Source organism: Papaver somniferum, chromosome 9, assembly GCF_003573695.1.
Source record: "Papaver somniferum cultivar HN1 chromosome 9, ASM357369v1, whole genome shotgun sequence".
NCBI lineage: Eukaryota > Viridiplantae > Streptophyta > Magnoliopsida > Ranunculales > Papaveraceae > Papaver > Papaver somniferum.
This window is the reverse complement of record NC_039366.1, coordinates 2755727-2827815: the sequence shown is the minus strand read 5'-3', so window position 1 is coordinate 2827815 and position 72089 is coordinate 2755727. Positions and strand designations below refer to the sequence as shown.

General features: G+C 38.9%; 3 protein-coding genes and 1 pseudogene across 4 annotated transcripts; 1 reads left to right on the top strand and 3 right to left on the bottom strand.

The window, feature by feature from the left end:
• Positions 1 to 40675: 40675 nt before the first annotated feature.
• Positions 40676 to 41760, top strand: LOC113311161 (annotated as a pseudogene).
• Positions 41761 to 41908: 148 nt separating this feature from the next.
• LOC113313926 (NAD-dependent protein deacetylase HST1-like) lies at positions 41909 to 45862 on the bottom strand. Of its 2 annotated transcripts, XM_026562699.1 has the most exons (3): positions 45672 to 45862; positions 45280 to 45608; positions 41909 to 42231 (listed from the first exon to the last, which is right to left on the bottom strand). In XM_026562699.1, exons 1-2 carry the CDS (start codon positions 45849 to 45851, stop codon positions 45324 to 45326), a joined length of 465 nt encoding a protein of 154 aa, XP_026418484.1. In that variant the 5' UTR covers positions 45852 to 45862; the 3' UTR covers positions 41909 to 42231; positions 45280 to 45323. The 2 variants fall into 2 exon arrangements, with proteins under 2 accessions (XP_026418484.1, XP_026418483.1); XM_026562698.1 differs by having other exon boundaries at positions 45280 to 45862.
• Positions 45863 to 46967: 1105 nt separating this feature from the next.
• Positions 46968 to 47721, bottom strand: LOC113308683. Its single transcript, XM_026557151.1, has 2 exons — positions 47670 to 47721; positions 46968 to 47551 (listed from the first exon to the last, which is right to left on the bottom strand). The coding sequence occupies exon 2, from the start codon at positions 47525 to 47527 to the stop codon at positions 47111 to 47113; it is 417 nt and encodes a 138-aa protein (XP_026412936.1). The 5' UTR covers positions 47528 to 47551; positions 47670 to 47721; the 3' UTR covers positions 46968 to 47110.
• A 19667-nt stretch (positions 47722 to 67388) lies between these two features.
• LOC113313505 (protein INVOLVED IN DE NOVO 2-like) lies at positions 67389 to 69292 on the bottom strand. Its single transcript, XM_026562289.1, has 4 exons — positions 69155 to 69292; positions 68177 to 68779; positions 67929 to 68072; positions 67389 to 67781 (listed from the first exon to the last, which is right to left on the bottom strand). Exons 2-3 carry the CDS (start codon positions 68748 to 68750, stop codon positions 67945 to 67947), a joined length of 702 nt encoding a protein of 233 aa, XP_026418074.1. The 5' UTR covers positions 68751 to 68779; positions 69155 to 69292; the 3' UTR covers positions 67389 to 67781; positions 67929 to 67944.
• Between the last annotated feature and the right edge of the window lie 2797 nt (positions 69293 to 72089).

The window sequence follows — 72089 nt, the reverse complement described above, 5'->3', positions numbered from 1 at the left end:
GACCGACAGCAATAGGACGAATGTTTTTGTCGGGTTTAAGGAGAGGTGTTAAGGGTGATGAAGCAATGAACTCCGCAAGGTAAAGTGGGAATCTGCCACTCAACAATAAATTGACCACGCTTGTTATCATTGTAACCAAATCAGCAGCAACCGTGGAACCGTCTCCACAAAAGGTATCCAATAAATGTTGTGCTCGAAGAACATCCTTTCTGCATGAAGTTCCCTTAGGAAATGACTTAATACAGCTTAAAACAGTTTCTCCTTCAGCCAATAAAGATGTCTCATGCAGCGGGTATGTTGGTTTTAGTGGATGAGGCATGATCGGATGTTTATCTTCAAGTGTCTTCCTTGTCTCTGCGTTATTCGGCGCTACCCCCGAAGAACTAATAGCTTTGACTGCAGCTGTGAAGTGTCCGTCTACAAATTTGCGCATACAGGTAGAGACATTGGAGCTTAGCCGGTTTTCTTCCTTCGTATAGTCGACACTCTTAACCCCACCAGTTCGTGTTATTTGCAGAAACTATCTGACCAACTGTTGTACTCAACCAGGTTCACTCCATATTGCAAGTGCGTGAAGTATCTGTTATTGTTGCAACGCTTTACGGTTCCCAAACTTGCACTCAACCCTCCCCATAGGATTAAAAACTCGCAACGTACAACGAGGCAACAACAGTAGTCTAACCCAATTCCTGGCCAGTATAGGTTCTGCAACAACTTTCAAGAGTGATGCCTTTAGGGTATGAGAAATGCCGAACTGCACCCTCTTGGGATGCTCTTCACAGTATGAATCGGATCTCGGAAAACAACGGCTATAGTCTCAGCATTAAGCTCAACATCACTATCCAGCTGAACTTGAATGGAACCAGGCCGAGGTACCCCTAAAATCTTTTCAACTACATTACCGTCAACTGTAATAGGCCTAATATCAGTAGCTTCGTGTTTACAGGCCCTGCTCCAGGGATGAATAATCATGCACTCAAAACACATCCATTGTTTCAATGTCCTCGAAGTCTCTTCTAAACCAACGAACACATCCAAGTCATTTCTGATGGTCTGTTGAAGCACATTCTTTCTCTCCATGTTGCAGAGATGTAATCTCTTCAGATGATGGATTAAACATACAAATCCCTTACTCGCCACCCCCCGTCTTTTTTTTATTTTTTCAAAAATAAACCTCGTCTAATCCAAACTCAACAAAAAAAAATTTGGGATAAGTTAATATGAATAATTTACCACCTTAAATAATAAAATTATCTAGGTCAAGCTAGAAGTCTTAGTAACAGGTCATTCATGATATAAGAGAGAAGACAGTAGGCTCAGGCAATGCACTGTCCCAAGAGAGCTATAAATCAGATGAAAAGAAAATTTATAGTCTTCTCCTCGTTTGACTAATTTGAAAAACACAAAATTGGTTAAAAAGACCAAAATCAACAATTCCTAGGTGAAATGGATAGTTAGATTTTGATACTGTTTAAATGGACAAAAATGTAAAAATAGGCAGGATGTAACCAGTTTCATCGTGCCCATTTTCAAATATTTTTTCTTATTTTTAATTTACACAGGATGTATCCAGTTTCATCCTTACTATTTTTTAAATTTAAGCTAAGGATGAAAAATTACTATTTTTTTTTGGCCATTTCATCCAAACTATTTTTTATTCGTCCATTTGAACCGTGATTTAAAAATATTTGGACAAATGACCCATTTCCGTTTGAAAAATGTTAAGAGATTTTGAGAAAACACGAAAGAGCTATACTACTCAGGCTAGATGAAGAGGTAAAGTCTCGGGACAGTCTATGCTATGATTAAAACACTATTCCATAATGCCACTGATCGAAGAGTTTCTAAGAATGCGGTGGAAACGAGGGGATGAAACGTTTGTAAAACACTAATTAAATCAAGACGTGAAGAAATCAATAAGGTTAAAGAGCCGTCAGAAGTTGAGAGGAGCAGAGAGGAAAAAAAAAGAGAGAAGATATAACCGTCTTTTACTACATTTGAGTATCCGACTATTTTTGGTTATTTTATTTGATTTAATTTAAGGGTAATTTGGGAGTAGAAAATCATAATTTAAATTCATTAAAAGCCATAAAAAAAATGAAGGACAAATGTCGGTATTTATTGGTCCCCATGCCCACTTCTAGGAGTTGAAAGAAACCAAATGCCTCAAGAGCAAAAAATTTACTAGTGCAGATCTTATTGAAAAAAAATGACAGTGCAAGGAAAGAATAGTGTAAGGAATTAAATTTGTTGCGGCTATTGAGATCTAGTGTCTGCAAATTGCAGAGATTTACCACTTTACAGTGACATCAACATGAGGTTACTAATTTCAATTACACTATCTATGTACATATGGTAAAGCAAATGAAGTCGACATCAATATTGTTGCTAGCCATGATAAATCTCACCTAATTTACCCATTTCAGCTATCATAGACAACAACCTACCTATGACAACTGACATCCAAAACCAATACCATTTCAAGAAACTGAATTGAGTAACACACTCAGGTTTTGAAGACTTACCAATAACCAGTGTAAACACATGATTTTGACCAAGAGTCGAGGACAGGAATGGGGGCTTCCGGTATTAACTGAAGCCACCATTAGCAAGGCCGAAGTCACTATGGACGATGATGCAATACAAGTGGGCTGCCCCAAAGGTGGGTTGCCCGAAGATGATAACCAGTGGGTGCCTAAATAACCCCAGCTGTAATAGTACATGTGTACGTCTAATAATAGAAGACTTACTAGGAAATGTATTAGGGTACACGTGTACGGTACTTACATGTCAGGATTTGCCTATAAAAGCAGAGAATTCTCCCAGAAAGAGTAAGGTTCTCCAGATAATTATATTGTGTATTGGGATTAGTCTCCTCATTACCATATGATAATTTAAGGGTGTTTACATTTAGCGACTTCACTGGGGACTAGTCCTCGGTACCAATACCTAAATTTTGTAAACATGAACCCAAATAAATATCGACCTCGGAGACCCGACAAAGACGAATCTGCTTGTCGACCTCTAGTCAAATCTCATCAAGTAGCATTCGTGGAACATCAATGAAGAGAAAAAGGCTCAGATTCCTATCAAAACCGAAGAGAGGGAAGACCCGGAACATAAGGTCATACGAGAGGAGTGTCGAGAAGTGTTCTCTAAATTTTTCCAAGAGATCAAGTTTACTGAACACCAACAAGAGTTGGCTTGTATGCATATTATAAACATCTTTTCCGGGGAAGAGCCTCGCGAATATATAGAGAAGCATTTTCCAAAACAAATTACCTTTTCGGATGAAGATCGAATGGCCGGATCTGGGAACTTATGCCCTCTACTTATCACAGTCGGGGTAGGAAAAAACATCCTCAACAGTGCTTTTGTAGATACAGGTGCTTCTCTGAACTTGATCTCCCAAGACGACATTCACCAATTACGCATCCCACCAATGGCAATCAGACGTTTCAATACTAAAGTACAGGATTTCAGCGCAGAAAGAAAGAAAACAATTTGGACAATACAAGTAGAGATCACTGTTGGACCCATTAGAGATATTGAACTTTTTCATGTAACCGAAGCAAGCTTAACGTGTCATATCATCCTGGGACAGCCGTGGTTGCGAAAACATGGAGTAGTATCTTCCACGAATCGTCAATTCCTTAAATTCCTACACGAAGGAAAAGAATGGCGTGTAGCTGCTACGAAGAACCCGTTCACGAATGAAGAAATTAATCTTTTTCCCGAAGCAGCCTTCTACGACAAACAAAATACGATTGTCCCTGAGGATGACGTTGGAAAAAGAAGGGAGTATAAAGAAGAAATGAGTGAACGTAAAGGACGTTTTCAACGATATGTCCAACCTAATGGAAAGAAAGTGTATCAGTATGTTGTCGAAGAAAGTATGGTAGCAGAAGAAGAACAAGTCATGCACGAAATGGAAAACCTAGTTGTCAATGAATCCGAACATGATTGGGAACACCCAACCTCCACATCCAATGGGAGCTTAGAACCAACAATCCTACTAAACTTGGGAACCCCGGAAAATCCGAAGGTGATACAAATAGGTGGCGGTTTAACACTAGAAGAGCGAGAGGATTTGAAGGGATTGTTATTGTAATTCCAAGATGTATTTGCTTGGACGTACGAAGACATGTCGGGGCTAAATCCATCTCTTGTTTCACATGAGCTCAACACCTCACCATCATTCAAGCCGGTAAAGCAGCCTCGGAGACAATTTTCTCACAAAATCGAAAAACAAATTAAATAGGAAGTCTCGAAACTACTAGAAGCGGGATACATCAAGCCCATACATCACCTGACATGGTTAGCCAACATGGTAGCAGTAGAAAAAAAGAACGGTAAAATACGATGTTGTGTAGATTTTCGGGATCTGAAAAAGGCACGCCCTAAGGATGATTTTCCTCTTCCCCTCACGAGTTATATGTCTTCATGGATGGGTACATCGGTTAGAACCAGGTCAAGATCGGAACAGTGTTCTCGACACCAGACGGGAATTTCTATTATGTAGTCATGCCTTTCGGTCTAAAGAATACGGGTGCCACGTATCGGCGAGGTATGACTCTCATTTTCCACGATCTCAACCATAAGGAGATGGAGATGCATGTTGATGACATCATCGTCAAAACGAAGAAGCGAGCTAAGCTTGTGCAAAATCTTAGGCGGGTGCTGTCTCGGTGCCAAAGTTACGGTCTTAAAATGAACCCGACTAAGTGTACATTCGGGGTAACCTCGAGAAAAGTCCTGGGCTTTAAAGTCACCAAGGATGGGATCCAAATGGATGAAGACAAATAAAATGCCGTCATGACGATGACAGCCCCAAAAAGCAAAGAAGAGCTCCAAGCATTGATTGGAAAAGTCTCTTACGTACGACGATTCATACCGGTCTTGGGCACCAGTATGGCAAGCCTTCTCCCCTTACTCAAAAAATGATCTAGATGGGTATGGGGGAAGAACAACAAATGCCGCTCGACAAAATAAAAACATGTCTAACTCACCCACATGTAATGCGCCCTCTGATCCCGGGAGAACCCCTATACCTCTATGTTGCATACACAGATAAAGCGATAGGTGCGGTACTAGTTCAAGACATGGGGAATGACAACCTGGCCCCAATATATTATATCAGTAAAGCACTAAAATAAGAGGAATTACGTTACTCACCAGCGGAAAAGGCGTGTCTCCCTTTGGTGCTGGCGGCACAGAAACTGAGACATTACCTACTGGCACATCAAACGTATGTAGTTGCTTCTGGAAACCCGATAGCTTACTTTTCTGCGACTACCATCCCATCCGGACGAATGGCCCGATGGTCAGTACGACTTTTCGAATTCTCCCTCCAACCGGCAAAACCTAAAGGGATCTGAGTCCAAGCCACCGTAGACTTGTTAGCAGCCTTTCCAGGATGCGAGACAACTCTCCTCCATGAAGACATTCATGGGGAAATAGCTATGGTGGAGGAAACCAAGCTGTGGTCAATTTACTTCGATGGATCATCCCACGGGGACATGGGAGGTGCAGGAGTAGTTTTGATCACCCCGGCTGGTGAACTAATATCCAAAGCATTCAAGATCGATTTCCCCTGCACAAATAACGCTGCTGAGTACGAGCCTTCCTGTTGGTCTGAAAATTGCCAGATAGCTCGGAGCTAAAAACATTGAAGTCAAGGGAGACTTTCATCTACTAATACAACAAATGTTAGGAGAATTCAGTGTCAAAGAACTGACTTTAGCTGCATACAGAGGTAAATCCCAGAGGTTAATCGGTGAATTCGATAGTGTGTCACTAGCTCATATGCGAAGAACCTCCAATAAGCATGCCGACGCGTTAGCCACACTAGCGTCCAGTTTGCAAATACTAAATGTGGCCGAAGAAACCGTCACGGTAAATAAAAATAGAATACCATCAACCTGGTTCGAAGACATCATTTTCGAAGATGAGAACGACTGACGACGTCCAATTTTAAAAGACCTTAAAAAACAACCTGAAGACTGCCAACTACCATGGAAAACCCTGTGCAAATACAAAATCATTGATGGGAGTTTATACTTTATCACCATTGGGGGAATCCTGTACAGATGTGTGGGCACCGAGGAGGCGAAAAAATTACTACACCGAATCCATGAACGTACTTGTTGGTTTGGGATCGAAATACCATTGCAAAGGAGGATTCAACGAGCTGGTTTTTATTGGCCAGATATGGTGCAACAAGCCCAAAACCTGCAAGACAATTGCGAAGCCTGTGAAGGAGCTCCATTACACAAAGAATCCTTCATGCTTGACAAAGAAGACTGGCGAACTCCCTACATCGAGTACTTGACCGAAGAAACTCTACCATACGACAAGAAAGCAACTAAGAGACTAGAAAAGACAGCTCGGAAATTTTTCGTCATCGATGGAGAACTTTTCCTAAGAAGCTTTAGCCAAAAAACACTAAAATGTGTAGATAAAGCGAACACCACCCGCATAATGGAAGTAAGCCATGATGGTGAACATCAAGGAAAGGCAAGACTTTTCACTCAAATCCATGATGCAGGATATTATTGGCCAACGATGAAAACCGACATCACGAAATATGTACAAAGGTGCGAGCAATGCCAAATCCATGGGAACTTAATCCACGCGCCACATACCATGCTCCAAGACACTTGCACTCCATGGACTTTTCACAGTTGGGGATTAGACATCAACGGACCGATCAACCCGAAGTCATCCAAGCAACACGAGTATATCATCAATGACACAAAATTCTTCACCAACTGGGTAGAAGCCATATCACTAAAAGGAACCACCGGGGAAGTGATCTCGACTTTTATGAAGGAATACTTCATATGTCGTTTCGGGATTCCCATGTACATCATTTCTGACAATGGTACACCCTTCGTAAATAGTGAAGTGAAGAAACTCCTAGTAGCCTTCCGAATCAGGCATAAGTTATCGACTCTCTACTACCCACAAGGAAATGGACAGGCAGAGTCCACGAACACTTCATTACTCCGAATTCTGAGCAGAAGCCTCTATGTCAAATTAAGGGTATGATATGAAGAACTCCCGCTTGCACTAATGGAATATCGAATTGCTAAGCGAACATCCACAGGATCTTCACCCTACAGCTTGGTCTACGGGGAAGACTCTATCATACCGGCGGAAGTAATCATAGCTTCAGCAAGGATACTATCAGCAAGCGGAATCGATCTTGATAGTCAACGCGTTCGATCACTCGACATGATAGATGAACGTCAGGATATCGCCAAAAGAGGCATTTTGAGGAGGGGAGGGGGGCTAGTGCTCGCTGTAGCCCCACATGTTCAACGAGAGGGCAGTGCCGGTAAGTTTGCCCCAAATTGGGAAGGACCTTTCCGAATCCGTAAAGTTGGGGGGTCTGGATACTACAAGCTCGAACACGCTGATGGCTCCAAGATCAAAGGCAAACGAAATTCCAAACTCAATGGAATCTGGCTGAAGAAATTTTACTCCTAAATGAACTTTCACTTGCGTAAAATATCCGATGACAGGATAACACCCACTATCTCTCTTTGTTTTCTAAATAAAACAATGCCACTTCTATTAATCTAAGTCCTCCTCGACTTTAGAATATTCTAACTCATCATTAAATTGATGCAACCATGTAATCGGGATGGAACTCTACACCAAAGGCACTGGGATCGAACCCCAGACATGCGGGATGAGAGCTTGTCCCACATAATCTAAACTCATGAAAATAAGTTACCTTCTCTTTTATTTCTCTCAAAAATTACACGTAGTATCTTTGGACACAACGTGACCTCCTGAGACTCGCCCAACATAATATTGAGCAAGTAGCACCGAACGAGATACCCGATGCCAAGACTACATAAACCAAGGGGTGAAACCCGTCCAACGCATTCTCATCAGACCGTCTGTGCACTTTTAACCATGGACAAACCCGATAAACACACATGAGAACCCTTTCCCATTGGAAGGACTCTCGAAAATTACGAAACCCCAACATCAACCTTCAAAATCAAAAGAAGGGGAGAGAGGGGATATGCGAAATTTGAAACTCAACAACCACATCGGCCATATTAACAACAAAGCAATATAACACGTTGTTGATGGTGGATTTTAGTTCAGGGCTAAAATTATAAAATCAAATTTATATGTTGATATTCTGCAAAGGATAAAGCCATTGATAAGTGATGAATACTTCTTCACTTTACTAATTCACCTAGAATGGAGCATGTGGCAACAATCCCAGAATTCTGTGAATTAAATACACAAAATTCATCCAGGTTGGAGCATGTAGCAACAATCCCATATACCCTGTGAATTTACAACATTATTAATTAATGCGCGATTAGCCTTGTATTTCCTGTGCTGTTCCCGCAGAACCCTCATTATTGGTGCGGCATGGCGACTAAATGTTGCTCTCAGCAGAGTGACACGAATCTCCAAGTATCGATAATGAGGCATGCACGAAATACCCGTACAGACTACATCTCCCGGTGTGTTATACTAGCCCGATTGAGTATCTGGGTTGTCCATGTCAGCCTCAGAAACAATCACGACCACGCAAGTTGGACGCATGATTTAACCAGCCTAGACGATCCTCAGCAGGAGCATGCTACCACCTTTAATGACCACCAGCGGGTCAGTTTTTGCCATGGTCGGTCGAATACATACCACACCTCCCAAACAACCACCGAACGCCAGCCTAAAGTAGGATGGTTGGGCTGGTGTGGAGCAGCTTGGAAAATCTTGTACGCGCAAAACTGCCAATGTCGGTCTCAAAACAGATCACGGTCTTCCAACTTCGCCTGCATGGTTGGACGGCATAGATCGTCCCATGACCGGTTGGACAAGCGTTTTCCTGCACACCGGCGGGCCCCCTTTATACTTACTTGACCGACCTTCTCACGACCTAGCCAGGGAGGAGCAAATGCTTGCTCGAAGTTCGGACGGCGTGATGCTTTTAGGGTCACAGGAAAGTCCACTAGTGTATTAAATTGATCACAACTATCCAACTTCACCGACATGTTTGGATGGCTTAGATCAAGCCTATGAACGTGGGACAAGTACACACATGCTCACCACCGGCTCACTATGGGTCCCACATGGTCGGCTTCCCCAAAGGAGGAGCATAACTTGCAAAACCGTTAGGTTGAAGTCGTGTACACACGACCGATCCAATTGATGGAGGGTGTCGCTAATGTTACATGTGTCGCTAATTGATCACGAGTGTCCATCTTCGCAAGCATGGATGGAGGGTGTAGATGTAGACTTAAAAGGTCCCGAGCATGTCAACATGATCACTGTAGGCCCATCTACACGCATGACCGATCGACCAAGGACAATCATGGTTGAACGTATCGAAACGCGCTCCCAAAGTAGGCATGTCGCGCGGCTTCCAACTCCTTTGCGGCAACGGATTTCTGTCCAAACCGATCCCAACCACTCAACTTTGCTGGACAAATTGAGTGGCTTAGATCACATCTTCATGGGACGGTGAGGTCCGGATGTGTACACTGGAAAGCCGTCTACGCGCATGCCCGGTCGGTCCTGCCAAAAATGTCTCCCGTGTTTGGATTCGACCAAGCTAAAGAGTGATGCTTGCGAACCTCTTCAAAACCTTAAAACTTCATCAACGGTCGCAGATGAGCGTCATATATCATCTCGTTCGTCCAACTCTACCAGCTTGGTTAGGCAGCCCAGGATAGGAGTTAGTTGGCCAATAAGGTGTCATGGCGATCACCATCCATCACTCTAACACGTCATGTGATCGGCCAAGGGAGGGCTTGCCTACGCAGGCTCCAAACGATCAATTGAACGTATCTATGCGTGCAGCTGTTTTGAGACGCTTAATGCGCGGCTTACTCCGATAAGCTTTGAAACAACGATTCTTCATGCATATTGAATGTTATTCGATGCATTACATGCATAAAATACACACGATATTTCATAAATATCGGTTTCCCAAATAACTTAGTTATTTAACCTAGCACCGTATGCTACCTTTTGTGGGTCCCACGATCCACACAATCGAGACATCAAGCATGTCACAAAATGGGGGATACATACCGGGGTATTGGTCTGGCGGTTTACAGCGTGCGGCGTGCAACGCGCCATCACAAGAATGTGTCAGGAAGACATGGACGGTTAGTAATGATGGGAGAAATGGGAAAGGACTGATCGTGTGAGACTAACACGACTTCACCACTCCATCACTCCACTTCCTCCACTTCCCACGAGAGATGAGGGTTAGGCTCAATGACTTGTATAAATAGGTTCTCCTCCCTATTTCCAAAAAACGGACAAGACAGAAACCAAGTGTTGATACAACGTATTCAAACACACAGAGCTTTGCTTACATTATTGCAATCCAGTTCCGCATTCTGATACATGTCAAAAACATCCAACACCTTCACGATCTCAACACCTTATTCGCTTTCCTCCCAAAGATCAACCCCATCTCCTTCACTTTGTGACCGAGGCAAGTCTGGAACGGCTATTTCTTGGTTTAGGCCAGAATTGCACAGATTGATCTCTCGAATAAAAAGCACTCCCGTGCAGTGCATTTGTTTAGGGTTTATATTCATTTGTCATCCACACACCCCAAATTACCAAAACCAGCAGAAGTAGTTTTCACCCATAAACAATTGGCGACCACAGTGGGAGATTAATCCCTCGGTTGTGAAGTCAATCTCTTCAAAATACAATTCAATGTTTCTGATTTCAAAAATGGTGGATCTTAGGTCTGGATTGGAAACCAATCCTAATGGAACCAGCGCTGACTACACTCTCGGTGTTGATATCCCTATTAGCGGTGTTACCGTGCAACCTGCCAATACAATCAATGTATCTTGTGGAATCACGTCCTCCACCACCAACACCAGCGGAGCAGGAGGAGATATCCCACTGGGAGTGAAGCCTCCTATCACTAGAGCCAGAGTAGCCGCAAACCCCGACATCTCCTCGAGTGTAACGCCTCCGACCGTCACCAGGGTAACTGCCACTCCTCCCTTAGGATGAGGAGCCGGAGGAGCCAAGGGAGAACAACCCCCTATTACTCTGGTGGATTTGATGGAGAGACAATAAGTCCTTGCTAAGGCAAAGACGGACATGGTTGCAACTCAGAAAGTAGTACTCACTTTCCTCAAGAGATTAACTAATCGGTTACCACAAGAGCCAAGACATCCCCTGGAGCCAACAAGGAACGCATTCAACGCACCTGGAGCAGGTACCTCAGCGGTGCGGCCCCAAATGGACGAAGAAACTCATGTGTCTCCTGAGCGTCCAAGAAAAAGGGACTAGACATCCAACTTCATTACACGCGAGGACCTGGAGAGAGATTCCTCGAAAACCGTGGCATAGGAAATCCAATAGATATGCACCAACACCAACCTCCATACCCTCAATACGTGCAACGGATTCCCCTTCCCAAAGGATATACCTCTCCTCAATTCACCCTCTACGATGGTACCGGTAACACTCGTGAACACATCTATCGATTTTTGGAGTCTTTGGGGGAGCATGAATACAATCATGTCCTTCGCCTCAAAGAGTTCTCAAAATCACTTACTGGAAGAGCATACACCTGGTACAACAACATCGCTCCTAACAACATATCCAATTGGGGGGAGATGTTCAGTGCTTTCTACAGAAAGTATTTCTTTGTGTCTGAGAAGATCACTTTTTCAGACCTGGGGAGAATCTCCCAGCGGAACAACGAGCATCCGAACGATTTCGTTAAGAGGTTCAGGACTCAAGCATTAGATTGTCCTGATCCGAACGTCAACGAATGCCAGTTGGTGGAGCTATGCATTAACGGGATGGTACCCATATACCGCGCTTTGTTAAAGAATCTGGGCTTCCAGACGTTCTCCGAACTCTATGAAACTGCCAACCGTTCAGCCACAACCGCCCCAGCGTTGTTGGAAAGAACCAGGTTTGTTCGAAACGAAGATTCACGTGAGAGTCGAGGGAGTAGGCGTCTCATCAACAAGAAGTACAACACTGGTCCCTATGTGAGCGTGGTAGGCGAATGAGGAAAAAGGAAAGCTTCAGCAACAGAACAACAACCCAGGCGTGCGTCTCCAGCACACACGACTTCCTCTCGAAAGGGAACGGGCAAGACTCCTGCACAAGACGCTGAAGATACAGGTTTCTCATTCCCCATGAATGAAGTAGTGAAACTCTTGGAAGCATGGATTCAAGATGATGCTATCAAGCTACCTCCCATCAGAAGCCCGCCGACTGAGAAAGACATGACGGACCCCAAGTACTTTTTTTACCATAGGTTCGTCCATCACTTGACTAAGGACTGCAACAAATTGAATCAAATCTTCTGAGAAAAGGTAGAGGCAGGAGAACTCCAGTTGGGCAACGAAGGTGTTCATAAAAATCTTCTCCCTATCAGAAACTGCATGATCTCCAGGGATTCTGTTCGCAAGACTATATAATCTATGATGGAGCTTTTGTGCGAAATCTTATATTTCTCCAAGGCGTAGCGTCAAGACATATTTGCAGCCCTCAACCGCGTTGTATCAGGCAGACGTTTGTATCCAGAAAAGGAAGCAGTCTCGGAACCTTAGTCTTTTATGGAAGATGCGAGCAAGGGAAACTTGGGACTCCTAACAGTCACTCGTTTGAAGGACGTCGAGCTCGATAACACATTGATTGATGCAGCCTCCGAGTTCAACATCGTCACTGTCAAGACCTTGAAAGCGGCAAGGATTTTGAAACAAGAAGCTACTTGCAGCCCAACCGTGATTAAGAATCCAGAAGGAGAACTTGGAGATGCCTATGGATACATCGATCTTGAAGTTAAATTAGGTGATGCCTCGACGCAATCAAAGTTATACATAGTCAAAGAACATCCAAATTACGACATGGTCCTGGGACACTCTTGGATACACGACAACAAGGAAACATTGGGCGTATGGCCTCTGCCGGTTTCGATACCTGAAAGAATCTCCAACAAGCCGTCTGACACAGCTTCCTGGAGAGAGCCCATCAGCATACATTAAAAGGTTCCGAGCTCAAGTAAGTCTCATCGAACAACCCTTTTTGCAACCAATCACTCCTTCTTCTGATAAGTCCTGGGGACTCGCTCCAACCAACAATGAAACCCTCGCTAAGAGATGTGAATGGGAGGCCGGTCCTTTCAAATATTTCATCAAAAGTTTAGAAGCTATGTCGACCAAAAACGACAGGGCCAAGGACCGGGTATCTGTACAACACACAAACCCATTTAGGATTGGACATCGGGTGAGGAAGACAACTGCGTTCAAAGTTGGGATCATGACGGTGAAAGTGACCACTCAGACTGACTCACCCACCGAAAGAGAGGATGAACCATACCTGGTAGCAGATGTTATCTTAGGCGGTTACTGCAAGCTCATAAACGCTGACAAGATGGAAGGCGTAACGGTTCACTCGCGATGGCTCAAACCTTAGAGTACTTAAGACGCTGTGCTACCACTTTTCCAGCGCCCTACATACTTCAAACGCTGTGCTATTTTTTCCAGCGTTCCCCTAAGTATTTATTCCACAATTTTCTTTTCATGCCGTATTTGTAATTCCTCCAGAAAATGATTGCAATACTTGCATTCATAATTAGGGTTTCAATTTTCAAATTAATCGAAATATTATTTCCATCTAGGAATTTGTTTACCCCTAAAGAAAGAAACAAAATTCTGAGTCAGCCTAAATCATCATTACCCACTAGAGCGGGCCTGGAAAAAAACCCTAAACAAACATTTTGTATTCTCTAGAGGATGTCGGGGAAATAGAATATGTGCATAAGAAGGAAGATGTTTTTGGCCATTTACCCCAGCAAGACCAGGGAGATCTCGCGTCAGGAGCACAGACAGGTACGTATGACATTCTCTTTTTCGTTACAAGAATAACATATGACCGCATCTATGGCCATGTTGGAAGATTTACATCAAAAAGCAATGTGAAACCCTTATTCAATCAAGCAAGCAAAAATACCTTAGACTCAGTCGCCATTGAGTGCAAGGAAAATGTTCACAAATTATGAGAAAATACTCAAAAGAGAAAGAACATGAAGATTTAGTCATCAAGAAAGTTGGTCGTCTCTTCACCACCACCACTGGAGCCTGCTTCAACACCATCATCATCGTGGGCCGCTACTACTTCTTCCTTTGGATCTGCCTCAGCTTCCACTTCGGATGTTTCTGCAGCAACGCTCTCCGCCCCAACATCATCAGCAGGGATAGCTTCCATATCTTCCTCAAAAGCCACTGCAACATTGGAGATTGGGTTGATCACCTTCGGACGCTCAGGTTCGTCTGTGTCGGAATCAAGGATTATCACACCGTCATGGATTGGTAATCACACTTATCTTCACCTGGAGTCCGTTTGTTTCCAACCCTCCGCCTTTTAACCGTGTTCCAAACCTCTCAGCCCTAGCACTCACTGGTATTTGCGATGCTTCATCATGCCTCCATTGCTCCTCCATGTCGATTGCAGCTGAAAGGGCACGGATTCGTCCTCTGGCGATGCACAGATGCAGAATGGACATCCCCTGTATAGCACGACCGACTTCGTGAAGTGGGAGACCGATTTTAGCCATTACCTTCTCATGCGCATCAGCCTCCTCAGGCTTGTTGACTTCAAAACTTTTTTCTGGAGAAGTTACAGAGTAATCATCACCAACCGCTTCCATGATAAACTGCAAAGGAGAAGAAGTTACAGTTACTGAAAAAGCGAGAGTCTAACAACACCACCCAATATTTCGCTTAGAACTCTGTATGGACTAACTCCGAAATACTTTGCTAGAGATTCAACTAGATAGTCAGACTCAATCTAGATAAAAAGTATCTCAAGGAGTTATTATCTCAATCTCTCGATTTGATTTCTACTCAAACTAAAATCAACAGCGAGTCTTTATCAAAGAGAGATAACTTGGACGGTACCAAAGACCAATGTCCAAGGATCAATCAACTACAATCAACAACCAAAAGTTAGATTAGAGAAGTTGATGACCACGAACGCACAACTTGTATTATTCCTATTATATAAAATATAATGCGGAAAAGAAATAACACTGACACCAGAAGTTTTGTTAACGAGGAAACCGCAAATGCATAAAAACCCCGAGACCTAGTCCAGATTGAATACACACTGTATTAAGCCCCTACAGACACTAGCCTACTCCAAGATAACTTCGGATTGATCTATAGTTGAACCCCTACCAAGCTCCCACTGATACAAGGTACAGTTGTACTCCTACGCCTCTGATCCCAGCAGGAAACTGCGTGCTTGATTCCCTTTGCTGATCTCACCCACAACAAAGAGTCGCTGCAACCCAAAATCACATACTTGATAATAAGCGAATCTGTCTCACACAGAAAAGTCTATCGAAAGGATAAATCTGTCTCCCACAGATATACTCTAAGTTTTGTTCCGTCTTTAGATATAAAATCAAGGTAACATGAACCAATTGATAATCCGGACTTATATTCCCGAAAAACAGCCTAGATTAATCAATCACCTCTCTACAATCTTTCCTGACTACACAAGCAGATTGTCGAGGAATCACAAACAGTGAGACGAAGATGTTTGTGACTTCTTTATCTTGACTATCGGAGAACTCTCACGATCTCAAGCCAATCAATCGATTGTACTCGTACGATAGAAGATACAAGATCAGATCACACAACTATGATAAAAGTAGTATCGGTCTGGCTTCACAATCCCAATTAAGTCTTTAAGTCGTTAATTCGAGTTTAGAGAAGAAAATCAAGAGTTAATGGAGATCGACTCTAGCGAGAGCACTAGTAGCACACAGACGTGTGGGGATTAGGTTTTCTCAATGGTAGATGTCTCCTTTATATAGCCTTCAAATCATGGCTTTGCCTTAGGGACAAAGAAAACTCTATTCACCGTTAGATGAAAACCTGATTTAGATTCAAGCCAATATCTCTCAACCGTTAGATCGAAAGACATACCTTGTCACACACACTTGGGTACACGCTTACTGGGTTTGAGAAAACCATGCCCAAACGAGTACACGTATGTTGGTTCAACATGATAACCCAAAAGGTCAACCATATGAGCATCTCATATTAATCATGTTCTTCTTCACCATAACTAGTTCAATTGACTCAAATGAACTAGTTAAGAGTTGCTCAATTGCTATGAGATCTTATGTGACTACACAAGACAAAATTGAAACAAAGATGATTCGATTCGATTAGAATCAGCTCATGAACATTATAGCCACGGTTTGCATAAAGCATTCCTTAATAATTAATGTTTCATGTTCAGAGCACATCTTTAGATCATAACCTCTTAAGCTCACAAACAAGTTCGCGGCCTTAAGTTAATCGGTTGAGTTTTCCAAACTCAGCAGAAATTCTCGGGTCGAGAACTTCCGCCAGTTCGCGGACTTGGCAAGCCAATTCCACAATCCTACCGATTTCTCTTGATCAACAAAGTTCGAAAACTTCGGTTCAAGGAATACATGGTTATATAATCTAAACTCTTATTTCAATCATTGAAACATTCTCAGAGGGCGATATTCAGTCGTGAAAAATAACAAACCTTTCTCGTCAGAGCAATTTCCAAAGTGATTGAAACTTTCATGACATTCGTCACTAGGTGAAGATAAACCTGATCAAAGCGAAACGCTTTACCAACACATGATTTCGAGTAAAAGATAAGCAATGAATACTCAGCTCAAAATATCAAGTGTATATGATCTAGTCTATATAGCATACGACTTTTGTCTTATAAGAAGTAGGAGAAGAATAGATAGACTTTCGAGTGATAGATAAGTTCAAGTCTTCACATACCTTTTTGTTGATGAAGTTCCACGGTTCCTTGGTGTAGATCTTCGTCGTTGTCGTTCACCATGAAGTCCTTGAGCTCAATTACACTTTTCCAATCCTAGTCCGAGACTTAGCTAATAGGCTAGAAATCAAGACTTTAAGTTGTGATCACTAACATTTCCAAACATGCTTGATATACCAACGCATGCGAGGTTTACCGATCTATGCTCTAACAATCTCCCCCTTTGTCAATTTTAGTGACCAAACTATTAATACATATGGAATACAAAAAAGATAAACTTTAGTGGCTCCTATTCCATAGTCCAATCTTCAACGTTCCTTGAAATCTTCGTCCTTCCAAGTACTCCAATGATCCCAAAGGTTGTAAGTTTAGTATCACCGTTGTTGAAGATCCATAGCTATAACAATGAGAGAAATCGAGATTCTCGATCATTATTATACAGTGTCATAGTATTATTATGAACATCAAAGTCCAATTGTATCACGACTTTAACAATAATACTATGGTGATATGTATCACTCCCCCTTAGTCAATACTCCATCTCGATCATGGAAACCACTCCCCCTTACACAATGATCCGAAAACCATATGTATTTGTAGTGTGACCTACAATATTTCTCCCCGTTTTTTCAATAAAATTGGCAAAGGTACAAGAACGGGTTCATAATGAAATTTCCACAAGAGACATTTCATGATCAAGAGAAAGTCAACATATCATCTTAATTTAAATGCAATCTTATATCCGAAGCTAACAACATTCATCAAGGAGTTTTAAGACGCAAGATAACCCCTATAAAATTCCACAGTCGTACTCCCCGCAAGATATTACCATTAAACACAAGTTCAAAAGAACTCTCCCCCATTTGATGTCATTCCCAAAGGAAAATCAAGAGCGACCTTAATTTCCAAAGAAAAGAAGGATTTTTATTTGGACACCAAAAACCATGTGAATGATTTTTTTATATCCAAAACTTAACCAAAATACTCACAAGTAAACCCATGAATATTCTAATTGGAATACGCAACTAAATCAAAACCACAAAAGTGATCAATTTAATTGAAAGTGCTCAACATAAGTAAACTCACGGAGCAATAGGCTACGACTAAGTTAATCATATGGAGGTGACTAATTTAACCGTTCAAGTACTCAACATAAGGAAAACCTTACGGAATACGTGACTACATTAACCAATAAAACATGATGGTGTAGTCGTTCATATACTCAACACAAGAACTTGTGGAATATATGAAAACTCAGTTAGATTAATTACAAGAGAACCTATAATTAATCTAATCGGAATATAAACAAATAACCAAACTAATCACCGAGGTACTCAATTTAATTATTTTTGGCTCAACATAAGAGATTATGGAACCCCGACTAAGATTATCATATAACATGACCATCTTAAACGCACATGTACTCAACATAAGAAGGAAAACTTATGGAGTACAAAACTAAATAATCAAGGATGATTAATTTAGTTCATAATGTTCAACATATAGCATCTTACGGAACAACCAACAAAGCCAAGGTTAATCCACTTAGTTGTAAGATGCTCAACATAAGACACACAATGGAGCCTTCATGGTAAAACATAATAAAATGGATCAATGAAGATCAATACCGTGGATAACATACACGGATCTATTCTATCTTTGCATCATTATATGCATAACAACATAATAGACTTTATCCTTGTCATACAAAAGATTTAATCCTATTTTCCATCAAAACATGATTACATAGGCATAACTTTTGTATATGTCAAAAGTCCATTCGTCCTTTCATCAATACGAATATCAATTCATGAACGACTTTACTTTTGACAGCAATATGGGACCTTCAAGTTCACGGACGTAAACAATACATATCCTATAAAAATATTGCAATATAAGAAACCAAGAAAATACTGAAATAATCATCATCCTCCAAATATTTTTAGAATTTAATACCAATAAACCTAAAAAATAACATAAGAAGATGAAAAAAAATAATAGCTATGTGTAGTAACAATCATTGCTATTCAAAGAACTAGTTATTCTTCCAACTAATCCAAAAAGAAGACATCCTAGTCGACAATGCCTTTGAGAAATTCAACATCATTCCCAAACTCCTAGGAGTTTATATCAAAGAACTGTCTTGGCTGACTATGTCGTACTAGGGCTCTCTGAATTTCTAAGGACTTTGACACAAAAGCCTTTATTTCACGAATGTCCTTTCTTACTTCCTTTAACTCATCAAGAACTTCGGAAAACTTCTGAGAGTTAGAAGACACTGACTTTGGCTTTCTTGTAATCCTCCTTTTTCTTTTTCGGCACGGAGTTATAGGAGATTTTTCTTTTTCCTTGATTGATGGCTTAACAATCATGTTGACATCACTTATCTCCATCGACATGCTTTGAGAACAGTAATAACCAACTGATTTTTGTGGATGGAATTCACAATCTCATCAGGTCTAAAGATAAAAAGGATATCAAGAAGGAAAAAGGAATGTAGGGTTCGAAACCTATAAGCAGGTTCGTGGTCGTTCAACTCTAAACCCTATAAAGAGTAAAATTGTCAATAATAACCCTTTCTTTTGTTTGATAGACAAAAACAATAACCCTAAATAACCACTTACAGGCCTGCACGTTTCTTGTCTCTTTTGATCATGCACATGAGACAATATTTGCACAACAACACAATTAATTTGTGCTGTGGTGAAAAACAATTTGTCCACCACTTTCCTCAAGAGAGGAATCTTCAGGCTTCTGTCTATCAAAACGATTTGACCATACTTTCTTTTCAAATGGTCTAATTCTATCCCTGGAAACCAACTTCTTTGAAGAAGATAAGATCCTACATACCTTGGAGGTCTTCTGAGCAAGTTCCAACTTTCTTGTTAATCGATCTTCTCTTCGTTGAAGTTTGTTGGCTTGCTTCATTTGATGCTTGTACTTGTAACATCTTGATAGTTCGTGACCCTTCATCGAACAAAACGAGCACACCAATCTTGGATAATATTCAGGTATCTGTGGTGCAACAACGGCTAAACACATAGTAGATCCTGAAACATCATGATCAGAGTTTCCATAGGATAAATCAATCGAATCTTCCAGCTTGATTGGGTTTCCTTCTTCCCTGAACCCATTGAGGTTGATATATGTATTACTACAATTTAAATCAATGTTTTCACCAAGAAGCCCTACACTTGATTTCCTATCTTCATCGGAATCATAGGTTTCAGACATTTCATCAAGTGTTACAGCTAGACCTTTGTTTCCAATGTATTTTCTGCGATTAGGGAATTTGTTTGCAAAATGGCCAAACCCCTTACACTTAAAGCACCGAGGAATGTCCTCGTCATCAGCCTCGTCAGTATCCTTATTTTTAGGAGGTGCGCGACCGTGAGGTTTGTCTCTCGAAAACCGTTTACTTCTCTTCAACAGAATATCCCTAAACTGTCTTGTGATCAAGGAGACCGACTTGTCAAGGTCTTCATCTGAAAAATCAATCTCAGACTGATCATCCTCCGAGATATGAACACTTTTACCTTTGGCAAGTAATTTAGTGCTCTTCTGTGCTTTAAAGGCAACATCCTTACTGACTTTGGATGTATGCTCATAATCAAAGGTCTTTAGCTTCCCAACCAAGGTGTTTCTGGAGAGATTATTAAGGTTATTCCCCTCAACGATGGCATGCTTCTTAGACTCGTATCTGGATAGCAGCGATCTGAGAAGTTTCATCACAATGTCCTTTTCAGGAGTAGTCTTACCCAATGAAAAAGATGCATTAACAATTTCAGACACTTTATGATTAAACTCATCAAATGTTTCTTCATATGTCATACGAAGGTTCTCCCAATCGAATTAAAGTTTTGAAGTCTAGATTCCTTTTCACTGGAGTTTCCTTCAAATACGGTTTCTAAGATATCCCAAGCATCTTTAGACCTAGTGAAATTAGACACATGGTGTTGAAGACTTGGGTCAATGGCATGTATGATAGCATTCAGGCCTTCAGAATTCTGCTTTGCAGAAAGAATCTCGGCAGCATTATATTCACCAATATTCTTGGGAACTGTTCCGTTTTCGACTGCAACAACTGGCGCATCATAGCCATTGACTACATATACCCACGATTGAAAATCACGGGATTGAAGAAAAGCTCGCATATCAATTCTTCATTATAAGTAATTTGAGCCATCGAAGACTGGTGGTACGTTAATAGAGATGGCTCCTCTGTCCATAGAGTCAGATCGCTACAAACACAGGCTGATGAGGTCTTTAACGTGTTTGCCTGCTCTGATACCAATTGAAAAAGCGGGGGTCTGACAACACCACCCAATATTTTGCTTAGCAATCTGTATGGACTAACTCTAAAATACTTTGCTAGAGAATCAACTAGACAGTCAGACTCAATCTAGATAAAAGGTATCTCAAGGAGTTATTATCTCAATCTCTCGGTTTGATTTCTACTCAAGCTAAAATCAATAGCGAGTCTTTATCAAAGAGAGATAACTTCGACGGTACCAAAGACCAATGTCCAAGGATCAATCAACTGCAATCAACAACCAAAAGTTGGATTAGAGAAGTTGATGATCACGAACGCACAACCTGTATTATTTATATTATATAGAATATAATGCGGAAAAGAAATAACACAAACACCAGAAGTTTTGTTAACGAGGAAACCGCAAATGCAGAAAGCCCCGGGACCTAGTCCAGATTAAATACACACTGTATTAAGCCGCTACAAACACTAGCCTACTCCAAGCTAACTTCGGACTGATCTATAGTTGAACCCCTACCAATCTCCCACTGGTAAAAGGTACAGTTGTACTCCTACGCCTCTGATCCCAGCAGGACACTGCGTTCTTGATTCCCTTTGTTGATCTCATCCACAACAAAGAGTTGCTACAACCCAAAATAACAGACTTGGTAATAAACGAATTTGTCTCACACAGAAAAGTCTATCGAATGGATAAATCTGTCTCCCACAGATAAACCCTAGGTTTTGTTCCGCCTTTAGATATAAAATAAAGGTAACATGAACCAATTGATAATCCGGACTTATATTCCCGAAGAACAGCCTAGATTAATCAATCACCTCTCTACAATCCTTCATGACTACACAAGCGGATTGTCGAGGAATCACAAACAGTGAGACGAAGATGTTTGTGTCTTCTTTATCTTGCCTATCGGAGAACTCTCACGATCTCAAGCTAATCAATCGATTGTACTCGTACGATAGAAGATGCAAGATCATATCACACAACTACGATAAAAGTAGTATCGGTCTGGCTTCACAATCCCAATGAAGTCTTTAACTCGTTAACTCGAGTTTAGAGAAGAAACTCAAGAGTTAATGGAGATCGACTCTAGCGAGAGCACTAGTAGCACACAGACGTGTGGGGATTAGGTTTCATCAATGCTAGATGTGTCCTTTATATATCCTTCAAATCAGGGTTTTGCCTTAGGTACAAAGCAAAGTCTATTCACCGTTAGATGAAAACCTGATTTAGATTCAAGCCGATATCTCTCAACCGTTAAATCGAAATACATAGCTTGTCACACACACTTGGGTACACGTTTACTGGGTTTGAGAAAACCATGCCCAAACGAGTACACGTATGTTGGTTCAACATGATAACCCAAAAGGTCAACCATATGAGCATCTCATATTAATCATGTTCTTCTTCACCATAACTAGTTCAATTGACTCAAATGAACTAGTTAAGAGTTGTTCAATTGCTATGAGAGCATTCCTTAATAATTAATGTTTCATGTTCAGAGCACATCTTTAGAGCATAACCTCTTAAGCTCACTAACAAGTTCGCGGACTTAAGTTAATCGGTTGAGTTTTCCAAACTCAGCAGAAATTCTTGGGTCGAGAACTTCCGCCAGCTCGCGGACTGGGTTCGCGGACTTAGCACACAAATGAGTTTTGGAAATCGCAGCAGAAATTCTCGATCGAGAACTTCCGTCAGTTCGCGGGCTGAGTCTGCAGACTGGGTTCGCGGGCTTGGCAAGCCAATTCCACAATCCTACCGATTTCTCTTGATCAACAAAGTTCGAAAACTTCGGTTCAAGGAATACATGGTTATATAATATAAAATCTTATTTCAATCATTGAAACATTCTCAGAGGCGATATTCAGTCGTGAAAAACAACAGACCTTTCTCGTCAGAGCAATTTCTAAAGTGATTGAAACTTTCATGAAATCCGTCAATAGGTGAAGATAAACCTGATCAAAGCGAAACACTTTACCAACACATGATTTCGAGTAAAAGATAAGTGATGGTTTTCAAATAGTGATTGTAGTTGTAGTGGTAAAAGGGGTTCTTTTCGAACTTGTGAAGAAAACAATTTTTTTTAGATTTAATTTAAAAAGGAAAATAAACAAAATAATTCAAACCTTTAGAGAAAATACCAAGACTAGGATTCCACCATTGACCAATTAAATAGTAAATTCTAAATAATATTCTTGCAATTCTATCTTTAAAAATAATTCTAATATTTGCCTCAAATATATTTTTGAAGTAATAATTGTAATCACAAAGTATAAAACATCAAAAGTTTTTAAAACCCAGCATGCTTCATCAAAATAATTCACAACTATTCAATAAAAACTAATATTTCAAATTCAATTCCATGCAAATAATCAAATAATAATATTGCAAATAAATAATAAAATTAGAATTATACCAATCAATATGGACCAATGGCTTCCTCCGTCGTCTCGGCTAATGGGTTTAGCTCCTCATCCCAAAGACACACTCACAAGATGTATTCATGGCTAAATAAGTGTTTTTATTGATGATTATATGATGAAATAGTAATTAGCAACGCTGTAAAAGTGTTACAGCGTCACTGTTACAAATGGTGTAAGTGCTGAGAAGAAACGATAGGACTAAAGTGCTGTAAAAGAAAACGACTGCTGTAAAGAACGATACAAGTCGTGTGCTGTAAACAGCGACACAGCGTTTCTGGTTTTAGACTGTTGAAGAACGACTGCCTTAGCGGGTCTGTCTTCCTCTTCTTCTTCCTCCTCGAAACAGCAGCAGCAGCAGAACTGTTTGGTCTTCAATCGATTCTCCACGGCTCTCCTGGGATCTAAACTCTCTCCTAAGGGTTTCCAAACTTTTCTAACCCTTCTTCTGACTCGAAACAACACTTATATAGCTATCAAACCCCCAAAAATCTCGAGTGAATCCGACTTCTTCTTTCTTCTCTCTTCTCTGCGCTGTTGAGAGAATATCTCTCCTGTCATCTCCCTGTACGCGTTTGTTGGCTATAAAATTTCCCCCAAGACTCTCCCAGGACTTGAATAATACTATATAGAGTCTATCCAGCGTGAGACTCGCCCAAAACTCTCTCAAAAAATCTTTGAAACTTCAACAGAAAGTACGTGTCCCTGTTTGGACTTCGTGTGATTTTTCCGACTTATCCAGCCCAATTGGCTGGGTCTAGACGATTTAAACAGGCCCCTTATGTCTTGTAGAGTCCATACATACCAAATACACCCATTGAATCACTCTAAAACAACTCCAAGATCGAACACAAAATCTGCCAGTTCTTGCATGCATTTTCCCGCCATTTTTTAGTTTGAAACTATGAAGATGACCTCCCCTTATCCAGTTCTGGTATCCCTTTAGCAGCTGCTTGGAAATGGGTCACCCCTTAGTAATTAGGTTACCCCTTAGTAATTAGGTTACCCCTTATCCAAAGTGAGAGTCCGTATAGTAATTTTCTCCCACGAGCGCAAAAACCACTTTTTTAGCCAATTTCGCCGCAAAAGCTTATTTCTCCAGAAATACCTACAGGGACATAAAAAGCCATAATAAGTACATAAATGAGTACTAACACAATATACAATTGGGCTATATTAGACACATAAATGCGTCTATCAAACACCCCCAAACTTATTATTTGCTAGTCCCGAGCAAATCAAAACTACAAAAAAATCCTAACTCACTGTCGCAGGCATCGTCGATTGCATTTAGCATGCAATAAGCCTTTAAACCCCTAGGTGGCCCTAGTGGCCGAGTTATAGTCTCGGGTGGGCTTACAAGAGTATACCCACAAAACCTGTACTCCAGACCTTAGCTATCTACGCAGAACCTTGGAAGGCACTAAAGAATCTCCTTGGTTGGCATACTTATTGACTACAGGAAGAAGTACCCTGATGCGAAATTCCAATTGCTGTACACGAGTTTGCACTCAAGCATACTAAAATTCATATAAAGTGACAGAGCTCTACTCAGATAGTTGCACTATGGACATCATATTCGGAGTCAAACTAATCACATGGATAGATCAAGAAGATGGATATAGAAAACATAGATGGTTTTGATGTTTACTAAGTGAACGACGTTTCCCATATCTGTCTGAAGGCCTCCGCCAAAATGAACCTATCCTAATGGATTGAGATACTAGTCTGACTAATATCAACACACTGGCATATACAAGGGTACCAGTGGTCGATAACCTAACTCTAGGTCAACACAACTGGCATATACAAGGGTACCAGTGGTCGACTTTATTGAATTTATTCCTTTTGGTCAAATGGTCTGGTCTCAATTTCTTTCTTTCTTTCTTTCTTTTTTTTTTTTTTTTTTTTTTTCATCTTTTTTTTTTTTTTTTTTTTTTTTTCATCTTTTTTTTTTTTTTTTCAACTTTTTTTTTTTTTTTTTTTTTTTCATTTTTTTTTATGGTATCTCAATCACTCTAATTCACCCTAGCATTGGTAACAACTTGAATCGTGGGCCCCACCTATCACTTAGAGAAACATAGTTTAAAAACAAAATAAAATAAAAATAGAAGTGAAAAGGACTCAACGAGATATGGTGAAACTATCATGTTATTTCTAACATCTGAGCTCTGTGCTTTTATGAATAGACTCTTTAGATGTTTCCATCTAATCAGATTGGTTCCTCAAACTCCTACAATCAAAATGCTTCCATCCACTTAGATTAGTTAGTGCAATCCTCAATAGGCATAAATTTCTAGGCTCTGGAGTTTATTTATTGCAAAAAGCTAACAAAAATGTTTTCTTCCCCACCCCCAAACTTAAATCTTACATTGTCCTCAATGTTCTAAGGATGAAATAAAAGCATGAACAAGGAGAAACTATTACCACTGGAGGGAAAAGAAATAAGGAAGGATATTACCGTATCACATGAACGCGGGAGCCTCCCAGTAAATGCTAAATTTATAGTCATTAGCTAGACATCAAATACCTCAAAAAGAATTTTCACCTTCCAAAGTCGTATACCAATAGTCGAAATAATTGTGGGTCCATAAGACCAAATAGAACTGCCACAATAGGAGACAAATGCTCAAGATCAGAAAAATGAGCAGATAGAGCACAACCTGATCTAAAGTTTCTCGCAAGACAACTGGATTTATCTGAGGTGCCCACTTGGGCTTCATATGAGTGTCTCGGCAAACAGATTCATCCGAAAAACGGGTCTCTAATATGGATTTTCTCCTGGACATTATCAGGCGGATCAGGTTGTGGAGTCTGAATACACTCAAGCGATACCTCACTAGGCTTGAGTCCCAAGTTAGGGACTTCTATTGGGGATAATTGACAATCTCTACCCCCAAACTTAGAATTTTGGGTGCCTCTACAATGACTAGTCACAATGTTCCTAATTTCTAGACCATCGGGTTCTTGAAAAAGGTCAATTGCTTTCTCTAAGTCATAATCAGGTGGTTCATCCTCAGCTTGCTTCATATCTTCTATGGTCCACTCTAAGGCTTCCTTATTTTCTTGAAGCACGGTCTCTGGACTACTTTCCTGATCACTATCCAAATCGGAGGCTATAATCACAGGGAAAGACTCGGGTGGGCCTAAAAATGTATAATTAGACTCCAACTCAGGAGGCTCTTTTAAATAAGGTATTAAGATAGACTCAGAAGCTAGTAATGGTTCGAACCTATCTTTCCATATATCAATATCTAACATAGGAACAGAATCCAACAGAGCATTTACTTGTTCAATGTTACTATCATCGTCGAAATCCAGGCTAAAATGGGATAAACAACTCTCCAATGTATTTTCCGGTACGATGTTTGGTAATGACTCCTGAACTAAGGTTCCTATCATGTTCACCTCTTCAATACATGTGCTATCTAGCTCAGAATGTAGCTTGTTTACATTAAAAATATTCAGCTCAATAGTCATATTACCAAAAGATAGATTCATAATACCATTTCGACAGTTTATGATCGCATTAGACGTAGCTAAGAATGGGCGACCTAAAATCACAGGTATTTGGTTCTCTGGGTCGGGGACAGGTTGGGTATCTAGGACCACGAAATCCACTGGATAAATAAACTTGTCGACCTCAATAAGAACATCCTCGATCACACCACGAGGGATTTTAACGGACCTATCAGCTAACTGGAGTGTTATCTGGGTAGGTTTCATCTCACCAAGTCCTAGCTTAAGGTACACATGGTATGGCAGTAAGTTCACACTGGCTCCTAAGTCAAGCAACGCTTTCTCAACACGGTACTTACCTATTGTACAAGAAATGGTAGGGGACCCTGGGTCTTTATACTTAGGAGTAGTGGTATTCTGAATAATAGAACTCACATGACTAGCTATGAAGGCTTTCTTCTGGACACTGAGCTTACGCTTTCGCGTACACAAGTCCTTAAGGAACTTGGCATAAGAGGGAATCTGCCTAATTGCATCTAATAATGGAAGGTTGATATTAACCTGCTTAAAAACCTCCAATATATCATTAAAGTTGGACTCCCTCTTAGTCGGAACTAGCAGCTGGGGAATGGGGCTCTGGGAACAAAGTGGGCTCAACAGGACCCTCATTGGTCTCTTGGAGACTCTATCAGTCTCCTCATTTTCTGGCTCAGCAGGGTGAACTACAGCATGTTCACTATCAGGCATGGCACCTTGTTGTCAACTTTCTTTCCACTCTAGGGTTGTGACAGCATTCACATGATTGTACGATTTCTCTCCTTTTGGGTTGGGATCAGTAGACTAGGGAACCTTCCATTCTCTCTCACTTATAACTTAGCTATTTGTCCTACTTGAAGTTCTAATTTGGCAAGACTCTGGGAATTATTCTTCAATTCTTGCCTAGTTTCTTGTTGAAAGCTCATGTGGTTCTTTGTTAGCATTTCATGGTTATTTGCTAACATAGTGAGAGTATCCTCTAAGGTAGAGATCTTTTTCTCGGAAGTGTTTGAAACTGGGTTTGACCTGAAGAGTTCTTAAAACCAAAATGGGGGAGGCTGAGAATTGCTAGACTGGCCTTGATTCTGGCCCTTAGACCAAGAGAAATTAGGATGGTTTCTCCAACCAGGGTTGTAGGTTTCTGAGTATGGGTCAAACTTCTGACGGTTCTCAAACCTAGCATTGTTATAGACAGCATGGGCTTGCTCTTCACTAACTGACCTTCCCAAAATGAATTATCGGGCTCTATTCCACAACTAGAGACTTGAGAGGCTCTATTAGGTTCAACAAGGGACCTATTTTTAGACTGACCCATTTCTAAAGCTTCTAACCTTCTGGACAAAGCAGCAAACTTAGCATCTGACGCAAAACTCGTATCTACCATATTGGTGCTACTTCTATTGACCAAGAGTCTTTTAGGGGGTTCAACACAAGATTCCCACTGTTGGGATTTTTCAGCGATAGCTAGAAGGTAAAAGCATCATCAGCATTTTTACTAGTGAACTCACCAGCGCACATAGACTCAACCATGGCTTTGGTCGAATAGTCTAAACCATCATAAATAATCTGTACAAGTTTCATATTATCAAATCCATGGTGAGGACACTGAGATAGGAGATCATTGAATCGCTCTAAAAACCTATAAAGAGACTCTCCCTCTTGTTGCACACTAGCACTAATTTTCTGCCTAACAGCTGCAGTTTTATGCTTAGGGTAGAATTTCATATAGAAGGCAGCATAAGTTCCTGCCATGTTTCATGGATTCAGACGGTAGGTTGTTGCCAGGTCTTGGCTTTATCTCTCAAGGAAAAGGGAAACTTAAGTTTCAAGACTTCATCAGTAAGGTCCTTTATCCTAATTGTCCCACAGATTTCCTCAAAGTCCCTAATATGAAAATAAGGGTTCTCATCATCTTTTCCTAAGAATATAGGGATCATTGAAGAATACTAGGTTTTATCTCAAATTAGCCGTAGTGGCTGGCAATTTAATGCATGAAGCTCGGTTGGTCCTAGTTGGGAACATGTAATCTTTCAAAGTTGCCATCGCTGGCACAACAGAAGTACTAGGGGTACTTTCCTCACAAAAGACAGATTCTCAAAACAGAAGTTTCCAAAAACAGGGCTCTCCAAAGAAGAGTCTTCGAGCTCCCTGCTTAAATCAGAAGAACTACTAGGTTTTTCGCTAATCAATCGACCTAGAGTATCTCTTTTCCAAGCCCTAACAAAATCGGGCATACACTAAAAAGAATTCAAAAAGAAATAAAAATCCTAACAGGAAGGTTCTAGCAACACACATCACACAGCAGGCTGACTCGACTTTACCACAGCAAACCTAAAGATTTCTAGCAAACAACAAGCATGATGGCTCCACTTAGATTGTTTCTAGACCAGCTTCTAATCCTTCGAAAGGGAATTCGTTACAATTTGAGCAAACCCCTCTGGAATCAATCCGAGTTAAAAGTTGAATCGAGGCGAGGGAAGCTCAGTGGAGCTTTGATACCCAAAACCTCACCGATCCAATGCGGCGCAGTCACGCATTCAACTCGCAGAAACCGTCAAGAACTTCGAGGTGTGCTTAAAAGAGTAACCAATATTTTTCGAATGATTGTCCTGTTAAGCTCGATACCCTATAGGTCTCTTTCTAGTCCAAATTTTAGGCTTAGGTTCGCTTTAGGTTTCGTTTTCCTAAGGCGGGCAAGAAGGGAGCGGTGATGAAATCCGAACCCTTATCTTATATGGTCCAGTCCTTGCCCTTTACTAGGAATTTAAAAACAGTCCATATTCAAGTCCTCAGCATATATTCACCTTAAGGAGTCCAGTAACCCGCTTGCAGGAGATTCGCGGGTGTTTAGAATTTTACCTCCCGTACCAGACGGGCGAAGAACCGCTGAAGTCGACTCGGGCCACGACTCCTATGCCGTGTGCGAACCCGAGGGGCCGAGACGATATCGTAATCGTCGTCCTTCCCTGCAAACAGTTTATATTTAAGGGTACCCTTCCGTAGGGTTTAAAAATAAAAATAAAAATGTCCCAAAATTAATGTCCAAAGTACATAAAAAAAAATACAAAAGAAAAGAAAGTCTAAAAAAAAATTACAAAAAAAAATGTCTCTCTTTTTTTTCTCTCTTTTTATCAAAATAAATAAATCTTCTTTCTTTTCTTTCGCTCCTTTAAGCTTTGGCTTTTTCGCTCCAACTTCAAAAATCTGCAAGGAAACAAAAAAAAAAAACGTAAAGAAGAACAAAAATAATAAAAAAAAAAATCTAAAAAAAATGCTAACTAAACACAGGTCCGCGTCGGCGGCGCCAAAAATTTGATGGTTTTCAAATGATTGTAGTTGTAGTGGTAAAAGGGTCTTTTCAGACTTGTGAAGAAAACAATTTTTTAGATTTAAATTAAACAGGAAATAAATAAAATATTCAAACCTTTAGAGAAAATACCAAGACTAGGATTCCACCATTGACCAATTAATAGTAAATCTAAATAATATTCTGCAATTTATCTTTAAAAATATTCTAATATTATTGCCTCAAATATATTTTTGAAGTAATAATTGTAATCAAAAGTATAAAACATCAAAAGTTTTAAAACCCAGCATGCTTCATCAAATAATTCACAACTATTCAATAAAAACTATATTCAATTCAATTCCATGCAAATAATCAAAATAATAATATTGCAAATAAATAATAAAATTAGAATTATACCAATAATTGGACCAATGGCTTCCTCCGTCGTCTCGGCTAATGGGTTTAGCTCCTCATCCCAAAGACACACTCACAAGATGTATTCATGGCTAAATAAGTGTTTTTATTGATGATTATATGATGAAATAGTAATTAGCAACGCTGTAAAAGTGTTACAGCGTCACTGTTACAAATGGTGTAAGTGCTGAGAAGAAACGATAGGACTAAAGTGCTGTAAAAGAAAACGACTGCTGTAAAGAACGATACAAGTCGTGTGCTGTAAACAGCGACACAGCGTTTCTGGTTTTAGACTGTTGAAGAACGACTGCCTTAGCGGGTCTGTTCTTCCTCTCTTCTTCCTCCTCGAACAGCAGCAGCAGCAGAACTGTTTGGTCTTCAATCGATTCTCCACGGCTCTCCTGGGATCTAAACTCTCTCCTAAGGGTTTCCAAACTTTTCTAACCCTTCTTCTGACTCGAAACAACACTTATATAGCTATCAAACCCCCAAAAATCTCGAGTGAATCCGACTTCTTCTTTCTTCTCTCTTCTCTGCGCTGTTGAGAGAATATCTCTCCTGTCATCGTATCTCCCTGTACGCGTTTGTTGGCTATAAAATTTCCCCCAAGACTCTCCCAGGACTTGAATAATACTATATAGAGTCTATCCAGCGTGAGACTCGCCCAAAACTCTCTCAAAAAATCTTTGAAACTTCAACAGAAAGTACGTGTCCCTGTTTGGACTTCGTGTGATTTTTCCGACTTATCCAGCCCAATTGGCTGGGTCTAGACGATTTAAACAGGCCCCTTATGTCTTGTAGAGTCCATACATACCAAATACACCCATTGAATCACTCTAAAACAACTCCAAGATCGAACACAAAATCTGCCAGTTCTTGCATGCATTTTCCCGCCATTTTTTAGTTTGAAACTATGAAGATGACCTCCCCTTATCCAGTTCTGGTATCCCTTTAGCAGCTGCTTGGAAATGGGTCACCCCTTAGTAATTAGGTTACCCCTTAGTAATTAGGTTACCCCTTATCCAAAGTGAGAGTCCGTATAGTAATTTTCTCCCACGAGCGCAAAAACCACTTTTTTAGCCAATTTCGCCGCAAAAGCTTATTTCTCCAGAAATACCTACAGGGACATAAAAAGCCATAATAAGTACATAAATGAGTACTAACACAATATACAATTGGGCTATATTAGACACATAAATGCGTCTATCAATAAGCAATGAATACTCATCTCGAAATATTAAGTGTCTATGATCTAGTCTATATAGCATACGACTTTTATCTCATAAGAAGTAGGAGAAGAATAAATAGACTTTCGAGTGATAGATAAGTTCAAGTCTTCACATACCTTTTTTTTGATGAAGTTCCACGGTTCCTTGGTGTAGATCTTCGTTGTTGTCGTTGAATCACCATGAAGTCCTTGAGCTCAACTACACTTTTCCTATCCTAGTCCGAGACTTAGCTAATAGGCTAGAAATCAAGACTTTATAGTTTTGATCACTAACATTGACAAAGATGCTGGATATAGCAACGCATGCGAGGCTGACCGAGCTATGCTCTAACAGTTACAAAAAAAAAATCAATCATCATCGGCCAAACAAAAGATCAGATAAGCACGGAGCAGTACCTGGTATATAGAAGAAAACGATTATGTGATAGGAGGAATCCTTAAAAAAAATTATATTTCACAAGCCAACATAATCCCATGAGGAAAAGGATTATTTACTTTCCACCTATAAAGGCTACTGATTCTGGATAACAACCAACAATGCCTATCGGATGTATTTGAGAGAGGTCGCCGTATAATGGAAAGGAGCGCACCTAGTCCAAGAAACGGGCCAAGCTTTGTCCAGATATGTACGGAGGGAACTAAAGAAGCTCGCCTGACCAAGTCCTGCTTCCTTCACAACCCTAATCAGGTTTGACCAGCTTCAGGAAAGCACCTGGCGATGTCTTTCTATGCGGTAAATATGTATTTACTTTAGCTTGGTCATTTCAGTATGCAAATTTGTCAAAATCATATGCCTACCCCACAATGATGCAACCATTATGTGCTAGGCAGGGGACTTAATGTTGACGGTGGATTTTAGTTCAAGGCTAAAATTGTAAAACCAAATTTATGCGCTGACATCCTGCAAAGGATAAAGCCATTGATAAGTGATGAATACTTCTTCACTTTACTAATTCACCTAGAATGGAGCATGTGGAAACAATCCCAGTATTATGTTAAATACACAAAATTCATCCAGGTTGGAGCATGTAGCAACAATCCCATATACCCCTGTGAATTTATTGCATTATTAATTAGTGCGCGATTAGCCTTGTATTTCCTGTGCTGTTCTCGCAGAACCCTCATTATTGGTGCGTCATGACGACTGAATGTTGCTCTCAGCAGAGTGACACGAATCTCCAAATATCGATAATGAGGCATGCACGAAATACCCGTACAGGCTACATCTCTCGGTGTGTAATACTAGCCCGATTGAGTATATGGGCTGTCCATGTCAGTCTCAGAAAAAATCACGACCACGCAAGTTCGCCGCATGATTTAACCAACCTAGACGATCCTCAGCAGGAGTAGGCTACCACCTTTAATGGCCACCAGCGGGCCCGTTTTTTCCCTGGTCGGTCGAATACATACCACGCCTCCCAAACAACCACTGAACGCCAGCCTAAATTAGGATGGTTGGGCTGGTGTGGAGCATCTTGTAAAAGCTTGTACGCACAAGACTGCCAATGTCGGTCTCAAAACAGATCGTGACCGTCCAACTTCACCCGCATGGTTGGACGGCATAGATCGTCCCATGACTGGTTGGACAAGCGTTGTCCTGCACACCGGCGATCCCCCTTTCTATCCATGGAGGAGCAAACGCTTGCTCGAAGTTCGACCGACGTGATGTTTTAAGGGTCACAGGAAAGTCCACTAGTGTCTTAAATTGATCACAACCATCCAACTTCACCGACATGTTTGGATGGCTTAGATCAAGCCTATGACCGTGGGACAAGTACACACATGCTCACCACCGGCTCAATGTGGTCCCATATGGTCGGCCTCCCCAAAGGAGGAGCATAACTTGCCAAACCGTTAAGTTGAAGTCGTGTACACACGACCGATGCAAAACCCTAATTAGGGTTTGCGGCATGTTACATGTATCGCTAATTGATCACGAGTGTTTATCTCGCAAGCATGGATGGAGGGTGTAGATGTAGAATTAAAATGTCCCGAGCATGTCAACATGATCACCGTGGGCCCATATACACGTATGACCGATCGACCAAGGCCAATCATGGCCGAACGTCTCGAAACACGCGCCCAAAGTAGGCATGTCGCGCGTCTTCCAACTTATTTGAGGCAACGGATTTCTGCCGCAAACCGATCTCAACCACTCAACTTTGTCGGACAAATTGAGTGGCTTAGATCACATCTTTATGGGACAGTGAAGTACAGACGTGTACACCGGCATGCCGTTTACATGCATGCCCGGTCGGTTCTGCCAAAAACGTCTCTCATGCTTGGATTCGACCAAGCTGAAGAGTGATGCTTGCGCACCTCTTCAAAACCTTCAAACTTCATCAACAGTCGCAGATGAGCGTCATATGTCATCTCGTCCGTCCAACTCTACCAGCTTGGTTAGGCAGCCCAGGCTAGGAGTTAGTTGGCCAATAAGGTGTCGTGGTGATCACCATCCATCACTCTACCACATCATGTGATCGGCCAAGGGAGGGATTGCCTACGCATCCTCCAAACGATCACTTGAAGGTAGCTATGCGTTCAGCTGTTTTGAGATGCTTAATCTGCTTCTTACTCCGATAATCTTTAAAACAACGATGCTTCATGCATATTGAATATATTCGATGCATTACACGCGTAAAATACACACGATATTTCATAAGTATCGGTATCCCAGATAACTTAGTTATTTAACCTAGCACCGTATGCTACCTTTTGTGGGCCCACGATCCACACAATCGAGACATCAAGCATGTCACAAACTGGGGGATACATACCGGGGTATTGGTCTGGCGGTTTACAACATGCAGCGTGCAACGAACCATCACAAGAATGTGTCAGCAAGACGTGGACGGTAAGTAATGATGGGAGAAGTGGGAAAAGACTGATCATGTGACACTAACACGACTTCACTACTCCATCACTCCACTTCCTCCACTTCCCACTAGAGATGAGGGTTAGGATCAATGACTTGTATAAATAGGTTCTCCTCCATATATCCAAAAAACGGACAACACAGAAACCAAGTATTGATACAACGTATTCAAACAAAATCACACCCATTCAATAAAAATCATAAATCGATTAAAAATCAATGCAAATAGTCATAAAAGAATTATTAGAATTACCACATGCGTGAAATAGGGCTTCCTCCGTCATCCCAGTGTTTGGGTTTAGCTCCTCATATTAATCAATTGCTCAAAATACATGTTTACATCCCAAAAGTTGATTAAAAGATGAAATAGCGCTAAAACAGTGAATTTAAGACTGCCAGAAAGGGTCACAAATGAACGATAAATTAAAAGTGCTGCTACGCTGTTGTTTTAAGACCGTTAGCCGCTGGTCGTTGTCACTGTTGAAGAACGACTGTCAGTGAGGGTCTGTTCTTCGTGTTCTTCAGCAGCAGCAGCAGAAAAATATTTTGATCAAACTCTGATTTCTTCTTATATGGCTCTCCTAAGGTTCCCAAACTTTCGACACCTCTTCTATATGACCCAACCAATCTATTTATATCAAAAATACCGATTAAATCTCTCCAGAATCTTCCGAAATCTCTTCCTTTCTCTTCACAGAAAAGTTGCGGAAATTTCGTGTTTTAGAGTTTCTACGCGTTTCTGAGCTTTCCTTTTGATTCTAAACTCTTCCTCAGATATATATGAATCTTTGGGAACGTTTATAGCTCTTTAGTCTCTCTAGAATTTCCTAAAACAAGTCACACACGTGACTTTCCATATTTTGCTGTTGAGGTAAAAACCCGTCGATTGAGCCCAAGTTAATTGTTTCCAACACCCATGTTAGATTCCTAGACCCATAAGGAGTCTATCCTATGAAAATCAGAGGTTTAGTCGACCAGAGGATGGGTTTCTAATAACTGAACTTCCTTATGAACATCACTAGGTTCAGGAAAACGTGTGTGAAGATAATCTTGTAAAATGGTTGAGGCACATGGAGAATGATAATCACCCCCAAACTTAGAGTTTTGGGTATCTCTAGATAGACTAGCTACAATTTCCTTAATTTTTAGATGGAATCCTGAAAATAGTCAATTGCTTCTTCTAGGTTATACTCAAGTGACGCATCCTCACCCATATTTAATAGCTGTACGAGTTCATTTTCTTCGTCTAAGACCATTGTTTCTAAATCTCTAGACTCTAAAACGATATTATCAGAATAAACTCGTTCCTCTAAACCATTATCGACTTCGTAATCAAAAGGAAATACTACATCATCTAAAGAAGTGGTATCTCTAATCAAATCCTCGTCCTTTTGAATAGGTGAATAATCATTAAAATTACCGGGATCTGAACCAGAAATAACACTATCATCATAAAGTTCATTTGGAGTAACAAATTCCTGATCACTATGCCTACATATTTCAAATTCTTCATCAACACTATTCTCGTCATAATCATCATAATAGCATGAAAACGGGTGAACCTCATCTAAAGTAGTGTTACCAATCCTATCCTTGTCATCTTGATTATGCAAATAAATATCCTCATTTTCAAAGGTATTATTGGAAACACTATATTGGAAATTAAGACTATTTTGAGCAGTTCTTTCCTGGGACTCTAACAACATTTTCTGAGTCGACTCACAAGACTTCCTGATTATATCTAGGAAAGAATGTTCACACATTGCATTGCTTTCGTCCATAAATAAGTTATTCATTTAAGGTGAACTACGTGACGACTCAAGTAACTTTTGTGTCGACTCAGCTAACTTTCGTGCAAACTCTAGTAGAGAAGAATTTTGCTCGTATGACCGGTGGGCGTACGAATAGTAATTTCTCTCACCATGGTATGGACCATAACCTTCAAAAGGCTGATGTTCCCAATTACTATTCACATTATGGTCAAAGTAACATCCATTTTGAAACTCAGTCTGATATTCGTTGTATTGGCTATTGTAATACCGGTTCGACATTCTATTGCAGGGGTGTGAGTTGTCACACAAAATAATGCCCACTGACAGGGGATTTGTGGGTGGATAGAATCTTACCTCCCGTATCAGACGGGCGATGAACCGTTGAAGTCGACTCAGGCCACCGAATCCGATGTCAGTGTACGAACCCGAGGGGCCGAGACAGTATCGTAACTGTCGTCCTTCCCTGCAAACAGTTGATATTTAATTTTGACCATTCCTTAGGGTTTAAAAAAAAATAATGTCCAAGAATGTCCAAAAAATAAAAATTTCCAAAAAGTGTCCAAAAATAAAAAAAAATTACAAAAAATAAAACCTATTTACAGTTTCTAAAAATAAAAAAAAATAACTATACACAAAATATTCTTCTTCACTCCTTTCGGATTCCTCTTTTTTTTTCCTTCTTTGGCGATGCTTTCCTTTTATAGCACTTTTTATTTCCTTGTAGCTTCGTTCGAAATCTGAAAAGAATCAAAAAATACCAAAGGCGTAAAAGAGAAAAAAAATTATAAAATAAATAAAATAAATCTAAAACCTAAAACCTAATACAAATCCGCGTCGGCGGCGCCAAAAATTGATGTAGTTTTGAAAGTGGTAGTAAAGTTCGTTCAACTCGGACTTGATAAGATTGGGTTCTAGACTTAAAATAAAAATAGAAAATATATATACAAAAGGTTTGTCACAATGTCGAGAGAGACTGAGACTCAGGATTCCACCAAATTCCATTCATGTGATTCAAATAATAATTCCAATCAATTATAGATCAAATATTAAAAATATGGACTTTTATTCTTTGCCAAAAAGTAGATTTTTGAAAAGCAATGATTGCAAATCAAAAGCATGATGTATCAAAAATACATAGACCAAGCATACACCATCAAACGAAATCACACCTATTCAATAAAAATCATAAATCGATTAAAAATCAATGCAAATAGTCATAAAAGAACACATGCGTGAAATAGGGATTCCTCCGTCATCCCAGTGTTTGGGTTTAGCTCCTCATATTAATAAATTGCTCAAAATACATGTTTACAGCCCAAAAGTTGATTAAAAGATGAAATAGTGCTAAAGCAGTAGGTTTAAGACTGCCAGAAAGGGTCACAGAAGAACGATAAATTAAAAGTGCTGCTACGCTGTTGTTTTAAGACCGATAGACGATGGTCGTTGTAACTGTTGAAGAACGACTGTCACTGAGGGTCTGTTCTTCGTGTTCTTCTTCAGCAGCAGCAGCAGAAAAATATTTTGATCAAACTCTGATTTTTTCTTCTATGGCTCTCCTAAGGTTCCCAAACTTTCGAAACCTCTTCTATATGACCCGACCAATCTATTTATATCAAAAAGACCGATTAAATCTCTCCAGAATCTACCAAAATCTCTTCCTTTCTCTTCACGGCAAAGTTGCGGCAATTTCGTGTTTTAGAGTTTCTACGCGTTTCTGAGCTTTCCTTTTGATTCTAAACTCTTCCTTAGATATATATGAATCTTTAAGAAGGTTTATAGCTCTTTAGTCTCTCTAGAATTTCCTAAAACAAGTCACACACATGACTTTCCATATTTTGCTGTTAAGGTAAAAACTCGTCGATTGAGCCCAAGTTAATCGTTTCCAACACCCATGTTAGATTCCTAGACCCATAAGGAGTCTATCCTATGAAAATCAGAGGTTTAGTCGACCTCAAACTCCTCCAAATCACGCACAACAAATCTGCCAGAGATGTTTCTCTTTTCCCGCCAATTTCAAAATTCAAAAGGTGAAGGTGACCTCCCCCTAGTAATTAGGTTACCCCTTATCCAGGGTGCTGGGGTCCGCATAACACTTGTCCCTTGGGTGCCTTTAGTAATTTTCAGGGATGTTTTCAACACTTTTTCGGGGTTCCTCCGGGGTATTTCTGGGGTGTCTCTGGCATACTTCTGGGGTGCTTCAGGTACGTTATCTACAGAGGTTCAAATGCCACATTTTGAGCCAATTTCGCCACAAAAGCTTATTTCTCCAAAAACACCAACAAAGACATAAAATAACCAAATAAGTACAAAATCGAGCACTAACAATATATACAATTGTGACAAATTAGACACATAAATGCGTCTATCACAAGGCAACGCTAACTACATCCTTCCCTCGAAATGCCGAAAGCAATTGAAAAAAGGTCACCAAACGTTTTCCCTGGTAGTAGCGATAATGTGCAAAGAATAAAGAAGGCAGCAAGAGACCTTCATCCCGAGCCTCATCCATCAAACTTTCCGAGTTCACTACAAGATCATCTGAATGGTCATGACAAGACACAAGTTGATTGAACACAATGGGGAGAACCCGAGAAAGGTGTTCAAGATGCACAATTTCTAGAACCAGACGAACACGAAACATTATGGAAGAAAATGAATTAAGATTAAAGATAACTAAAGCCCCTTTTATAGAGAGGGTAATTAATTACAATCATTAATGAGTTCAACGGTCACCCACTTGAGTATAAGACATAAAGGAGAAAACACTGATGAAGTAACCATGGCTAAGCTGCATGCCGTGCGATAGCTTGATCCACCTCCCCAGAGAAAGCGCGGGCTTCATCTATCAAATGACGTGCCATCACGCATTCGGTGTCCATATCCAATAGAAGTTGATAAATACGTCCTAGTACTTCCGGGGAAGCTCTTTCCCGAAGATCCATTTCATGTGTCTTCGACTGCTCCACCCACTCGGCCCAAAGACCAATGATAAACATTCCACTTCTTCACGGACCAATGATAAACGACGAGCCTCTTTTACAGAATCTCCTCTAATCACTAAACTAGGTGACGATCCCAGGAATATCGAATGACCCTATGGATGACAGTGACACGCCACTGCGGGAATATTGGGAAAGGGGAGAGAAGTCAATAAGAAGTGAAGTGTTGGAAATGCCAGATTGATCACGAAGAGGGTATTTATACCAAGGAGAGGGGAAATCTTCAAAACAAACAAAGAAGGACGTCGAAGCCAGTTAAGAAGAGACACGTGGGAAGAGGAAGACACTGTCATAAAATATGGGCCCAAATAAACGAAGAAAGAAGACTTAGGAAAGATATCGAGTCGACGGATCCTCAAAATTCCCGAAATCACAGTTGTTGCACTCTCCTCCGACCAAAGGTTCTTTTTTCCCGCTGGTTTTTGGCCGGTCGAGGTTTTAATGAGGCAACACGGATTCAGAACCCGTGAAGTAACTTTGGCCAGCCAATATGAGTCCAAGACTCGAAGTTGCGATTAACAGGGGCTCCACGGAAGAGAGGACAACCGGAAAGGACGTCCTTAATACAAGCTATGACCGATTGTCAAGCCTGTAAGTCTCGTCAACACAGTCAGGAGGTTAATGTAAACACATGTTTTCGACCAAGAGCCGAGGACATGAATGGGGGCTTCGGGTATTAACCGAAGCCACCATTTACAAGGCCCAAGTCACTATGGACGATGATGCAATACAATTGGGCTGCCCCAAAGGTGGGTTGCCCCGAAGATGATAACCAGTGGGTGCCTAAATAACCTCAGTTGTAATAGTACATGTGTATGGCTAATAATAGAAGACTTAATAGAAAAAGTATTAGGGTACACGTGCCGGAAATTCTCCCAGAAAGAATAGAGTTCTCCAGATAATTGTATTGTGTATTGGGATTCGTCTTCTCATTACCCTATGATAATTTAAGGGTGTTTACAACCGGACATAAAATTGAGACAGACATGTCTTTATATAATCATTATCAGCTATACCGGGGGATGGTTATAAGCATAATCAGAACTTTGATCAATGGAATCAATTTGGTTCATAATCATAATCACACTCTCCATACTGCAACCATGAAAGTTCTACTCAATCTTCTTTTTCTTCAAACAACTAAAAGATTACCGTTACCACCTGGGCTTGTCTCAATCCCAATTATAACAAGTTTCCAATGGCTTAAGAAAATCATTTGCAGATTTAGAACCAATTCTTAAGAATTTCAAAACAAAATACGGACCAATCATAACATTATCAATTGGGCATAGTAAAACAATTTTCACTACAACTTCAAATTTAGCTCATCAAGCCTTCATCCAAAATGGAGCAGTTTTGGCAGATCGTCCACCACCACTAGAAACATCCAAGATTTTTTCATGTAATCAGCATAATATCACTTCAGCTTCTTATGGTCCGTTATGGAGATTACTCAGGAGAAATCTTACTTTTCAGATTCTTCATTCATGCAGGGTCAAATCATTTTCACCTGCTCGAAAATGGGTTCTAAATATAATCAAAGAAAGGTTAAAAACCCCTGTTCTTGTTGCTGATCATTTTCAGTTTGGCATGTTCTGTCTACTTGTTTCTATCTGTTTTGGTGAAAAACTTGATGAAGAAAAGATTAGAGAAATTGAATTTGTTCAGAGAAATTTATTAATGGGGTTTGGTAAATTTCAGATTCTAAATTTTTTCCCTAAATTCAGTAAAATAATTTTCAAGAAAAAATGGGAAGAAATGACTAAGTTAAGAACTGATCAAGAAAAAGTAGTAATTCCTTTGATTAGATCAAGAAGACAAGAAGAACAAAAAATCAAGAAGAAAACTAGTGGCAATCATGAGGAGGAATCTTTGGGATTATGTTATGTTGATTTATTATTGAATCTTGAATTACCTGATGAAGATGAAGAACAAGATGGAAGAAGAAATTTGAGTGAAAATGAAATAGTTAGAGTTTTTGAATGCAGGTACTGATACTAGATCAACAGCTTTACAATGGGTTATGGCTAATTTAGTGAAATTTCAAGAGATTCAATCCAAATTGTTCAACGAAATCAGATCAAATTCTGATGGTGATGAGATTCAAGAAGAAGATTTAAAGAAAATGCCATATTTGAAAGCTGTAATTCTGCAGGCCCATGTCTCTCCAAGGGAAGATGAACATTAGTGCTATTTCTTTTTATTTGTCATTTTTACAGTAAGTTTAATGTGTCGCGCGCCGAGTATAATTTGTGCCGGAGTAATGTCGTATTCGCCAACTGTAAAAGTTTTAGGAGTAATGGTAACTAGTTGAAATGCATATACAGGACAACACAATGTCACAATCTGATGACTGCACTGTGAAAAACTGAAATGCGTCTCAATGTTCTCAGTTAAATAATAAAAAGGAAAAGAAAATAGTTCTGAATTCTGACAAAATACAAAGGAAATGCCTGGTGCAAGATCTAAAAATAGTGTAAAGCTTTGCATTCATAGAAACAGCCTTCATGGGACATTGTTTAAATACATTTTGTCAGTATTCAGTCTAAACTTACTGGGTTCATGTTCTGTCTTCACTGTACTAAGTGCATAGTTTCCTTTGTTGCCATTGCTGAAAGTGATGAGATTTCAGATGCTTCTCGGACAGCACCGTGTTCACCTGAAAGAATATGTCGATTTAATAAGAAAGTACTAGCAAATGAGTTATTTCACAACAATACAATTCCATCAAATTGCGGGTGATTTATAGCACGGTTGTAAATAAAATTCCAAATGCCTATGACTAAACCGTCTATTATAAATAAAAATCCAATTGGCTACTGTTCTTGCATTTTGTAAGGGTTTGTGTTCATACACATTCCCTTTAGGCCAGGAGACTTATAAAGATAGACCCACCAGTGGTGGTAGTGGACGCAGAGCTGAATGAACTGAACCTATAACGGCTAAGCACATATTGAAGTTAAAGAAAGAGAACTAAGTATTTCATATCTGCTAGTACTTGCTCAAAGGCTATCAAGGATAGAATTTCCTCACTTTCAATAGAATCCTCAATTCAACTTCGTGATTGTGGACCCGATGCCTCTGACCTACTTGAGCATATATTCTCAATGTAAAACAGTTATATATCTATAACAACACATTAGCCGACTACATAAAGCAGAAGGCAACAGGAAACATTTTGTTTATTTTTCACCAAGCAATTTTATGCAAATGCAAATCCATCCCAATAGAAATAAAACCAGATTATAAGCAACCTTCAAACAGTAAGTGATGTGCAATACATTGTGAATGAAAACATGGGTGTTCAGAATGAACATAGTAATGGTGATGTTCAATCCTACTGGTACCCTCAACGAATCGTAAAACGTTACCCCGGTATCAGATTACGGTTCTTAGAGAGTGGCAGAGTAACGTGCAACATTGAGAAAGAAAGACTACTAGAAGATTTGCTTACATTCCTTACAACTAGTTCTGTATAACCTCATGAGACTAACAATTTTCTTTTACATTTCAGGCTTTAACCAAAAATAAATAATTATCTTTACCAGGATCTGCTTTTCCAACTAATTCTATTTTGGAGCACTGTGAACGCATCTCAAAATTTTAATGGACAAAAGGATTTGAGTACTGGTAATAGCCTCAAACGATGGCTATACCTGTCCAACAATGTTGAACACCCACAACAGCCAGTGATTACCCATGCTCCCGAAGCAATCTGATAATTGCTGTGAAATACTGAAATAAACCTCAATAACGGTTCTCAGTTAAAATAAACTAAAATAGGAAATAGCTCAGAATTCTGATCATAATCCAAAGGCAATGCTTGCTGGAAGATTTAGACATACTGTAAAGTTTTTCATACATAGAAACAGCCTCCATGGACCTTTGTTTTAAACACATTTGTTCGTCTAAACTTAAAGGGTCATGTTGTGCACTTCTCTGGTGGTATGCTGCTCATCTGATAAGAATACATTGAAGTAGTAAGGAAGTACTAGCAACTGAGTTATTTCACAACAATATAGTAATTCCATTTCCATCAAACTGTAGGTGGTTTATAGAGTGCAAGGCTTTTCTTCCGCACCAAATGCCTATGACTAAGCTGTTTATTATACATAAAATCTAACTGACTCTTTTTCTAATTTTCTTGCTTTATGTAGGAATTTTTATTCACACGCATTCCCTTTGGGCCAAGAGCAATTCCTTACAAAGATAGAGCCACCAGTGGTGGTAGTGTAAGTGATGCTGAATGAACTGAAGCTATAGTGGCTAGGCGCGTAACAAAGTCAAAGAGAACTAACTCTGGTAGTGGAAGCGGTGCTGAATGAACTGAAGCTATAGTAGCTAGGCGCGTAACTAAGTCTGGTAGCGGAAGAGGTGCTGATAGTGGCTGAGCGCGTAACTAAGTCAAAGAGAACTAAGTTTTTCATATCCACTAGTACTTGGTTAAAGGCTTCCTAGGATAGAATTTCCTCATAGTTTTGGAGACACTATAAGGATCACATTAGCCAACCACATAGTTTAGAAGCCAACATGCACATACCACATCATTTTTTTATGCTACAGAGGTGCTAAGTCGGCGCATAAGATTACCAGGACAAGCGGGCGTGGAAAAAGTTGAAATATGAATGAGTTTTCAAAGATGCAAATCCATTTAAATACAAAACAGAACCAGAAAATGATCAACCTTCAAACGAGTGATGCGCAATACATTGTGAATGAAAATTGTAATGGTGATGTTGAATCCTATTGGTATCCTAAAGTATAGTAAAACGTTACCAAAGTATCAGACTGTAGTACAATAACGTGCAACATTGAGAAAGACAGACTAATAGAGAGAAGTCGACTTGCTGGAAGATTTCCTTACATTCCAAAGCAACAGACACTCAGTCACATCCTATTCCTGCCCAAGGAATGGTGCTACTTGCTACGTTATCTATATAGGCAATTTGGCATTACATAGCTTTAGAGATGCTTTACGAATCATATTAGCTAACCACAAAGTGCAGAAGCTGACATGTACCAGCACATTTTCTACTAACTCATGCTATTCTGAAGAAGCGAAAATGCTTAATGTCCCCCCAAAATCCTCCTCCAAACTTTTCCCCCAATAGGTGTCAACCTGGCATTACTGGTTCATGGCATTTGTGTGGGACACACAGCTCCAAAAGGGTTCACCATTGATGACACCTAACGGGGGAAAAGTTGGGGGGAAGATTTAGGGGGATAACAAGCAGCTATGATTTTGAAGTATCCGCATAAAGAGCATGGCCATAGAACTAATTCTGCATAAACTTCACCATTAGCCATTTGGTAGTCGGTATATCCAAACCATATGGAGCTGCTCTATCGATAACATCATAAGACTAGCAATTTTCCATTTTGCATTTCAGGTTTTAAACAAAAAAATCTTTATGTGTTGAACACCCACATCAGCCAGCAATAATCATGCTCCCAAATCCCTCTAAGGTTATCAGCAACTGATTATAAAATAAAGTGATTTATGGGAGGGATGGAGGATGAATATACCTCTACTGACAAGGAATGGCAAGCCTTACAAACACCAAGATTCACTATTAACTTAACAAAGATCTGAGCTTGAATCCTATGTGCAAGTTTTGACAATGCCCCAGTGGCAGTCAATCAGTACTACTAGTAATTACACGAAAACGCACCCTAATTGCAGATTCAGTAAGGATAAATATGTTACCTTTTCTGCATTCATCCAACTCCTCTTCACAAAACCACATTTGCTCAGCTCTCTTTAGCTCCAGTATTAGCAGAAGAAGAAAGGGGTTGTTGTTGTTGTAATCTTAAATTCCTAAGATGATCGATCCAATTAGATTCAGGAACTTTATTGCTCCAATCCGGAACAAACCCTTGTAATGAAATCCCCCGCATAGCATCCATGATTCGGTTCGAACTCTCAGGAGTTAATGGAGCTTTACGACGATTCTCATCTTCTTTAAAAGCTCTTGAAATTTCTGAATTTGTAGCTCCTTCAATCTCCTCTTCTTCTTCTTCTTCTTCTTCTTCTTCTTCTTCTTCTTCTTCTTCTTCTTCTTCTTCTTCTTCTTCTTCTTCTTCTTCTTCTTCTTCTTCACTGATTTCAGGTTCAGAGTGACCATTAGAGAGAATTTGAATACCTAGGTTTGGATCAGAATCGTTTTCGTCTTCATCATCAGAAGAAATTGGTTGGTAGTAATCAGGATTATCATCTAGGTTGATCTCAGAATCGCTTTCATCAGCATCCTGTGGGAACTCATTGTTGGATATTGACATTTATAAATTGGGTAGAGAGAAAACAGAATAGTACATAAAAAGAGAAAAATAATGCAACTGCTGGTGGCTAATAATAGTGCCGGATGGGCCGTGCTTGTTTTTCGGATTTGGACCTCACTTAAGGCCGATGATACATGTATAAGAGTCTGTCGTCTTTTTCAGTTGGTTATTTTGGGTGCAAGTTGGCCAACATGAATAGATACTAGTCGTCCTGAGGTTTTTTTCGTAATAGAAATCAATGGGTAGCTTCGGGTTCTTATTACTTCCGCGCGCTTGGTTGTTGCAACAGAGCAGTAGATGTATTTCTACACTAGACTCATTTTTTTTTCATCATCGTATTTACTGATTAATATTATGTAATATACCTTGGCAAGGTACTAGACCACTGGTGCTTGCTAGTCTTCCTTAGCTCACCATTTGCAAAGTTTGGCCAAAACTGATCCTCAATTGGCCAAACCAAGAAGAGAACAAACTAGGATGCTTTTAGATTTCAATTGGCCGTTCCGAGGATGCTTGGAATCTGGCCTTTCAACTTCCGGTCAATTTAGCCGATTCTTTGTTTCGTAGGCAAGTAGTTTGGGGCATTTGACCCCATTTCACTTAGAATAAAACAAATTATATTCGGAGGACATTTGAATAGCAGATCAAATGAAGAATTATTACAACTTACACATAAACACATACGGTATAAGCTGATTCCTATTATGACTGTAAAATCACTCGTTAGAAGGCACCAAAACCTAATGTCCGAGAAAGTGCTTAGGATCTGAACTAGTTAATCCATGAACATCAATATGGTCCCTTTTTAACTTAGAGCTCCCAGATCCAGCATTGTGACCCGATTAACCGGAGTTGGTTCACGGAGAAACACCAGAAATAATGAAGATCACATATATATTTGGGTTCCAGAAATGCTTTTGAAAGGATATATCATTATGAGAAATGGATTTGTGCTGAATGTAAGATTGTATTTCATCCATAACCCCATTCTCTTGTTCTTAATTAGTAACATTAATTAGAAGAAATTATCTCTAATCACAGCCATGTAAAGTATTTATGCGTATTAATATAATTTAATTTTCCATCAAAAATAGAATTCGATAGCCAGAGGCACGGTATAAAATATCTTATTTCATTATTGAAATTCTAAAATCTTGAAATCGAGCGATTATTAATTTCGAAGTCGCTTCCTCGAAGATATTTCACAACAATAATACAGCTAGCATATTCATCCAGATGGATATAGTGATCTATATCTCTCAAGGCTTGAGATTATCGGTAGTACTACTAGTACTTGTTGTAGTCGTCGATTCAGCAGCAAAAGGCTTTGGCTGGAACAGCAGATTAGCAACAATTGTGGCAATTACCTCTGTAGTACCCACCACGGTCACAACAACCATGTCGGCACCCACCACGCCCGTTGCCACCTCCATTTCGTCCTTTGTTTCCACCTCCATTGCCACCCTGGTATCCACCTCCTTTGTACCCACCTCCATTTCCTCCCTTGTTTCCACCTCGATTGCCGCCTTTGTACCCACCTCCATTTCCTCCCTTGTTTCCACCTCGATTGCCACCTTGGTACCCACCTCTATTTCCTCCTTTGTACCCGCCTCTATTGCCACCTTGATGCCCATCACCATTAATAAACTTTGGATAATCTGGATCATATACACCATAGTCCTCAGGTGTCTCCTCTACTTCTGCAATACACGACGATGGTAAGAATTAATATCGGAATTTGATGCTAATCATAAATAAACAAAATTCACAAATTTCATGGTAAGAATTAATATCGGAATTTAGTGGTGAGTAGTGTACGTGTTGGTGGAAATTGTGGTCGATATGAAAATGCAGTTGGGTTATTGCGCTTGGGGGGGTCTCCATAATAAATAAGTATTCCAAAACCAATCTTATCTTCTCAAAACTCCCTTCAATTCTTTGAGATATATTAACCATTATAAAGGTAGATAGTACTTCCCAACCATATCTTGGAAGTTTTGGTCAGACTTTCCGCACAATTGTGTTGTAATTGACTTTTGGTTTCAATGCAGACAATTTTTCTGATGGATAAAAAGAAGAGAAGGCCTGGTATATGGATGATGCTGATGTCGGAAAATTTTAATGGCATCCCTACACATGCTCGATGGGGCTTAGAAGGCAATTAATGGCATCCTTGTTGATATTTCTCAAAGAAGAAAACCAATAGGAGCTCCTTGATTTGGCAATAGCCAACAAGTACTGAAAATTACTGGTACTCATTATTTGAAAAACTGAAGTCTCACACAATGGTACTGAACAGAAAAATACTGATTCTAGCATTGTACTTGCTTGCCTATGTACAAACAAGATAGTTTTGATGTAATCTTGCAGGTAAATTTAAAGAGAACAACTAATAAAAAATACTATAAAAGAGAGTATTCTCAACTACTACATAAGTTTTGCAATTGACTTCAAACACATGACAGACCGAAATAATATACTATAACTTTAACAAAAACTAGGTTCCCCGGAGCAGAACTAGTTTTTTCTTTTATATGGATCCCTTTTCGCAGATGAGTTTGGATTATTTATTTTTCTTGGATGCTGCCATTTTGTGCAATTTCAAGTTTTTCTAATTTCACAATCAAGTCTTGTTTGATTTCCTCAACCATTTCAAGGATGTGCCATAACCTCCAATACAGCCTTACAGTGTCATTGTTTACATATATTAACTACAATTAATAGACTAATCACTAATCCATTTCAAGCTTGTCAAACTTCCAACTCAAGAATTTCCCAAACATTTCCCTCAATTTCAAAACCTGCAGTACATGTCAATGGTGAACATATATGGCTACAACAGAAAATTTAGATTATCAGTGCATATTCAAGCACATCGGATGGCCTGCCTGCAAGATAAGAACTCGACAAGTTAGTTAAATTGTAAAGCAAAAACACAAATGTAGTGATATATCTTGAGTTTCTCCTCATTTAATTTTTGTGGTTCCTTGGCTATTTCCGATCTTATAAACTCGATCTCCTTCCTCTTGAGCATCTGATAATAATTGCATATCAAAAGTAAAATTAAACATGAATGCTGCCACAGATCAAAATCCCACTCCTTTAATTAAGAGTCGGCTGAGCAAAATTACAACAACAATAATACATCATTACATCCCCATCTCTTCCCTTACGGTCTTTGGTTCCAAAAGGTATTCGTTATCTGCATCTCCAAGGAAATCAACCACGTTAAATTGATGGGTAGGATCGGTTGACATGGTTATATTGACATAATCCGTTGACATGGTTATAGTTTTTTTTACTGAACCTAAACGGCAAGGAATTTGAAGCTAAGTTTTTGGTGACATGTTCTTCTTATAAGTCTCTACATTCCAACCAAAAATGAGAGCATTCCGAGATGTATAAAACCGCCATCTACGATTTTGAATATTAACCGTTGAAGATTAACGGTTGAAATTAAAATTTGTGGATGATGAAGTTTCATGTTTCGGAATACTCTCATTTTTGGTAGGAATGTAGAGTTTTATACGAGGAACATGTCACCAAAAGATTAACTTCAAATTCATAGCCGGTTGAGCTCGGTAGAAAAAATGACGCAAAAATGTGAAGATTATGTCAATATAACCATGTAAACGGATCGCACCCCTAAATTGATTCACAAGCATTAACAAGAAAGAAAATTAAGAAAACAGTTTTCCGACATATTTTATTTCATCGATTTTATTCATACAAGTTAAAATGAATAAAATTGAATGATGATCATTACAGTGAAGTGAGCTGAATTTGAAATTGGGTGATTCTTTATGGAACGGCATTACAGTTCTGAGAAATACAAAGAATCAGATCTAATTTATATCTACTATCTGGTGTGGATAAATCCGAAACCAAACAAGCTTAAAAAAAGTTTCAGATGAGAAGTCCGACGACCAGTGAATAAATTAAAATTTAACATTTGAGAGGAGAAATCATAGTGCGAGGAGCTTTGTTGTTGATAGTGCCACCACTTGTTTCTGCCAGGGCGCCCCCGAATGAGATAGAGTGAATTGTTGTCTGTGTTTAGGGTTTCTTTCCTTCGGAGACAAACCGAAGGAAGGTTAAGCATGCATCCACTTATAAGGATTTGAGATCATACCATTTGATCCAACGGCTGTTAAGTACTTTATTTCTGTTTGGGTTGAATTATATATTTATATTGGTGCACATCATTTTAACATTGAAGGAAATAATGCATTTTAAGGTTACAAGGTGACTAACAATACTCGTTTCTATACACTGGTAAATACAATTGAAATGAGGCACATCCTACAAGCAACGGGTATAGATCCATATGGATGCAATAATTTAGCTCTATTTCTTGACAACAAAATTAAAAAGATCTAAGTCAAGACGGCAGTGTTGAATATTTTCTTGTCATTTCTACAGCACAAACCTGATGACTAATTGCTTCAAACTTTTGCTGCAGATTTGATGCATACGCCAATTAACTTTGAAACTCTTATTGAAGTAATGTCAAACTTGATTTGAAAATTCACAACCAAAGAAGATATAATATCCCATCTTTATCCTTTATGCTTTAAACCTTTTTTTTTTGAAGGCAAAAAGAGAGGGACTTATGTCATGCAGTTGCCTCTCGCACAAATACAAGTAGCATGGGGGTTACAGAACAGAAAATTTGCATCATAACTTAATAAATTAAACAGATATTGTGAACTATTGTGTTGAAGTTTTTAAACATTCCTCTAACATCTTCCTATCAAAGTCTTTGGTCATGTCAATCTTTAATCTTGCATACTGTAAGGAACCAAAATGTTCTTATGCCGGAGAGTTTTCAAAGTTGACATAGAATTATGAAAAGTTGCTTATAACTGACAAAGATCTTATCAAACAAAAACACTCCACACCGTTGGGTTGGTACACATCCGAGCAAATTGGTAACCTAATACCATCCGTTTAAAACTGTTTCACTGAAAGTTCTAATTATTTGACTATATAGTAATTTCTAAAGTAAATGCCACTTATTTTGGCACCAATTCGCTCCAGCGCCTTCTTTTGAGCTTCTGAGTTGAACTTGATGTTTAAGGTCTCATAGGGCCATAATAATTCTGGAAGGTAAAATAAAACATGATTGTTGCCACAGATCAGAATTCACTATTTTAAGAGGAGTCCGTCTAAGAAAAATTATTACAATAATAACAGTCTTTGGTAGAAGCAATTCAAGAAATTACGAAAGATATTAATCCTCCTATTTCAATAAACACAACAAATTGATTTACAAGCATGAACAAGAAAGAAATTAAGAAAACATTTATCAGCAAAATTATTTCATTAATCTTATGACTACTGTGCCCTTAAAATTACAACATAGAAACTGAACTGAAATTGAACGATGATCATTGCAGTGAATCAGATTTAGCTAACCACTATTGTTTACAGAGATTTGGTAGTCGGAACTAGAGATGTAAGGTGAATTAGAAATATGGCTATTCTAATTCACCTTACTTCAGATTAAACAGAATGCTCCAATGCATCTATTTTATTGAGCAGATTTAGATCAAACAGAATGCCACCGATAGTAAGAATGGAAAAAAAATTAAACAAAATTAAAATCCTGAGAGGAAATATCACAATGCTTTGTTGTTGGTGGTGATGATCTTGAACCTCCTCCACTTCATCTGCCATGATTTTGTTGCCGCCACTGGAATGATTTTTAGGGTTTTCTTGACTTCTCTATCACAGTTCTACTATTTATAAGGATTTGAGAGCTGCCAGTTTGATTTCAGGTCAACTTATCACCCGCTTATAAAAGTTCCGTCCCTGATCAAACGGCTGTAATGTATTTTATTACTGACCGTACTTTTCTAACTGGGATATCTAATCTATACTGTCATGTTATCTGTTTTAAGGCTACAATGCGAATACCCGTCTCTGAACACCGGCACGTCCTTTTCCTACTGGCTACTGCAGTGCAAACAAACACCGGCACATTGATGCAATAAGTCAGCTGTATTTCTTATAACAAAATTAAGTAATGGACAGGTTGCGCACTAATTTTACGATTTTTTTTTTCACTTCTTTTAACCTTTTACGAATCAACTAAAGTCAAGATGGCAGCGTTGGTTTTTTTCTTCTCATTTCCACCAGACAGACCTGATGAGTGATGACTACCCCATACTTAAAATTTTTGCTGCAAATTTTGATGCAGCGCCCATTAACTTTGATTGCCCTTGCGAGCCTTGCGAAACAATACGTCTACCAAATGATAAGACCTTAATAGAAGGCTATAGAAGTAAAAACCTCTAATTACGGAGGCTAGATATACAATTATGGCGTGCACCCTAGTTCCCATACAACAAGAGGCAATAATAAGACCTAACGCGCGTCATATTGGGAAAACCTAGTTAACATGGCTCAGGTGAAAGCTACACCAATCCTGGAGCCTGAGTCATGGAGATTTCGGGTGAAACAAATGCCCATCCATTAGAGCGCCTTAGTTGAAAGACTAAGGTAAGAAGCTCTCTACTAAGGAGTGCAGAAACTCGATCAAGGCGCCAAGGTACATGGTTGAGTCAAGATTTCCTGGGGCGTCTGGAGCGTACCTAGCCGCTCTTGATAAGTCTTGACTATGATGCACTCGGTCCAAAGAATCCCCACTTAGGGTGCGGTCTGGTAACCATAAGCCACATCGGTGGAAGGATAAGAGACCGCGAAAAAAACTGATTGTTGCATCACTGGATGGGAGGAGCCCACCCTAACCCGGTAGGGGTAAGCCTCCTTGAAAGGGCAATCAGGGGGAATATAAGGACGACACCCTCCATTAGGGAGCTGAATTGTGTCAATGACACAAATATCATGAAGTTTTTTACTCACGGGAGTATTAAGGCTTGTCGTATTTGTGCAATAATAAACATACAAAAGCAAAAATGTTGTAAAACCATAAGGCGAAATCAATGGGTCATTACACGGAAATGTAAAGACTTCTTGCGATTTCGTCGCACAGAAACAAAATTGATTTTGGGATAAGTACTTTATTTAGGATGGCTTAATAAGACCCATACGAATTACAATTCACATTAAAATCATTTTTGCAGGAGATATTAAAAGAGGAGATTTTATCGCACAACATATCAAGTGTGCGTAATTTATACAGGACTATGCGTAATCACCAACATCAATACCCTGAGACAATCATAGCGCGAGTATAAGATAATAGTCTAACGGACTTACCAGCATATTTCTCACAAGAAATATAATAAGAGGCAAGTATGGGAATTAAAACAAGCGATATATTATCTTCCTTGTCCAGAAATAAATGTTAAAGATAGAAAGATGTTTCAAGAACACCAAGATAAAACAACAAGGAGGAAAAGCTAAATATTATCAGAAGGCATGCCTTGATTAACAATGGAAGCTTCGGCATTGACTTCGCTGTCAGGATCTTTGGATAAACCTTCACCAGATTGGTCCTTTTCAAGCTGACTTTCTTGAATGGGAGCTTCAAGATCTCCTTCTTCATCGCTCACATGCTCATAGTCACTATCAGGCTCTGGAAGTTGCTCGTCATCGCTTATATCAAGAGATGGGATGGTCACCAAAGGAAGAGATTTCTCCAAAAGAATTTTGTTCATAAGAGTTTGATCTTTAACATGAGCTCCTCGAGCAACATTCTTCTCATCATTTCTCCGGCCAATCTGAAAGAAGCTTTGGAGACACAAGTATCTCCTCTCTGCTCGACCACGAGAATAAGTAAGCGTAGGGGAGAGCTTCGCGCGTTCCTTGCGAATCTTAGCCAAATTTGATCCTCAGCTGAGAAATGGTGGTTAGATACGATTTCTCAGATTCTGCAAGAATAATACAAGATTATAATAGGAGCGAAGTTTTCGCAAGAGTGAGATTTAAATAATAATCAAAAGGACAAGTAAAACTGAGGCAGTCATCCACGGGTGACTACCTTGTCTCTGAGAAAGAAGGTATCGAGACAAAGAAAAACTACTATCTTTCATATTCTCCATAGCCTAATCAAAATCATCACCATCCAAACCCTTCAGACGAGATCAAATTTTCTTTTCATCATGAGCAAGGGAGACCTTTTCTTTCACAAGGGAATCATGAGATTCTTTTAGCTGCGTGTGTTCCTCTTTAAGCTGGTCCATCCTCACAGTTAGATATATCTTACTTTGAATAATTTTTTCATTTTTTGTGGGTAATATCCTCGACTATTCATTAGTTTGCGAAGAGATTCTTCTTGACTATCACAAATTTTCTGGAGAATTAGGTATTGACGCGAGAACATTGCTTCTTTATTCAAGAAAGATCGCTTCTCCAGTGATAAACCTTCATTCTCATCTGACAAAGTTTGATGTCTTAAATCAGCATTGTGTAACAATTTAGATAGATGGGAAAATTGGGAGCTTAATGTCTCATTCTGTTGAACTAATAATTTATTTTCATTTGTTAGATTATCAATCTGATCAAGCGAATATGAACGCTCATTATCTAACTGGTTTATCTGGCTCTGCAACTTTTCATTGTCCGCACGAGCATCTTCAGCGAAAAATTGAAAATCATACTTCTCCAAAATGCGCCTCTGGTTTAGATATTAATATACGCCCAAGGAAATTCAAAATACATGGATACAAAACATAAGCTATTCTTGAGAAGAGTCGCACAAGAACAAGAAGTGAGTACCTCTAAGGTTTTGATTTTTGTTGCGAAGGTTCTCAGACTCAAGAGCCATAGTCTAGAATTCCCCCTTCAGCTTACTAAGATCGATTTCAAGTGCGACATTTCAACGCGAGAGCTCTAGTATGGTATAACCAGACTCAAAATATCCTTCAGTTGGAACCATGCGACGACGAGCATCCTAAAAGAAAAAACAGTGCAAAGGTAAGTACAAAGAGGCATCGCATGACAAAGAAAAATATAAGCGAAAAAATGCTCACCAAGAAGTCAAGAGCAACATGAACGCTTGGATCAACTTGTGAGAAGATTTATCTCCTTGTGGGCTTGTTCGGTGGAGAATCACATAACAACTTGTTTAAAGCATCGTAGGTACGAAGCTTAGAAGGATCACTAATGGACAATTGTGCGGCACTGATGATTTCAGATAAAACCCGAGGAGCAGAGCTCGCTTCTACCAACACTCCCGTATCAATAGGGATAGCTTGAAAAGAAGAGGTATTAGAGGAAGAAGGGGAAGTAACAGAAGCAACATTTCCGCTTCGAAATAATCAAGGTGCATGCCGCTCTCACTAGGGACTGCCAGTGATATACTGGAGGAAGGTGGGGATGACGAATTTAACTTGATGCCAGTGATATCCAAAGGAAGTCTAAAACTTTCACCGTTATTCTAAGTTTTCATATTCCGACTCTATTTAACTTGATGGATTTATAGTAGTAAGAAATGTGAGAAAGAATTACTAAAGAGTTACAAGTTTTTTCTCATAAGTTCTTTTGTTACCACAAATTTAGAGTTCGCCGTTTAGCAGGCTTCACGAAATTTTCACATCTATATCCTCATATACATCCTTCAATTTTCCATATTCGTTTTGATGAACTTTGTTTTGGTAACCAAATCATAAGAAGATGAATCTTTAGTACGATGGTGATTGATGTCATAATGGTTCGGAAATAACATTGATGCATTGATATTGGAAAAAGTGAACTTTATATCCAATAGAGTTTTTGCTTATGTTAATGCGAAGTTGCAAACCTCTTATTACTGCGTGTCGTGGTATCAGTTAAAAAATCGTTATCCAGTCCGTGTGTGTTGGAAGTTAAACCAAGATATGGTGTTTTGGTTCGTGGATCAACATATGATGTTGATCCAGTCCGAATGGATCAACTGCTGCAGTTGACGCAGTCAAGTTGGATCAACAGGAACAGTTGACACACTATACGATATTTGGAAGTTCGAGTTAACTAGAAGAGCAAATTGTGTCGGTTCCTTGTTTTGGAGTTTTACTATATTTAGAGTTTCTTTGTGTTTCTAGAAGTGTGCTTTATTCAGAGTTTGTTTTTATTAGGAAAGTACTTTGAGTGATCATCAAGTTTGTGAGACTATAAGTAGGCTAGTAAGCCATGAAGAATTACACACCAAACTGATTATCAATGTAATCGTTTTATTGCTTCCGCGTGTGCTCTCCTCTCTCTTGCTCGATCCTACATTTGGTATCAGAGCAAGGTGAGAGGAAGGGAGAGGAGAAGGAGAGAGTAAGAGCAAAGTTAAAGAAGATGTGTGAAGTTCCGATGGTTTAAAGTTGAAGGAGAAAGAAGTTACGTTAGGGTTTGAGAGTTAAAAAAAAAAAGAAGGAGAAGTTTGTTCGTGAAGGTGTTGAAGGAAAAGAAGAAAAGTTACGCAAAGTTTTTAAAAGGAGCTGTTTTACGAGAGTCGTTGCTGTTATTTGGAGATTAATTAAACAGAATTTGGCACCAGAAGAAAGAAGTTGAATGCTTGTCAAGCCTTGTTGCTGCGTTGGTATTTTTAGGGTTTAAAAAAAAGAAGCTGCGTTTGTTTACTGGGAAGAAGGCGTAAGAAGACGTAAGGTATGTTTTTTCCGTATGTTGCTGTTCTAAGACCTGGTGCTCGTGTTGTTGCGTTGCTGTTATGAAGGAGGATGAGTCTGTGAGATTTTAAGATCGTGTTCGCCGGAGAAAACAAAGTTTTGCAGGAGAAACAGATGGCGTGAGCATGCTATGATCATTGTGGTTCGTTGCTTTGAGTTAATCTGCTTGTTTCCCTGTTGCGTGATAAACAGGGGTGTAAAGCATGTTTAATCGAGAAAAATCAATCACCGTATCTTGCTTCCGAAGAGGTTAGAAAAGATGAGGTTCGAATTGTTCGTGTGCTGCTGACTCGAGAGTTCGCAAGTCATAAAGGAACGAAGAAAATAAAGAGGAAGAGTTTGTTGCTGCTACAACAACAATGATTCAGAAACTAGGGTTTGAGTGATTGTATTCAAAGTTCAGAACCAGGGAGAGTATAAAAAATTAAGAAAGAAAAAGAGGATCGTTCTGGTGGATTGTGTTTTTCTGCCGTTAGCAAGGACATGGAACTGAGAAGAAACGCAAGTTGCTGCCATTAAAGACATGTTCTTGCGACGATGAAGAAGTTGATGTTTATTGCAGTCGACGTAGAGAGATGGTGCTGCTGTCGGAGATCGATGTTGGAGTTTTGGGGTTTCACAACCCTAGAATCTGGTAAGAACCAACCGAAAAAAAAAGTGTGGAAGCTACGTGTGAAGACACAGAAGTGTGATTGAATAATTGTCACAGTTGGACAAAAGTGTTACTGGGAGATAGTAACAGTATTGGTGTTACAAAAGTTACAGAAGAACTGTTACAGCTTAACAGAAGTGTGACAGAAGAAAGTGTCACAGGGCAGTAAGTGTTTACGAAAAGGTTTATAAGAACGAGTAAGTGTGACAGTTTTCTGTCCGAGACGTTGCAGAAAGCAGATTTGATGTAGGTTGTGTTTGAAGAAGCTTTGGGTGAGTGGTTGATTCAAAAGGTTAAGTTATGGATTCGAAATATACGCAAGAGAAGATCAAAGTTGGTATTGCAGATGGGAAAGCCTGGTATAGTTTGATTAAAGTTGATCGAGTTCAAAGGCTTAGAATGACAAGGAATGTTGGATGGTGATGTTTGAGCTTAAGGGAGGATGGTAGGAGTTTAAGCTCAAACATGTTAAGCTTAATGGTGATTGAAGAGTTTGTGGAAGAAACTTGGAGATCTTACAAAGTGTGGCAGACTTTGTGTTAGTTATTGCTTGTGGCAGAAGCGCAATAAGAAAAAGATTGTGAGAGAATCTTGAAACAAAGAAGTGTGAAAGTTTCGACTCTAACAAGCGTGACTGGAACAAAGAAGTAAATATGAAGAGAAGAAGAAATACAACAGTAAGGTTGTGTAGTAAGAGAAGTAATCACCATGGGGTGATGTGTGAGAAGACAACAAAAGGAGGTTAAGCCTATGAGTTGTGGAAGAGACGTCACAAGGTTGTGAGCGTAAGACAAGATTGTAGGCGAGTAAAGTCTACAAGTTGAGTGAAGCAATCCCATTGGGGATTTGGCTAGAGTTGTGTGAAGCAATCCCAATGGGGATTTGGCTAGAGAAGTGAAGAAATTCCAGGGTGGAATTTGAAGAGTTGAGTGAAAATCCTGCGGGTGAAGTAGGTAAACAAGTGTTGAGAAGCTGATCTACAATGCTCGGTGATGAGTTAAGAAATTGGTTTTGTGTTTGGTTAGCAAGTTGAATAGAGCACAATGAGGTGTTTCTAGCTTGTTAAGGATTTGTTAAGAATGATGTTCCGCTGGGATGAAGAAGAAAGAAGTTTGTGTTGGTTGCTATGGTATGACAACATTATGGTATGAGAAGATTGTTGTTAAGCAAAATTAGAAGATTGCTTCGTTTTAGTTGGTTTGCTGTTTGTGCTTTGCTTTTTTATTTGAGTTTGATTGACGGAATTCCGGTGTGATCATGAAGTTGGGATGAGTTATAATCGAGTATCAAGGATTAAGGGTTTGTTTGGTGGTTTCTTTGAAGAAGTATGAGAAAATACAAGAACGTGTTAACGTTTATCAATGGCAGAAGAGGAATGGAAAATGATAAAAGACAAGGACGTGCTAACGTCGATCTATGGAAGAAGATGAGGAGTAGAAGAGGGTTACGGAATTCTCGTTGAATGATATCTTGGTTTAAGGGAGGATGTTGGAAGTTAAACCAAGATATGGTGTTTTGGTTCGTGGATCAACATATGATGTTGATCCAGTCCGAATGGATCAACTGCTGCAGTTGACGCAGTCAAGTTGGATCAACAGGAACAGTTGACACACTATGCGATATTTGGAAGTTCGAGTTAACTAGAAGAGAAAATGTGTCGGTTCCTTGTTTTAGAGTTTTACTATATTAAGAGTTTCTTTGTGTTTCTAGAAGTGTGCTTTATTTAGAGTTTGTTTTTATTAGGAAAGTACTTTGAGTGATCATCAAGTTTGTGAGACTATAAGTAGGTTAGTAAGTCATGAAGAATTACACACCAAACTGATTATCAATGTAATCGTTTTATTGCTTCCGCGTGTGCTCTCCTCTCTCTTACTCGATCCTACAGTGTGGTGAGGTATGATCTATTCTTTCTAATACTTCCCTTTCATATCCTGATAAACTAAATTATTCAATGTATGCTGATAAAATCAAAATATTTATAATTGGTTCTACGAGCCCTTGATACAAGTACAACCAATCCATTGATACATGCGGAAGCACTTCAATGCATGTTATGGCTAAACTACACAGGAACGCTTAAATTAATAGCTCTCTAACTTAGTCAGCATCCTAGAAGCATCTTGGTCACATAAACTAGATGTGCATCCCTCTTATATGGGAACCTATAGATAGTTTCTCAGTTTTTAACTATGAGGGGCAGGGGCGGAGGCAGCCCACGGCAAGGGTAGGCAGCTGCTTACCCTCAGCTGCCCCACTTCTCCACTGGTAGTGCTGATTTGCAAGCCCAAACCACAAATTAATGAGCTTTGCCTACCCTTGAAATTTTTGAAAGTAACGAGTGTCGACGGCAATACGTATCACCAGACACATAAGCCACGTAGAAATATACAAATACAAAAGTAAGTTTAAAACGTATTGCCCTCTTCCTTGAGCTTGACCTGTTTGAACTATGATAACAGGTGTCCAATTGTGTCAATAGATTTGGGGTCTAATTGAGCTAACATGGTGATTTTAATAATTTATTTTAGTAAATTGGCGTCTTGGTCTGAGCTAATTGATTGAACTCATGCGGTTATATTAGTGTGGTAACACGATGTGTTTTAAGTTTATATCGAAAGCTACTGCTGGTTATAATAATAACAGGAGCTAAATGATGCTTTTATGGGTATTGTTTTGGGTTATCTTCTCTCCTTTTCCCTTTTTGTCTGGTATTGTAATACAATCTCTTATGCGCTGTGATTTTTTTTTTTTTTTTGGTTGAGTTTTGCTTTGCTTTGTCTTGTGTCGTTTTTTTTTTTAGTTTGCCTACGCTCTCTTGAAATCTTGGCTTCGCCACTGATGTGGGGTTAGACCGATTGACCAAGTTATTATTGTGCCTATAGTTGCGAAGTTATAAAAAGGTTTTAACAAGATACACATGCATAGGGACATTGGGTTATTTAGAATTAACAATAAGTATGCAAATTGGTAGTAATTTGAAGCTGTTGGTTGATGCTGCCATGAAATAAATATAGTCGTCAACATGACTTACACTTACTCAGTGAAAATTCTGTTAGTTGAACATGATAGTTGTGTGTACAGTTTATGTTTAGCTTTTACACATTAAGATCTAATGTAAATGGGTCTTACAATGCTCCTAGGACGAGGTTCAATGTGGCATTCTCTATTGTTTCATTTCTCTTCCTATTATTGATTCATGGCTGCTAAGTAGTAAAATAATGCTCTGGAACATCAATGTAGTGAATATGGGAAGCGCAAGACCTCTGCCTGTTTTTAATTAAGGAGCTTAACGACGCAACTGAGTATAACAAATATAATGGACGGTTCATTTTGGAAGTACCATATGTCTATGAGTTTCATTGTTGTTTCATTGTTGTTTCATTCCAGTTATTTTCAGGTCACGGTCCAACTTTTATTTAGGTTCAATTCTTCGAGGGACAGAAGACATGCAACATTAAGTTTTGTTCTGGTTTAACCTTTTTGAACGTATTTGTATTTCCCTTTAATTATTAATGAGTTAAGGATATGGGTTTAACTTTGTTTTATGAGTTATGGATTCATAATCTTCATTATTTTGTTCTGCCCACATTTTTTTCCTCAAATCTGCTGGAATTTACAAGTGAAGCAAGGGGGAAAGTAAATCGAAAACAAGGGTAAAATATTTAAGAGAAGTTAAGTTCGCCCACGGGCACAAATCTAGTGTTTGATAATATCTCTACCAAATACAACAAAATAAGCCTGAGTCAGTTTCTCAAGGTGCAAATACGTAGGTCCAACCTCAACGTACAACGAAAAGATTTGAGTATTTTATAAAATCATATACGACATACCATCATTCTCCGATGCATCCATCGAAGTTAAATGGGAAAAAGTTTTTTTTATCTCTTCATCACGAATATTAACCATATTTTTGAGCTCTGTGTAGTTTCGCAAGTGTTCGCCAATCATACAGTTAGATACGTAGTCGCCTTCGGTTGCCACCCACCCGTAAAGATTACTAGTGCTCCTGTCATCATCACATGCTTGGAACCATGCTTTTTTTCCATGACCCTTGTATTCAAATGCTCCGTTCCACCACGCTGCATCGGCAAATTCAACCGGCCAGTTGTTTGTTTGGGTGAAAATGACTAAAACGCTTGCGGAATGATCTTGACGATTCCAGAAAGACTCAACTTTCCATGGTTTAATCACCCCATGCCCTTCCAGCTGGTTCTTTACCTTGCACCCAAATTCTTCAATGTAAATTTGGTCAGGACTGCTTCCAAAATGTTTCTTAAAAATAAGCGAAAAAGGATATACAAACTGCTCATCTTCGAAATCACCCATATCTTAATAATATCTGAAGAAAATTTCTCTGCAGATTTTACTAAGAAATCTGTTTTAACCTTAACCTTTAAATAATATTCATGTTGCAAGTTCCGAGATAGAAAATTTATTGGAATTACATGCCCTAATTACTATCAAAATAAGTAAATCTGTATCGTTTCGAATTCCTAAGACCAATGCATTTAAATTCATGGATTCATTGAATTCACAATTTATGAGGCTTTAGTAAAGAAAAAGGTTACTAGAGTAGAGATAATTTCTGCATCGGCGGTTTGACACCCTCGGGTCAAGTGGGTGGGGATATCTTTGAATATTTTTGTTTTAAGAATAAAATTGGCCCCAAAGAGGCAGGTAGTGAAAGACTATTTAGTAGTTACTGACGAGAGGTACAAATGCTAACATGCCATAACTGCGGTAACCAAGGTGACAAAAGTTAAACAATGGTTCTACATTCACCGGAATTCTTTGAACAAGTATCTAGGTTTCATTAAAGTTGTTCGACCAAACATATGTGGTGATTTTTCCTTCAATACCTCATTTTCAGTAAACCATTTCATCTTAAACTAACAAATTTCCATTTTCGAGCACAGTATAGCTTACCGAGGAACCCCATAATGTAATCCATGATCAATGTAATTAAGCAGGGATAAAAACCAAATCTACATGAGAAATTTTTGACTTTAAGAGTAATAGTAGATCAAAGCAAAATACAATGAGGTTCCTTGAACTGAAATCTTGGCAATTGACTAAAACCAATAAGACATACGCTTAATGTTTCAACAAAAACTAATTTGGATACTTTAATTCCTTCTTTTTCTGTTAGCACTCTATGCTATTTCAAGTTTTTTCAACTTATAGCTCGTGTATTCTTTGAGTTCCTCCAGCACTTCTCACATTTTCAAGATCTTACATAAAATACAGTATGCAACAGAAGCTCATGGTTAACATATATGGCTACAACAGACTATTTGATTAACTGACGACCCCTATTTTCTGCTGAATAGGTGCACCAAACATTTGAAGGAAACATTATAGTCGCTACACAACGCACGGGCATAAAGGACCTAGTAACTTAAAAAGAAGTAGAATTTCAAATACGCTGATCACATAATTCATCGTAGCGCTTATAGGAATATATATATAACTATGACAGAAAAAAAATAAAAATTGAATCAACTATGACGAACACTTCAACCCCAAACGTCTCCAGCTGCAGGAATCTTCTTGCTTGAGATTAGACTCTACTAATAAGCCTTTCGTAGTATTCTTTTCGTTCTTGCACAACTCCAACATGAGTACCCGAGTTAACTGAAACTAGACTCTCATTGTACGGCACTATCTGTATGATATTCTTCATGTATGCATACCCTTTCTTCTCTTCCCCTTTCTTATCTTCCAACTCGATTCTCACAACATCAACTTCCCAATGCTGATCATGCACCTCTAATAAGATTTGGCCACTTTGTAAATATACAGCTCTCCTTATGTATTGACAGGATCCAATACCCATTGTCATAAGTTGTTGCATGTCAGTCTGGAATAGTTTAGACCAACTCTCTCGCACTCCATATTCTTTCATCACTCATACCTCGAAACCATCCTGAGAAACACTACAAAGTATAACTTCTTGTTGAGACATTTGCGAAGTTGCTAACCAATGGAGAGCTCCATTTAGAGGCACCCCAGGTTCTACTCTAGAAATCTTACAAGGAATGCTATACCTACGAGTTTTCCATGGATCTGAATCTAAGGAACACACTTCAACTATAGAAGAACGACCAGCTGTATAAGATTCACAAAAAATTCTTACAAACTTGTAATCACGAGTTTTAGAATCATAACCAAACCCATGATTGATGCTTGTTATGTATCGATCAAAATGCTTGACTCCTGCTAATATTACTTTATATTCTTTAGTATATGGATTCAAAACGTAACATATGTAACCAGCATAGCATGCATAAATCAAACCATTACAACTACCCAAAATTTGAATACCTCCACAGGGCTTCTCGAATGGGTACACAATGTTTACAGCATTCTCATTAGATATGAATTCAACATTGTATTCTTGATTTACTGGGTCTTGTTTTCTTACGAGTAGTTTACTATTTTTAAGTTTCGCATTAATAAAGTTAAGATCGATTTAGTTATACCATGACTTGCACACGCTCCTGAATCTTAAGATAGAAAACAGCGGTAGCCATATGAGAATTTCGATGATTAGATCTTCTGTAAAGCCTCCTGAACTCTGACTTCTTGTTTCCATCATACATCGCAAAATGTTAAGATTAGGGTTTTTGTTTATGGGTATATATATATATATATACATATGTATATATATAGTAAGTAATCCCATGCCGAAATTTTTAGTTTCCTCCATTTTTAGGGTTAGTCGGGGCAATAGTTTGTTTCACTGTAAGGGTTAACCGGGACAGTAGTGTTTAGTGTGTTCCAATTTAGGGTTAAGGTTGAGTTAGGAACCAAAGAATTGCATAAATTATTAGCAATTGAACAAAAACCATAAGACAAGGCCTACTAATATGAATTTCCAACTAAAACTGCATTTATAGATTCTTCCATTCGCCATTGTATGCTAGATCATGGTTCAAATATAATATTTGATTAAGCAGGGCAGACATAATGGCACACTTATTTATAAGAAATAAGAATACAACGAAGTACAATAATTCATATCCATATAAATGCAGAATTCTAAATGCATTGTTATACCTTGAGTTTCTCTTTATCTAGGTTTGCTCGTTATGATCTAAGGCCCGAGCTCCATCCTTTGAGCATCTAAGTTTAACATCATATTTTCCTGCTCCTGGTGAGTCCTATTGGGATGGTCATTTTGCATTATGTAGCTGGATGTTTAATTTTATATTAACAAATACAATAAAACAAGCATGAATAAGTTCTTACAACTCTAAGAATGTTTTTCTTTTCCCGATCATTGGTTCCATTTTGATCTGTTATGAAGTGTTTCAAGCAATACTTTTTTTCCCTTAATGTAGTTTTTTAGTGTCATGAAAAGTACGATGCAACATGCATGTTTCAAGTACTAAACTGGGAAGATTCCTTGGATAAAAAAAATCCAGTGGTTTAGCTTAAATAGAGACTTGTGTCTTTCCAGTGGTCTTGCTTCGAGGAATCTGCTGTCATCAATACTCATAGTCTCACGGCAACAGCCCAAAAATGCCCCCCACCAAGATATTGCACTAGCATCTCCAACAAATAATTCATAGTTGGGGATTTTAATAAAGTGCCACACTTCCAATTTGCAGTTCAAGAAAATGCCACCGTTTTTTTCAGAGTTTATTTAATGCCACACAGTTGACCTTTTCCATCCAAAAAAACTGTTGCCATCAGTTAATGCATAGGTGGCGGTTATCCAGCTTAGTAAAAGACATATACACCCTCAAATTCATAGTGTACCCGTCTATAACCAATTCAATCACCATTGCATTGTTCTGTTGCCATGAACCATCATGAGAACGACGAGACTCCATACCAATTTCTCGACTTGCAGATAAAGCCCAACAGACTGCAACATCTTTGTTTACTACCAATTGCTTCTCGACCAAGACCAAAATACCCCATACAATCCAGCCAGGTAGAAAACTCAAATGCGATTTTGGTTTCCATCTCGTCACCACTCTACTTGAACCATCAGCCAGCGTATACACCTTGCCTCTCTCCGTCTTCTCACTTGGACGGAACAACACCTTCAACTGATCCGGCTAATTTGTGAGAAAGAGAACGGCAGAATGAGCATCTTCTTCCTTGTATATTTAAAATTCTTCATCAGTTAGTCTAAAAGCTCATGGATCTAATATCCAGTGAACCCCAAATTCTATCCTCCTTACACTCGATCAGCCATAAGAACAATCAACACCATTTTCAGATCAAGCCCATCGCAATGCAAGTGAACTTCGAACACTACTTGCCACCCATTGATTCTCATGTCTTCTAATTCGCAAGAACAACTGCCATTAAACCCAATCTCATCCACTGTCTCCTGTAATTCATGACCACCATTTGATCAAAACCAAATTGGGCAAAAACCCATCTTCAGATTACATCACATCAAAACCCCCGATTCAATTCCTTGGTTGCTGTTTGAAGAAGTCCTGTATAGGAACGGTAGGCATCCACCATTTGATACTAGCACTGCCTCAATCGACCGAGACTCAGCAGAGAACGACATGCCAATTTATTCAACTCCACGAACTCAAACCATTGCTTCAAATTGAAATCGACCCACCAATCAGAACATCTCAATTCATGTTTAAATCCCGATTCAAACCATCTGCCACACTTGTAAATCCCAATTCAAAAAATTGAAATCGACCATTGCTTCAAATTGAATCGGGATTTAAACATGAATCGACCCACCAATCACAACAGCTCAATTCATGTTTTTTCTGTGGATACAGCTCAATTCTTCAAATTAATACTCAAACCATTGCTTCAAATTGAAATCGACCCACCAATCGGGATTCAAATCAAAGACATCCTAAGTTATCTTTTCTCCACAGAAAAAACCCTAGCTCTTCGATTTATCTTCAAAATGGTATCAAAACATTAATTAAACTTCAACCCCTTTGTTCTACATCTGACAGCAACCCTAACTTCAGAACTCCTATGTTCGATCTACAGCAACAACTCCATCCTCTTCATCCCGTGCTCAAACAATCACAACAGCATCACCGACAATCAACTCTTAACGTTTCTCTTAAGTTTCTGATATCATAATCATAAAATCTTCCCACGGAAACACGAGAAGAGAAGAACAGGGGAAAGAGGAAGAAGAGAGAACTAACGGGGAAAGATGGTGAACCCATGACTAGTATAATAGGGTTTTCAAGGGTAAATATGTAAATCGCGACAGATTATTTTGACCGAGTCAGCGAAAAAGACCAAGTGTGTGGGTCCTGACGGAAAAACTAACGGTTGTGGCATTTAATAAACTCTGAAAAAAACGGTGGCATTTTCTTGAATCGGGATTTGCAAGTGTGGCAGTTTGTTAAAAATCCCTTCATAGTTTCTCTCAACAGTTGAGTAGGTTTTACTAAGAAAATTCGGAGATGGAAGATGCATAGAAATTACATAGCTTATAAGAAGTACAGTCGATCCATTAATTTAGACTCAAAGGATCACTCTTGACTTGGTGAATGTTCCTAGTAGTACAGTCATCCGTTTGACTTTACCCTCATTATAAGGAGTAAATGTTGTCTAGTACTAGTGAATGTTCACTAGTTGTCTAGTACAGTCGATCCATTAACTCAAACGATCGACTCTACCCTCATCATTTAGACTCTTGAATTCCTAGTAGTACAGTCGATCCATTTGACTTTTAAAATTCACTAATTCACTAGTACTAGACAACATGAATCAATGAATAACACTAAGATTTTTCCATTAACAATGTAAAATAGACTAAATAGTGTGCTGTTAAGTTCCTTCCTAAATTAGGCGTAACCTATAGAGCACCTCCCATCCCATGACTTTAAATATTGCAATTTTTAGAAATTAACTCATCGACAGCAGATAACTGGATACAGAAAAAAAAAGTGCAGATTACACGCAATTGAGTATTCGACGGTGACAACATAAAGCCTACCCAAATACGACGCAAGTTTTTAGAACCATGTACATAAGCATCAACATAGTGAACACTTCATCATTATGAGCTAAGATACTAGACAACATGAATTTTGTTGGCCAAATGAATCAATTTTACACTTCATCAAAAAAGATACTAGACAACATGAATCTTTGAACAACACTCAGGGTTTTTTTTGTGAAAAGGTAGTAAAATAGACTAATTAGTGTACTGCTAAGTTCTTACACAAATTACCCCCTCTAGCCCATAATTCATCCTCTCACAAATTTAACCATGGAAATTCTCAAAAGTAAAATATTCGAAAGCAGGCATTTGGAAAAACAAAAAGCAGACTAGACACAGTTAAATAGTTGACAGTAAGGTACATAAATAAGATCTATGCAATTAGGCAAACATATATAACTATATAAGCATCAAAATAGCGCACACTTCAGTAATGTAAGCTAAGACATTCACACCACATTTGATGTACTCGTATCTCTGGATTATATCTTTCCATGTATCCATTTCAAAATAAGATGATAAGACACATTTCAGGGATGATGTAGTCTACCAGTGAACCACATGGCAAACTGAGACTAATGAACTATATCCAGAGCAGAGGGCGCAAAAAGAAACCTAAAAAGATAAACCTTCAAATCTGAATTCCAACTAAAAAAAACAAACTACATTAGTGCAGAACAAGATTTCCTACCTTCCAAGCTGCCAATCCATCCTCTATAAAGTCAATTTTCTAAGAGATGTGACAATGTTGTCCAAACCTACAATTGTACGGCAAATAAAAATTATCAAGGTTTCCATATTTTAGGTACGATAGACAGGCTACATAGCTAATTTAGGTGTCAAGCTGCATAAGAACATGATGAGTAACTCATGAAGCTAAAAAACAGAATTTCAGTTCAATATACCTCGATTTCTCCAAAATTATTTTTTCGCGGCTTCAATCTCAGCCTTGTGCTTTTCTAATTCTGATCTACAAAACTCGAGTTCCTTCCTTTGAGTATCTAATGCTGACTTCATCTCGTCGTGCTCCTGTTGCATCTCTCTTAACTCTGCCAAATACAAATCAAGCATGGATAAGTTATAGTACCATATAATCGCACATCACCAAAATGAAAATGAAAAAATATCTGGATCTCTTAATGAGCATATATACCATCGCTGTGTTTCCGCTCAAGTCTATCATTCTTATCCATCTGGTTCGAGAATCTTAAACTGGTCTCATTATACATGCACTCAATCTTTTTAAGTATCCGGTTTTTCTCCATGACCTCTTCATACAAAATTCCAGCAACTGTTTGGAGTTTCCCAAGTTGATGCAAGTATTCACCAATTACACCTTCAGTCATGTAGTCATCCTCTACTGCCATCCATCCATAAAGACGACTCGTCTTCTCACCTTCTCCAAACCAATCCTTCTTTCCGCGACCATTCAATTCAAACGATTTTGCCAAAGATGTTGCATAGTGGAAACCAGACAAGTCTTTCTTGAATCGGACAAAAAAACTTAACGAATGATCTTGTTGATTCCATAAAGGATGAACTTTTATATGTGTAAACCCATGTCCTAATACCAACTTGCTATGTAACCCCATCCCACATTCTTCGACATAATTCCTGTCATTACCCAAATCACTGGTACAAGGTTTCTTAATTATAACGGTCCAAGGATAAACAAACTCATCTTGATTCACATTCCCCACGAAAGGAAGCTCATCATGATCACCCATGTCTCAATTGCTTCCGAATTATACGATTCCTGAGATGAGGACAGTGATTGGATCAATACACCCACAATACTCTGAACAAACCAAACAAATAAAACCCAATTCGATTTCTAAGCAACAGCTAAAAAATCAATAAACTCGATTTGCTATAAATACACAATATTTTCGCCAAATTTACCATTTACTAAAGTACGATTTGCTATAAATACACCAAATGATTCCATTTATAACAAATAGCAGACAGATAAATATCATTCAAAGGAAATCAATCAACTTACTAATGGAGAATGTTAGGATTTTAACCCTAGAATTATAGGGTTGGTAGAGAGATTGAAATCAAAATTTGCCAAAACAATTCCATTTATAACTAACAACAAGAATATAAATATCAAGTGAAATCAACTTACTGATGGAGAATCTGAGGAGCTTAGTCCTCGACTCCTAGGGTTAGTACCCTAACAAAGAAATCCTAGCAGACCCGACGGAGATTGGACTCTGGGATCAAACCGAAAACCCTAAATCTTCATAAATCGGGGATTTTAGGGCAAAATAGTGGAAGAATAGAACTTCCTTTGGGGTCTCTTGCCCATTTTATTCGAGAGGGGATTGTTTGAGTTATTCCCAACCAAGGTCATGGGATAAGGGCTGTTTTTGTGCACTACAAGAAAACTTGACACTGGATAAGCGGTGTCCTAGTGTTTTCATTTTGTAAGCGTGGTATGTGGAAGACTGAACTTTTACTCGCATGAACAACAATTTGTCAACTAACCGAATAAGAGTTGGTCTAACCACATAAGTGAAATCCTAGTTGCAATAAGAGTTTTGACACCATGTATTAAATTTTTCCGCATGCAAGATCAGTTTGGTGAAGCTTAAATATTAATGTGGATGAGGTTGCTGTAAATTGTGACAGTATTAAGGACTGGATAATATCCTGGTTTAGTAATCCCCATAGTAATGGTTCAGCAGAAAACAATACTTTGAGAATTACCTTAATGGTGGGCTGTTGGGTGATTTAAAAGGAATGATGTGACAACGTCTTTCAAAATAAAACCCTCAACCATTTTTCCACAGTCACTAGGATACAATTTCATCTACGTAATTTCAATTATGCATAAGAAATCTTTTGGACAATGTCTTGCAAAATAGTGACTACCTGTAGTAACAATTAAGCTATCATTAGGATACCTTGAACTGATCATAGCCAACCTGAATCAAATTGAACGGCTTCCAATATGGATCCTGTAAGTATTCTCTCCACTGGTTGCCAGTAGTCTTGGTATACGAAATGAAATCTTTATCGGAAAATGAGTCATTTGTCCAAAAAAAAATTAAAACATGGTTTAAATGGACGAGTAAAAATTAGTATGGGTGAAATGGACAAAAAAAAAGCAAGAATGAAACTGGGTTCATCGCGCGTTAAACTTAAAAAATAGCAAGGATGAAACTGGATGCATCCTGATATATAAATTAAAAATAAGAAAAAATATTTGAAAATGGGTAGGATAAAACTAGTTATATCATGACTATTTTTATATTTTTGTCCATTTAAACAGTATTTTTTTAATTTTTGTCCATTTAAACAGTATCAAAATTTACACGTTTTTTTCATCCAGAAATTATTGATTTTGATCTTTTTAACCAATTTTATGAATCCATATCGGTAGAGCTCTTAATGAGTCGAGGAGAGGCCTCTGTCTGGATTTCCCATCTACATTTGAGAAACAGTTACATGACTTCAATATTGCTGAACAAGTGGAAATAAAAACTAACGAAAAATGCTCGAGTTAAAGGCGCAGCCTCAAGATGAGATCAGCAAACTTGATGGAAGGATAGAGGAACATCCCGAGGTATACAGTAATTTGTTCGTCAAGGTTTCTCTGTTTTCTTGTCTTTTACAATCCGACTGAGAGAAGCTTTTGCAATTGCAGTTAGTGGAGGAAATAAAAAATGATGATGAAGTGGATTCGAGTGTTGAAGATGGATCCGAAGTTACGAAGATATCCAAAGAGGTTTTAGCAATTAATATGTAGAGTTAATTAGTGTTTCGGTCGTAATTTTATTTCGTAATGTTGTTTGATTTTGCAGAAAATGGGCTATATAGTCAAAAAGGTGAGTTTTTTGGGCCATATAGACATTTAGGATTCGGCCTCGGGTGAAATAGCCAATGGAATCTTTAAATGAGGAGGTTACGTTATTATCCTTTTGGAAGGGATATCTTCTTCTCGTCTTCTCCGTCAATCATAAACCAGATCTAAAAAAAGCCAACACCACCATCGATCTATTTCTCCCACTTCTGTTTTCTCCCCAACAATCATCTTGTTGCAACGCTGAAAATGGTTTCTCCACCGTCTTCATCATATATTTCCACCGTCTACATCAACAGTATCATCATCTTTGTCCCCTTTTTACATCAACAACATCATTACAGATGAAATTGAAGACTTCATTGTTGAAAATGGTTTCTCCGCCGTCTGCAAACACCCAACACCAACTCCAGCATGATAATTAGGGTTAAATCGATAAATTTCACAAGATGTCTCTTAAAACTCGTAAGTTTCCAAACCCTAACTGTGTATTGATTTTATTTTCAAAATTACATGATTGATTCATCCAGTTGGTTGATTTTATTTTCATTTAATTACACCCGAATGTAATTGGGTTTCTTTATTTTAGTATAAATTTGTGGGAGTTATGTGTTTGAAGTACCCGGTGATTCTAATCCTACAATGAAATTAGGATGTTAACTAAATGATTATCTGTATTGGATGAAACTGATTTGCATCCTGTTGTTGTAATGAAATTATTGATTAATTCTATTGTATGAAACTGGTTTTCATCCATTGGTGGTCTTAATTTTAATGATTCTCTATTGGATGAAACTAACTGGTTTTCATCTGTTGGTGGTCCTAATTTTAGTGATTACCTATATTGGATGAAATTGGTTTTCATCTGGATAATCCCATTCTTATAGTGTCTCCAAAGGGTGAGATATAAAAATTGGGTTTCATCTAGATGTAAGGTACTAAGGTAGGATGTAACTGGTTTTCATCCGATACATGCAGAAATTGGCTTTCGTCTAGCTTTAAGATAGGATGTAACTGGTTTTCATCTAGGTTTAGTTTGTGGTGTATATTTTTTCAGCATGTTTATACTAGGATGAAAACTAGTTTCATCCAGGTTTAATATAATATAAACTAGGATGAAACCAGTTTCACTTAGATTTAATTTGTGTTGTATATAATTTCAGCATGTTTAAACTAGGATGAAAATGGATTCATCCAAGTTTAGTATAATACAAACTAGGGTGATATCAGTTTTATTTAGGTTTAATTTTTGGTG

Bases quoted from the DNA above. Each gene is read 5' to 3' on its own strand.
- LOC113313926 (XM_026562698.1), bottom strand. From the start codon at position 45,851: ATGTCAATATCCAACAATGAGTTCCCACAGGATGCTGATGAAAGCGAT.
- LOC113308683 (XM_026557151.1), bottom strand. From the start codon at position 47,527: ATGGTGTATATGATCCAGATTATCCAAAGTTTATTAATGGTGATGGGC.
- LOC113313505 (XM_026562289.1), bottom strand. From the start codon at position 68,750: ATGGGTGATCATGATGAGCTTCCTTTCGTGGGGAATGTGAATCAAGAT. The intron at 68,073-68,176 runs GTATATATGCTC...TGTATTTGGCAG, and splicing joins TGAGCGGAAACACAGCGATG to AGTTAAGAGAGATGCAACAG.